Raw genomic sequence first — 72,089 nt, 5'->3', positions numbered from 1 at the left:
GCTGTGGGTGCAAGTTTTTGTTCCAACCGATCCAGCACAGTCACTTTGACCAATGAGAGTTCTGCAGAAAACAAGAAGCACCTGAGTGGAAACCACTGATTGCACTTGTAGGACACCAGATGGGTGAATAGGTGTCCACTTGATGGGTTGGAATGAAAACCCACACCCACTGTGGCCCTTTTTAGAATAGTTTGGACATCTCTGGTTTATGCAAAGGAGTTGTCATTGATCGTGTTTTGCCAGAGGAGTACTAGTTTTTACGTAGTGCGGGTGCCTAAACAGGGGATGGACCCAATCATAGGCAAACAGGGAGTCCCTGGAATGATGGCGGTAAACCTCTGATGCAAATCCTGAACCTGCAAGGTTTGAAGCAGACGTGATCCCCCTTTTTGATGCTAGAGAATTTTGCTATCACATAAAAAAGGCAAGCTCTGGCTCATTTCTTATTCAAATTTTTACTAAAACTGAATGAAATATGCTTCACCATAAATCACGTTTCCACTACATACTATTGTATTAATTGTTCTACTCTTCTCAAAGTTGGCTGGGGAAGGCTCCAGCACCCCTGTGATCCTCGTGAGGATAGGCTAAATGGAAAATGAATGAATGTTTATGTTTTTGATTGCAGAATCTAGACGGGTCTTGCATCCAATCTGTAAACTTGGTTATCGATGAGGAACCTAGAATGGAAATTACGCTGAGCCACCTTGGCGAGGTCTACATTGCCGGGCAATACCAAATCTCCTTGCCCTACTTTGATGGTAACCTATCTTTGTTTTCAACATTGTAATTTCCAACAGTTGTGGATTTTGTTTTGTACCATGTGGAAATGAACACTGATTTACTATCAAAAGTTAACAGATGTGTAGGTGTTAGCGGCTTGTATAAAAATAATAATTGACCAATGAATAATGCCGATGTTACCTTGCAGACAATTTCCACATCCAGGAACTCTCATCCATGTTCCTCCAAGTGAAAACAACGTTTGGTGTACGTCTGCAGTATAGCTGGAAAGAATTTCGTCTCTACCTGACAGCCGAGGCATTGTGGAAAGATAATACAGTGGGGCTGTGTGGAACCTTCAATGGCAACATTCAAGATGATTTCCTGTAAGTAGGCAAATGTTTCAATACTCACTTAAAAAAATTAAGAACCCCTCAGTCAAACAAGCATGCTATATTTAGCATTTTCTTTTTGCATATATAATTTCTACACCGAGAAGCACAGAGGTTTTGTGATTAGAAATGTGAAATGTATAGATAGACAATGTACAGTTCCTGTGAATATGGTGCATTTGGTCAATTATCGTAATCCTACAATGGTGTAGTTCTAAATGTGAACTTCTTTCACACACTTTCTGTAATGAACACCGCACGTCTCAGACAAGCCAGACGAGCGCCCAACAGGACACCGTCTTTCAACAAGGAATTTACTGTTAGACGTCCACTGTACCGTGTCGTGATAGGAGGCCATAAATGGCAAATGTTGTTCAACAGCTGTAAAAGGATATACATCAGAGCATGGGACTAGAGGGGGTGTATAACGCAACAGGGAAGTGGAATTTACGTGTGGTCTAAAAGTAGACACCATTAATAACTTTGGTGTACATGTTATGACATTTTATGCTTATCTTTAAATCCTTTAATCAGGTGTGGGAATATATTAATGCCTGGGTCTGTCGATGTTGTGCCCTTTGGGTAATTTTTACTTCTCAATGGTACTTAATGGCTCACACCGGGCTTAAGAAATGGCGTTGTCACCCTTTTCTTTACCTGGAAATCATGATTATATTACTTTATTTTTCAAATCTTTTTTTGAATTCTTTGGATCATGGTATTATTTTGCAACATTTTCCAGATCTTTTCTCTGACTTCACTTTGTCACACAAATACTGCAGTATTTCAGTGATTTTTTTTCCCCTAACTTGTCTACTGTAGAATAAACAGATTTGGGTATTCCTTGGATTATATTAGAAAATTGCCCACATTATTTTCCTGGTAGTGTCACATTTAATCTGATTAATGCAGCCTCAAAATACTAAACTTTTGCCGTATATCGTTTTAAGGTCAATTTTAATATAACCATACAAAATAATATGTCAATAAGCTGTGTGGGTACCATTTTGTTTGTGCACTGCCTAACTCTGTTGGCCATAGAGGTCACCAGAGCATTACAGGCTTCCTCCAGACTGTGCTACTCCATGACCACATTGCACATCTGCTGGATTTTAATGACCCTGTGTTCTCCTACCTTGAATTCGGGATTGCCCACAGATGCTCAATAGATAACATAGAGAAGTGATTGGTCAGTGATGACATTTACCTTACCTCCCAAAATGACCATGAGAGGTGTGCTGAGTTATGTCAGTTTACTGCCATTTTGTCCAATTTCTAGTGGGAGGGGATCATAATCGTTTTTAGTATGTTGTCATCCATTTTTCCCTAACTCGGTTCTCACTCCCGAGTGCAGGCAACATGCACGCAGCCTCAAAATGTGTACTACTCCTAACGACATAAGTAAACAATCAGGGAATCAGCCTGCAGCACTTGTGCTCACATATATATGGTTCCTCCAACTACAAGCATTTGCAGGACATTCGAGGAATCAGAGGGTATTGATGAAAGGAAAATTTTATGTGTAAATATCTAGAAGACCTTCTTTCTCTTGTTTGCTTCAACGTACCCGATTGGCTGGCTATCAATTCAGTATGTACCTGCAGCCCATAGTTGGCTTTGGTAGGTTCCAGCGCCCCCGCGACCCTCGTGAAGATAAGCGGTGCACAAAATGGACATTCTGTCTGGTCGTCACTCCATGTCGAACCTAAACTCATGCCCGTCTATATACTACAAACCAAAACATTTCCCCAAATAGCTGTTACGGGGGTTTGCTTCTTTCTAGAAAACATAAAATCCTCATCCTTCAAATGTCAAAAATCAACATCATCCTCCTTCAACCTACACAAAGGACTATATAAATATATCCGTTAATATGTGTTGTCCCTTATTAAATCAATCAAATTCAAACTCAAACATTTAAATGAGTGTGTGATTTCAACTTTGGACCGAAATACGCTGCATTTGGTTTGCATCTACACTTAAAGCAAATGCTCAGACCAGCTGTTTGGTAAACAGTGAGGTGCCATATTATTTATTCCATTGGCAGTTTGAACACAGCTTCTCATTTACACTGGCGAATCACATGATGGGAAAAATGAGGGACATTGAGAAGAATTAGGTACCTAATTTAAAATTGTGAGTGTTTTTATTGTATGGGGAGCACAGTGGTCAGCACATCCGTCACGGCTAATTACAGTTTAACGTGCCTTTAGGTCTCCCGCTGGTATGATAGAAAGCACCCCTCTACTGTTTGGAAACGCCTGGAGGGTCCTGTCAGCTTGTACACTCAGTGTGCTGACTCCACAACTTGACCCCTGCGACACCCACCCACAAGCTGGTCAGTTGCTTCTTTTCTTTCTCGGTTTAACTTCAACATAACCTGTTGCACCACACGTTTTGGGGATTTGTTAGGTGCACTTAAAATTCTTTATTTTTCCCCAAAATTGACACTGTGCCTTATCATCCATTTTGCCTTCTGTATGAATTCTGGTTTTGCTTAATGACCTCCAACCTTTTTTTGCTGCATTACTGTATTAAACTGTTCAAGTAAAGTGCTGAAGACATACATTCATCATACGCTCCTAAAAAAATAGGTATGATAAAGATCAAATAACAAATGTTATCTAACTTATCTATGGAAATTCATTCATTAATTGTTTAATTAAACAGTCTGCATTATTAAAGACATGTTATCTATACACATTACTATTTCTGTGTGTGTGTGTGTGTGCAGTAGTGTGTTTGTCCGTTAAAATGTAGACAACACCGTACATCCGATTTGAATGCGATTTTGAACAAAAAAAATGCAAATGTACTTTTGTGTATTTTTGAATTTGGGCCACAGTTTTTCAAAAAATGTATTTTTCTAACTGGGAGTCGCATTTTTAAGGTAAAAAAGTGCAACTTTGGGCTCATTTTTTCATGCGAAACTTTTAGACAAAAATTACTTTGTTTATTTAAAGCACTATGAAGATGCAAACATTTTAAGACTATCTTTTTCCAAGTCAATGGCTGCACGTCGCTAAGAATCGATAAAAACCCTCGATTTTGGACCCTTGAGTGCATTCCCAAAAACAACCTATAAATAAGTTTTTTGGCTTATATATAATATATACTTGTTTTAAGGCTGCATTTTACATCTAACAAGCAGAGGGGCCCGGCTTCTGTTACTTTAATGGCTGCTTCGAAAGTGGAGAGGCTTTGTCGCCGAAGCAGGTGGGACCGGCAAAGCCGGACCCCTCTGCTTGTCTTATCTATGCACGACTGTACAATTTGGTGTTTTCAAGATGGTCCAATTGTTTTTATAAATCCAATAATTATTTGCATTTGTTTATTCTTAATTGTTTTTAGTGATTGCCTCGCTGTAGTATTAGTAGTTATATTTAAGTAATAATTTAAGTTTCAGTGCACCCTACGATTTTCCCAATTTTATTCTGACAAAAACAAGGCATGCATTTTTGAAATTCAAACATTTACATAAGACAATACAAGTTGAGTCTGAGGCAGGCAGATTGTGCAGCCTGTTGGTATTTTCTCACAGTTGCAACTCCTTTCTTTGTTTTTGCTCAGTGGCCTATGCTTCCAAGATGTGTGATATACTGAACCAGGATCTGTTCTCCCCTTGCCATCAGTACCTCAGTCCAGTACCTTTCCACCAACAATGCCGTTCAGATACCTGCAAATGTGGAGTACCTTGTCTTTGCTCTGCTCTGGCCCACTATGCTCGGCACTGCCGCAGGTTCTCCATCGTTATTGACTTTCGAACGTATATAAACGACTGTGGTGAGTAATTAACACATTTTTGTTCGGTCATGCAAATCTCATCTTCAGTTTGTAGATCTTGGCATAATTTGAAGGTCCTATAAAATATAACAGCGACTGATTTTAAATTTTAAAATGATAGTAGACCATATTTTGGACACAAATCCATCCATGAAAGTGACAGAAAAGGCTGAATAATAAAATGAGATCGTAATTACTCTTCCTTAGTCCCTTTCACAAAAAAATATCTCCAAACAGAGCATGTGTTAGGTGGCATAACACTAGAAAGTTAGATTTGATCATCAATTACAATTGTGATGTCCCAACCAGAAAAAAAAATTGGGCATTCCACATGCATTGGTTTAAGTGGAATAACGATGAAATGGTGAAAAAACAACAACCAAATGTCCGTTCCAAATTAGTTTTTTCTGCATTTAGAGTTACATTAGTGAAGTCATTTTTTTTACATGGTCACCATTTTAGAGCATTGACAAAGTTGATCAATTTGAGCATTGTTACCACTGTCTTCAATGTCTTTCAAAAGATCAGCTTCATTTAGTTTGACAATATTATTATTAGATCTGGGGTGGGCAAAGCAGTCCTTGAGGTCCACTGTGGGTGCAGGTTTTTGTTCCAACCGATCCTGCACAGATACTTTGACCAATGAGATTTCTGCAGAAAACAAGAAGCACCTGACTGCACTCCACTGATTGCACTTGTAGGATACCAGATTGGTGAAAAGGTGTCCTCTTTATGGGTAGGAATGAAATCCGCACCCACTGGGGCCCTTTCTGGAATAGTTTGGCCACCCCTGGATTAGATGGTTCTCAAAACTACCTCAGAAACACTTGATGTTGGTCCTTCTCTGTCCGCAGCTGTCACCTGTCCCACCACCATGCAGTATGGTGTGTGTGTGTCATCCTGTCTACGCCGCTGCTCCACCCTCTCTTCTTCTTCTTCTTCTTCACATTGTGGAGGGGAGTGTGAAGAGGGCTGCGTCTGTCCGCTTGGATTATTCTACAACCAGCGAACACACACCTGTGTGCACAGGTGAGGATGGCTGAGGGTGATTTCCTAAGCACCATTAGATCGTAAGATACCTTGCTGTAACATAGCATAAAAATATCAGCTACAGTGGTACCTCGATATACGAGCTTAATGCGTTCCGAGACTGAGCTCGTATGTCGATTTTCTCGTAACTCAAACGAACGTTTTCCATAGAAATGAACTAAAAACAAAATAATTCATTCCAACCCTCTGAAAAAACACCCAAAACAGGATATTGGATTGGAAAAACATTTTTAAATTTAAATGAACTTGGATTACGATGCAGACACTCAAAAACAAGTTTAATCTAACCTAAGACTAAACTTAATTCTAATTATTTTGACATTTTGTTACCTTTCTTCTCCTGTGTTGGCTCTATTTGCCCCGCCTCCACACTGACTTTCAGTCAATATCGAGGGTTGTTTAAGTTTGTAAATTCCCTTCAAAATATTCCAAAAAGGATGCACACAAATGTCCTCACAATAGGATAACGCACGACCACTCACCAACGAGAAGTAGTATATACGCCATTCGCACTGACTAATGGGAAAAAAAACATGCAACGCTCCGCCCAGTGCTCGCAGAGACATTACAAAGAGGGAGTTGCGACCACAGAGACATTACACGAGATAGTTGCGGGGAGAGAGACAGTGCCCATGATGTTCTTATGAGCAGCCTCTCGCGTCCGCTGTCTGCTCGTATATCAAAATTTGTCTCGTATCTCAAGATAAATATCAGCTCAAAATTTTACTCGTATCTCCAATTACTCATATGTCGGGGCACTTGTATGTCGGGGCACTCGTATGTCAAGGTACCACTGTATTCCATAATGTCATTTATATTGGGAGAGAGAATTTTTGAGAGCTCTGTATCAACCTGAGTGATAAATTGACTACACTATATGAGGTCATTAGAAGTTTTATAGCAAAATATAAAAACTCTAATCGATACGAATTTTTCTTTTGCTGAAAAGGAAATCTGAGACGCAGTTATGCAATACATTATTCCAATTTCATTTTGTTGTTATGAATTCATATATGGAGGCTGTCAACTACAAGAGGGAGAGAGGAAAAGATTATATTTGAGAGGAAAGTTTTGTCTACCTTACTTTGTTCATCATTTAACATTTTGTAAAAAAAAAAAGAGGTCTCTTTCATTTCTTATTGTCCGTTTAAATAAGTAGGGGGGATCATCCAAAATTCTAAATCTAATTTTATTTTTAGAACATATGAACCAGCTTTAGCTCCATCACTCACTCTCAGACTGGTTTGCCATGGAAGACATACAGCTTACTCGCACTTAAATGTCCCACGATTTTTACATCCCTCTGCAGCATTTCTATGTGATAGAGTTACTTCAAGGAAGTGACCGTGAAACCCCCTTTTTTCTTTCCCACTTAGGCTTGCGACAACACAGATATCTGATAACCAGTGAGAGAACTTGTAAGACAGAGGCCAATGTGTGGACCATATGTCACCAAAGCCTTGCCGGTTACCATAGGGTAGTAGTCACTTCAACAAGCAATTTGACCATCATTCCTTTACATACATATATTCAGTATATATTCACACAAAGTAAACCATATCATAAATAGGGACTGAGTTAATTTTTTATTTTTGTCTGCACGTTTATGTTATGTTATGTTATCATATGGTCATTGAAAACACTGGTAACATATACAGTATTAAAATATGCTATATGAACAATATGTCTTTTTGCTTTGCAGCTGAAAAGTTTATTTCTGTGTGTGATGACATGTTGCATTACACTTTGAACAATGGAAAAATTGCCAACAGTACTTCTATTTTTGTATTTATTGATTTTTTTTCACAAAGAAAGCTAATAAATTGTTAAAGATGGATGTGGTTTGCCATGAGAAACAGCATTTTCCTATCCATCCAATATCCACACCAATATGGTAGTTGCAGCCTCCAGTATTTATACAACACCAATTTTACCAAAACAGTAGGGCTTGATTTGTAGTGTTCGTTAAAATATAGTGTATTATGATAAGATCATGCTGTCGACCCCGAGCCAATATAGCAAGGTTCTCTGGATATCTGGCCTGGACTCCCAGTGAGGTAGACAGGGGTGTCCTGGGTAACCCCACCCCCCAAATCACCAAAAAGGCCACCCCACAAGCCAGGTGCAGCCCACCCCTATAGCACCCCTCAAAGCCACGGGAATGCCCTGACCCTTGGGTGGAGAGGCCGTGGGGGGTGAAACAAGGAGGGTGGGCGAAAAGGATGGTGGGAACGTGTCTGTAATTGTGCATAAGGTACGTTATCATGAGTCTGGCTTTCATTTTGGGTGTAGTTTGGAGATGAATGGATCATAAAACCGTCCACATTTTCTTTAACGACGCATGCATTACATTGGTCTTTTCCTTTGGGCTAACAGCACCACTACTAAGGCCACCAGTGTCATAACATTGTGTCAGAACATTTAGAAGCCTGAGGACATCATGGGGAATGAAGAAGGAGGCACTTAAGTCAGTGAGAAACCACAGACTGTTGAGCTAACTTTTTTCCATTATACTGTATAGTCAATTTTGTAAGTTTTTCTAAGACAATCAACTGCAGCAGTAGAGCTCTTTCAAATAGACTTTGTGTGCTTTGTTTCAGATTCATGTAGTGTTCATTAATATGACACTTATCATTGCATGAGATTAAGTCATCTTCAATACAATGAAAGCAGTGTGGAAGTGAGTGGTTGGTGGTGGTTAGAAGGGTCATGGAGCAAATTGGCTACCTTGTTTCAACCCTGGCAAGCAGTTATGCAATACATTTGATAGGATATATAATAATGTAAGACTAATATCCCTAACAACATTATTCCACAATTGTTTCATTTTGCAGCTGTTGCTCCAATTGTACCGAGGCAATAATGCAATATGAAGGATTTTATGAGTATCCTGAAAAGTGTTATTGAAAATTCACTGCATTATTATTACTATTATTATTAGTGTATTATACATAGTAAATAAAGTATTATACGTACATAGTATATTTTAAGGTATACTGAAGCCTTGGGATTTAGTTCCCAGTGTAATAAAGCACGCAGGTGAATGAACATGTTCTTTGCTCCTGACTGGCGACCAGTCCAGGGTGTGTCTGTCACTTTTTGGCAGCTGGGATAGGGTTCCACTCTCTGTGACCCAGAACAGGATAAGCGTTATGGAAGATGGACGCAATAAATAAATATATTCTTTGCATGTTAATACAACCGAATGAAAAGTCAAACTCACATTTGTCTGTTTTCTGATCATTTTACAGGAGAGACTGTCCCTGCACTTTTCTTGGTGCTGATTATGAGCCAGGAGATATGATCATGACATCAGCAGGTGTTCAGTAAGATTTTCCTCTCCATCTCTGCCTGTCCTGTATATGTAACCTGCAACTACACCACACATATCACACATAGTATTGTTGATTTATTCTAACTCAATTCTAATGATTGATGGAGAAACACATTAAGAGTCAAGAAAATTGGGTCATGTCATTTTCAAGTGGGCTATGCACTGCAGAACAGATTTTCTTCAGTGAAAAATACCCAAAGTGTTTTAGTAAGGTTGCTCTTTAGGTCAGTCCAATTCCAGTGTAGCTGTTAGAAAAGTGTTATGTCAATAAGACTTGCACAGGTCTGCAATTTGATTAATATGTGCTGTATGATTTAAAACACATAAGGACATCTTAATAAATGTGTGTGTGGATGTGTATATATTATGGTTAGATTCTCTTTTCTTTTACAAAGTCTCCCAATATTATGCATTGGTTTAACATAAACAGCGCTTGTATTTTTGTCCTGTTAGGCTATGCTTGGAGGGTAAATTTGTGCCACAAACAACAGAGGATGGTAAGTAAGAATTGAACAGAAATTTTTGTCATCACACGCAGAGTGCTTCTTACGATTCTTGGAGGTTGTATATCTTGAAACTAGTTTAGGCATATTGTAATTTCAAGTATTTTGGAGTAGCTCTTTTCTTAGATCGCCTTTGTGTCACGACTGTTGAGTACCTATTGCATATGAAAGCAAAAACAATTGACTTAATTTTAGTAACCTTTTGTTTTCTTCATATCAGCCATAATATGGGTTTTTTTGCAGACACTTTATGTCCTGAAGGTCATTTATACCACAACTGCTCGGAGGGTGAGAATGACCTTCTTCCAGGAAGAGGTATGGCCTGTGAGCGCACATGCGAGTCATACCTCCTCAACCTGACCTGTTCAGCACATGAGCCGTGTATGAGTGGATGTATCTGCCCCTCTGGGTGAGTGGGTCTGTGATTGCCACTAATGTTTGGAATACAAATTCCATTATATACATGCAGTATGTAATACAGTAATCTTTGAACATTTTTCTGATTTAAAGTTGTTTGCCTTTTTTGGGTGTGGAGATAGATGTGAATACAGTGCTATTAACTATGATTGCAGTCTATTTGTTCCAGAAAAATTGTTTGAAACTAACGTTGTGATAGTCAGCCAGTGAGGGCCCTTCTATGGCCACAGTTATCTAATCCCTTTAATCCCAGCCTGGCTAAATGCCAAGAAAGAGGGTTAAGTGGTTTTCTTCTGTGAAACCAACCAAAAAGTCATCGTGATAACCATATGCACTGGTGGGGGTGTTGAAGAAATGTATCCGAGTTAATGAACCTTTTGCACAGATAACTGGGATGCTGGGCAGATATGTTTATGCTTGGACCATGAGTTCTAACATGAATCAAATGTTACTTCATGAAGAGAAATGTGGAATTGTGTTATCAACATTTCTTGTATGCTGCCGATAAGACAAAATGTCATTCATGTGAATAATAATTTAAGGTCTTTCGCATTAAGATGATCAGATTTCTCATTGACAAACGACCACCTTTTATCTCATGAGCAGGACAGTGTTGTTACTTGCGTCATCAAGCACAGAAAAGGTTAGCCAGGTGCGCAAACAGCTCCTTTTCTTTAGGACTGCATCATTTGTGTTCACCTAAGATGAGTGATTGATTAAGTCCTGGGAAGCAAAATGACATTTGCAAAGATTTGAATGACACCATTCCATGTAATTGATACACTGATCTAAAGGAAGACATTAAAACGTAATAAACTCTTCATGGTCATTAAGTACAATGGTAGCAAAACAACAATATTCTCTTACTTGATCATTAAAAAAAATGTTTTGCCATTCGTTGATGTACTGGAACCATTTAAATGCGGTAACTTCAAAACTAATCCAAGCTCATCTTCGATGTAACACATTCAACCGTTGTTGGATCCGGTAAAAAAAATCTAATGAAACCAAATACTTTTACATTTAATTTATGTAATTTAGTAATCATTTCATAACTAATCTAAGACACATTAGATTGTTGTTGTATAAGTTGGGGCTAAATGAATGCATGAATCTAATGAATCAGTTTCTTTATGTGAATAAGTTGTTAGTGTTTCATTAATTAGTTAAAATACAGCTTTCTAGACTTTTTTTAAATTACTGCAGACAGCTTTGTGTCACTGAACACATTTTCTGGCATCATTGACCTCTTTATGTTAGACTGCTTTGCTCTTCTGACTAAAAATACCTTTTGGGAATTGATCTTTCACAAAAGTTCCGCCACCCTTAGTTTCAGGTGGTAGGAGTGTTTTAAGTGATTTTTTTGCGGAACAATTCCAGTGCAACATCCTCCAGATTGAGTAAATGCAATTTTCAGTGCAGGGCTATATTGAAAACATATAAAAATATGTAGCAAGTTTGGGCAAAAGCATTAAGATCTACAGTACTTCAAGGTGTCAGTTCCCAAAATAATACAGGAAAAATGAAAATAAAATAAATTCAAGGCGCTTATCAGTCTGCTATGTTTACTTAAAAAAACTTGGCCATAATGTTTTTGCACATGACGAACGGACTGCGAACAAAGACAATAAGTTAACTAACTTTAGCTAATGAAACAGAATTAATTATAACATTAAAGACAATTTAGTGATGTTATCCTACTAAGATATAATATTTGTTAAAAATAACTACAAGGCAAGGCGGCTCACTAATCAGCCTCTGACGTCAGCTTCACCTTACCTTAAGCGATCACCTGTGTATACTTGTTTAATTTGGAGACAGGGGTGGCCATGTACGGTCCTCGAGAGCCCCTATCCAGTCTGTTTTTCATATCTCCCTCCTCTACTACACCTGAATCAATGATCAACTCATCAGCAAGCTGTCCAGAAGTTTCATACTGATCCCAATTATTTGATTCAGGTGTGTTGGTGGAGGGAGACATGGAAAACAGACTGGATAGGGGCTCTTGAGGACCGGACTTGGGCACCCGTGGCCTAAACCATTGGAAGCCAGTTGGTTTTGGGCTTTTGGATGGGAAAGAACTGCATTCATACTGATATTCTCTTGGGGTACATTGTGTCCAATTTAGATATTCCATGTATGCATGGATTTGTGGACATCTCCAGGTTGTGAATCATTTTAGTCTTCTTCTGTAAAGTTTTATGTTAGATGACTATCTCAAAACCACTGAATCAGGAAATTAGAGAGTGGAGCATCTGAGAGTTTATCGGCTCACGCTCCTTAACAATGGACTCTGGGGTATGATTGGTCGATAGCTGTTTAGGAGGCAGACTTTATTCAAAATCAATGACCATATTTTCTCGCATATACGTCGTATTTGTAACTAAAAAAATGAGGGCTGAATCAAGGTTGCAGTTTATATGTGCACAAATTAGACTTGAGATGCACAAAACTGCAAGTTGACAAAGACAAAATGCCATAACGCAGGAAAATGTGGCCGATACAGTCAGTTATTTCAAAAGAGAAAATATTAACAGATAAAACGCTAAACAAAATTTATTTTGACTTCTATAAATAAAATTAAAGAAAAAAAAAATAACCGTACATTGCATAAAACGTAAAAAAAACTCACTTACTTGTGCCTGCCATTGCTCGCTCAGGGCGCCGCCATCTTACTGTAGTTAAACGTCTTCTGACTGGCCAGACGCGAGTAGCCTTGATACATGTTATCATAGTGTTTACCATGTCAGCACATCCCAATAGTTGTTAAGGCTGATCGAAGGTCTTGCGGTCGATCATTAAAATAGCAGCCATTAAAATATCCTGTGTAATGTGTATCTCATGCTATTATTACATCCAGAGACTTGGACACACTTCCTGGTTGTAATGCTCATGTGACTTCCTTTTTGAATTCGTCCACGTGCAGGCAACACCCTTTCGGAATGTGCAATCCAGCAGACAATCCTTTCGATTCATACAGTATCTCAGAAATACCCCATGCGATGATTTTTTAAAAGATTTTCCCTTCAAAGTAACACATTTGTACTCCCTATTAAAACAATGAATATGGAGGTGAATATTGTGAATTAGGGGGCGGTCTTATACGAGAGAAATCGTAAAATTCTACGATTTTAAGGCAATTTTTTAGGGTACGGGTTATACGCGGAGGCGGTCAATATGCGAGAAAATACGGTAGGTGCACCACCCTGCAAAACTGGGTAGACTGGCATAGATAAATCAAGGGCTTCAAATTTTTGCAAAAGTCCACCAACCTTTAGAGTTAGACCACCACATGAGAAAAGGGTCAGAAAAAAGTTTCTCAGGCTATGTAGACTACAAATCATAACTGTCTTTTTGTACCAAATTCTTTTGAGATCAGGTTGCTGAAACATGGAGATGAGTGTTTTGAGCCTGATGCCTGTCCCTGTCAATGGAAAGGCAAAGAGTATTACCCTGGGGACAAAGTGTCTTCCCCCTGCTATCAATGGTATGTCTGTACAGTGTGTTTTCTGGTCTCTTCTAGAATGAAATGGAACTTTCTCTTTCTTAAAATGGTTTCCAAATTTCTCCTATTTATTTCATTGAATTGGATTGGATAACTTTTTTCATCCCGTATTTGGGAAATTTCATTGTCATTTGTCATATATCCGTATATAGTAACTATTGCGGTTGAAACAAAGAGCTTACTGCCTTGCTAAATTTTAGGTCAACTAAAATCAGTTGCTATCCGATTAAATATTGTATCAGTGCAAATGTCCATCTTTCCTTCATTCATTAATTTTCCGAACCACTTTATCCTCACTAGGGTCGTGGGGGGTGCTGGAGCCTATTCCAGCTGACTTCGGGCCAGAGGCGGGGGGACACCCTGTATCGGTGGCCAGCCGATCACAGGGCACAAGCAGACAGACAACCATTCGCACTCACCCAATACCTAGGGGAAATTTAGAGTGTGGACCGACCTGGATTCGAACCCAGGACCCCAGAGCTGTGAGGCCAACGTGCTAACCGCTCAATCCACCGGGCCACTCCAAATGTCCACCTGATATCATAATTATACTATCAGAGGTGAAAAGCTGGGAAAGAAAATGGGCCCCTTGTATGGTTCTTTGACTTTTTACTGTCCATCAGTGGCAAAAGAGAACCCTCTCTGTGATCTCACTCTCTCTGTCCATTTCTCTACCAACTCTACCCGTTTGTAATTCAGTTTGAGTATCACGATGACAGCCCAACACTGCAATGAATGGTGATTCAGCCATTTGATTATTCACTTCTTTTATTCAGCTGTGGACAACACACAAATGATGGGAACAAAATGTCTTTGCGGTGCACTGACAAGAGATTGATGCTGAAATGTTGCTCTTTTTGTAGTGTTTGTCAGCATGGGACATTCCAGTGTGTGTTTCGTCCATGTCCTTCCATGTGCACAACATACGGAGATCGTCATTACCGAACTTTTGATGGTCTGCTATTTGACTACATTGGTGGTTGTCAAGTTTATCTTATAAAGGTACTAAAGATTTTTCAGGATTGTGGTCTACTAAGCTATATGATTTCATTGACTATGCAAGTTACTGCAATTTCTCAACCGGTCAATTACGTTTAAAAAAATAACTATTACACCAAATCTTCTGGACATTGCTTTGTTCAGCAAAAGCATAAATCTTTGTCACTGGGATTATACAGAGTAGTAGATAAGCAAATGTCTACGAATGATATTTTAAAAAACATTTTGGTGAATCTGGTTACAATTTACAAAATTAAAAATGTATTGCTTTTTAATATTAGTACTTACCTGTTTTTTATATATATAATTTCAAAAGGTGTTATCTTTTTTTCCTTTACAGAGCAATGCCGATCTGATTTTCAGTGTGATTGCAAAGAACATTGACTGTTTTAACAATGGCATAATCTGTCGGAAATCGCTGATGATTAACATTGAAAAATCCTTCATTGCTTTTGATGATGACACTGGAAAGCCTGTAAGTCACCCATTTTAGTTTTGCAAATACCTTTAAAGGCAGGCAACCATAAGTACATGGACTACTTGAGCATGTTCAAAATGAACCCAGCAAACCTGGGAAAGTAAATTTTATCATAGGTAAATACAATATTATGAAGACGTTTTCCTCTTTCTATTTATTTATTCAGGATATAATATGATTCTGTCATATAAAACTGTAGTTCAATGTATAACACGATACTCTTGTATATGCATTGTAGATCCCAACAAGTGTCCTGAGCAGGAATCACAGCATGGTCATCTGGCCTGCTGGCTACTTCACTGTAATTCATTTCCCAAAGGAGGATGTCACCATTCTGTGGGACCGTAAAACCACCATCCATATCCAGGTTGGACCTCGTTGGCAAGTATGTGGAAATTCACTCAGGGTTAATCTTTCAGACGAAGTGAGGGATTATCAAGGTTTTCAAACAAAGAATGCCTCACAATTGACTTTGCTTCATATTGTATAACTATTGTGAGAAAAGCCCATTTTGAAATTTTAAGATTTTTGGGTGTAAAGTAAATATTAGGAGATAGGTTACCTTATGGGGGGCCCGGTTGCGTGAGTGGTTACCGCGTCCGCCTCACAGCTGTGGGGTCCTGGGTTCAAATCCAGGTCATGTCCATCTGTGTGGAGTTTGCATGTTCGCCTGCGTGGGTTTTCCTCCGGGTACTCCGGTTTCCTCTCACATTCCAAAAACATGCATGGTAGGCTGATTGGGCACTCTAAATTGCCCATAGGTATGGGTGAGCGCGCATGGTTGTCCATCTCCTTGTGCCCTGCGATCGGCTGGCCACCGATTCAGGGTGTCCCCTGCCTCTGGCCCGGAGACATCTGGGATAGGCTCCATCACCCCCTGTGACCCTAATGCGGATAAAGCGGTTCAGAAAATGAGATGAGACGAGATGAGATGAGGAAGTCGCCTTATGCTTTTTATACTTTATACTTTGACTTGGTCCACTTCTATTTTTCCATCTCCTGTATTTTATCCTGCTATGTTGTCATGTAATTACCGCTCGGTGCTTTTGTGATTGGGGGTGTGAATGGTTATCTGTCCATTTGTGCCCTGTGACTGACTAGCGACCAGTCAAGGTTGCAGTCCACCTTTTGCCCGAAAGTCAACTGGGATAGGCTCCAGCACCCTGTGACCCTGACCAGGATAAGCTGTGTTGAAAATAAACAAAGGTTTTCATGTCACCGTTACATAGAGAAGCCACCTGATGGTGCAGTGGCTCACTCACCTGACTTTGGTTTGGGCAGCATGGGATCAATCCCTACTTGGTGGTGGTGCGATTGTGATTGTGAATGGAAATTGTTGTCTGTTATTTTGTCTGTCCTGTGACTGTGGTGACCAATCTAGTGTGTTGTCTATCATTGACTCAAAGTCAGCTGGGATAGGTTCCAGCAGCAAGCGACCCAGATGAGGATGAATGGTGTTGAAAATAATTGAATGAATGTTGTATAACCATAAATTGAGATTGATTTAAATTAATTTTGATGGTGTCATAGCTTCTATACTAACTTTAGTGGTCTATTATTGTTGTCCAAACCTCTCGTGGGCTTGTAGTTGTCTTGCTAAGTATCTGTAAATTTACATCAACTGACTAACTTTACTCAACATGGTGAACTGGACAACAATTTGATCCAGTAGTTTAATTGTGTTTCACATATTAGTGATAAACACAGAACAAAACTAAAACAAATCCCCCAAATTAGTCATTGAACTTTTGCTTTTTTTCCCCCATGTTGTTTTACATTTTTAATTTATCAAAACTACTGGTGTTCAATGATGATGATGATTTCAAAATGTGCAGGGTAAGCTCAGTGGTCTATGTGGAAATTTTGACATGAAGACAGTAAATGAGATGCGCACGCCCGACAACATTGACACAACAACTCCGCAAGAGTTTGGAAACAGTTGGACAGTGGCTACGGTGAGTTAAGTGCATACTATTGTATTGATAATGGCATTACTTTTATTACCTTATGTGATCATTTTTGGACATGATATTTTCTCCCACCCCACATTTTGATTCTCACCTCTTGTTTACATCTAGTTTTGTTGCCATGTTGAATGTCACTGATGTTACTTCACTGATTAAATGTTGCTTTGTATTCAGTGTGTGAACGGTCCAGATATGAGACACCCATGCACTCTGAGTCCACTTAGGGAGCTGTTTGCCAAGCAGCAGTGTGCTGTCCTGCTAAGTGAGGTTTTTCAGGCCTGTCATCCTGTGGTAAGTAATAAAAATTTATTACTTATTTTATACTGAATTTAAACGCCTCAGTTCACTTAAACAAAGTCCCTTAGCACCAAGATACCACAATTTCCGTTCACTAGACAACTCAGGCGGCCCGGTGGTTTGAGTGGTTAGCACGTCAGCTTTACAGCTCTGGGGTCCTGGGTTCAAATGTTCTTCCCAGGCCTGCGTGGGTTTTCTCTGGGTACTCCGGTTTCCTCCCACGTTCCAAAGATATGCACTATATATAATTGGACACTCTAAATTGCCCCTAGGTATGAGTGTGAGAGTGAATGGTTGTCTGTCTCCTCGTGCTTTGTGATTGGCTGGCCACCGATTCAGGGTGTCCCCCGCCTCTGGCCCGAAGGCAGCTGGGATTGGCTCCAGCACGCCCCGCGACCCTAGTGAGGATAAAGCGGTTCAGAAAATGAATGAATAGACAACTCAGTTATTATATTTTTTGATTTTCTTTTTTGCATTGAGGTGGATGTTACCTGGTTCTACATGAACTGCCTGGCAGATACTTGTGGCTGCAGTCAGGGAGGAGACTGTGAATGTTTCTGCACCAGTGTGGCAGCATACGCCCAACGATGCTGTCACGATGGTATTCCGATTGATTGGCGCTCCCCATCTTTGTGCTGTAAGTTGATAAATGTATATTGTCTAGAACTAGTAATCAAATTAAAAATAAACTAAGGGTTATTGGTCAATCTTCAATACATGGAACCACATATCCTCACAAGGGAGTGCTGGGGCCTATCCCAGCTAACAGGCCGGGGACACGCTGAATCAATGGCTAGTCAATTGCATGGCAGAAAAAGGCGGAAAACCATTCACACTCACAATCATACCTAGGCGAAATTCAGAGTGTTCAAACAAGCCTAACTATCCTGCTTGTTTTTGGGATGTGGGAGTACCCAGAGAAACCCCACGCAAGTGCCTTTCATGTTGGTATTTTTCTTCCTACACTATAAACCTTTCATATATATTTAGCGGATCCAAGCTGCAAAGTGGTGTATCCAAAGTGCCAAAGTATTACTGTACTATGTTACTTGAGGGAGTAACCAGTGTGTATTTTTGTTTTGATTCATTTTAATTTCAATCATTTAGTTGTACTATTAATATTGTATTAATTTACAACATTAATATGATGTTATTTTAATTTTCATCATGATGAAAAAAATATCTAATATTTGCTGATATTTAGTTTCTTCACTTGCCCCATAAAGGGTTACAGGTGCTAAGTATGAAAAAATAAATAAATAAATAAAACAATTACAAAAAATAGTTACTTGCTCTATGAAGGGTTAAAAGTTTTAAGTTGCAATTTTTTAGTAGATTTTTACTGTAGTGATCTCCTTCCCTGAAAGAGTTAAATGTATTCATGTTCAGAGTTTTCCTTGCTCCATGTTTACCTTTATAAAATATCTATACTAAGAATACAACACTTTCGTTTTGCGAATTATAATATTTATATTAATACTGTATCTCTACTTCTTTCTGCAGCATATGATTGTGAATTCTACAACAAAGGTATAGCACTCACTGCACTTTGTTATTCCGTCTCATATGAGAGAAATTGTGAAATTCAACGATTTTAAGACATTTTTAATGGTACGGCTTATAAGCAGAGGGCCCCATATGCGAGAGAAAAATATTTATATGTATATGTATGTAAGAATTGTTAAATCCACAGTTCCATTTGTCTATGTTCCATGTAAGTCTTCACCTGATTGGTTTACGTTTGAGATAGAAAAAATAAGTTGTTAACAAAGAGAAATGCATTTCTTTTGATTAACTTACAATAACAACAACTTGATTTTTGCAGTGCTTGGGAAAGGCCCCTTTAAAATGGTCCCCTTCAGAGATCAGACGTCAGCACTTGTTGCTAACAGGTCCAGCGGATCAGTGTTTGTGAAGCGAGGGAAAACCAGTGACAACCCTGGGACCCTTTCACACTTTATGATGACACCAGGCCTGAGCAGAGCCCGACCACATGGTGGGTTTCTCTTTTAAGGTCTCCAGGGTTCAGCTTTACGGCTGCTCAATAATGTTCAGGATCAGCAGTTCATTGCAAGAACTCACTTTTGGATATTGTTTCTCAGTTTATACAAGTATATTCAAGTTTTGAATCTTGTCTTTTCATTTATTGTAGAATTAGCATACTGCTCTTATAAATGCTCTCATGTGGTTAAATGTATATTTTATATCACTAAATGCTACACAAAATGGTTATATGATGTTACAATTTGTTACTTTGGTAAAAAAGAAGATATATTGACTATATATGAATCGTCTTCTTTTATTTTTCTCACCTCAGACACATCACGAGTTTCTTTTGAGGCAGCACACCGACCAAATTACTTCTTGTATGTAAGCCCCAGTGGCCACATAACACTGAGTAAGTGGGAGGAAAGCGAGGCCTTCTGGGATCGAGCCACCTTTGTGCTCCACCGAGACACTTGGGTCTCCGGCTTTGACTCCCTGGAGTCCCAGGCAAAGCCTAGATTCTTCTTACATGCCACCCACCCTCGACTCCACCTGCTTAAGTATCGTCACACCGATAGCTTCCGCAAGGCCACCCTTTTCAGAATCTCAGGTATTACTCACTAACTTAAGTAAATAAGATCTCATATTCACACAGGTGAGGCCACTGTGCAAGAAATAATAGTGGTGACATTCAGCTATGATGGATTTGTTTGTGTTGACGTAGTAAGCGTATTAGTCAGCACATTTAGGAAATGGCAGAAATTGCGGCCAAGCTAACGTTGCAGTTGCTGTAAGACAGGTGGTGTGATCAATCATTTCTCACATTGGGGTTTTCACTTCACTCAGCTGTTCATGAGGGTTTGACACTGGGTTTAACTAGTGTCAATGGTCCTCACTGGGGTCAAAAGTCAACACTTTTGGCTTTTAATCATTGCAGGCTAAAAACAGAACAGCATTTGTCTCCTTGTTAAGGACTAACTCTTTCTTTTATGGGTCAACAGCAACAACAACATTACACGATCATAGTAGAGTGTCTTATTCAACTCTATCATACTTGTCAATTTCATAGCTGTGTCAATTTTAAAGTTTTCTCATATTTTGTTTCATTTGGATTATTTTTTGCTTATATTAGCGAGTTACATTTACTTTTCTTTCAAATTTCTAGTAAGTCCCTTTAACATCACCCTTTTCCATCCATTTTTGTATCTTCTGCACCCACCTTTCAATTACAACATCTGTTCCCTACTACATCTTTCAACCTTTGCTTAGATCTTGCTCAGGCTCACTTGCCTGGCGTGACTATCATCATTTTTCTGCCAATGAAGTCACGAGTCTCAAACAAGTCTACACTCTCTCACTCATAGTTTAAACGAAGCCAATGAGGTGTTGGGAGATAGAGTTGCTCTTCAATTGGCGATCAAGCCAATTTCAAAATAAGATACAGGAAGTTTAAGGGCAAGTTTGATTTTTTTTTCGATTTGTCGTTTGGGAACTTGAATTTCTTTTGTATCCAGTGACAAAATGTCCTCATTGAGGTGTTTTGTAACTGAATATTTTGTATGTTGAGATGTTTTATAAATAGAAGTACCACAGTATTTATTTGTGCACCTACTTAACCCCTTTGGAATTTCAAACCCTTACATTTGAAGACTTTTTGCCATGTAAGATAGGTTGTAGACTCCACATACTTTATGTCGCATGACCAATGTTTACGTTAATGTGCAGTTTGTTAGCCTCTATCATTTCTGACTGAAATGCTGCATGCTTCTCAATTGTGAAGTGCTTATCGAATTTCCCAAAGCAGAAGGGAATGTTTTTCACATCAAAATTTTGATGCTGAGTGCTGCACCAATTTTGGACCCCAGTCTTCTAAATAGCTCCCTTAAAACAAAGGGTGTCAGACTCGGGTTGGCTCGCGGGCCGCTTTAACGTCAACTTGATTTCACGTGGGCCGAACCATTTTAGATATAATATTTAGATTTTTTTTTAAATAAATGGATTAAAAGAACTGGATTAAAAACCCTGAATATTCCGCTTTTTATAGCTCTAAAACAATGTTTATTTCAGCTTTTTTAAATATATTTTTAGATTTTACAAAATGATTTTTGAACTAAAAACACAAAAAAATGAATAAAAAATTACAATTATTGATTTAAAAGGGGGAAAATCAGGAAATTTAATATACATCTATACTCTTCATTTTAATTTCATCCTAAAACAGAAAGTCGGCACTCATGATTTACTTTCCCGGGCCACACAAAATGATGTGGCGGGCTAGATTTGGCCCCCGGGCCGCCACTTTGACACGTGCTTTAAAAGGTTTTGTCTGTCATCTGTGATATGGCAGGTTCCAACTTTGTTTGTTTGTGGTATTGGGTTTGTGTCTTGTTTTACACTCACTATAACCTTTCAGTAAATGTTTTAAACTTTACATTAGGCTGGGGCCAGGATGCCCCTCCTCATCCGCAGTGCCAGTGGAGATATGACGCCTGTGTCAGACCCTGTTTCAAAACCTGCAGCGACCCATCATCAGAAGCCTGCGTGGCAATTCCACAGTGAGACTTTTTAATTTTCATTTACTCTGACAATCAGAATATTCTTGTTCCTGTAATCTAAGAAGGCAGCATTGTGGAATCGTGATCAGCAGGTCTGATGGATGGCCTTTTTACACAGCACTTGGTTTTATGGGTGTTTGACATGGAGGAACCTCAAAGCACAGCAGTGATCCGGTGCAAAATTGCCCATGTTGGGCAGCAGCCTAGTCAGAAGTAAAATGGAGTGTTTTCCTTCTAATTAATCTATTGCTGTTTGCATGCTGAAATTACTCCCCATGCCCTCTCCTATTGGATGCACCATCTGGAATTGAATATTTTTTCAGTTTGATGGTTCCTTGCGGTGACATTGTCACCACATTGCGACACGGCATTTGGCATCTGTTGATAGCTCTCTTCACATGGCTCAGTGCAGTGTGAAAGGGCCTCATCTGTTAAAAAGCATGTATTTTAGCCTCACTAAACGCTTAAACTTCTCCATAGGTTTGATAGTAAATGCTTGATTGTCTATATATGTATGTGTTATATGTAGCTGGCAGCCTAGGTTTTAGTCTGCCTTTTGCCGAGTCAATTGGCATAACATCCCGCTCAACTGTGACTCTAATCTTTGATGCAAAAGAAAAAGTGTGGCTGTTAGAATTTTTTTCAATAGAATTCATTCATTATGTAATGAGCTTTGCATACCCTCCTTATTCCTTATGGGACAGCGGAAATAGCTCACAACTCTATTAACCCATACGTAGATAATCACACCAAACAGGTTTTCAAGCCACTTTTATCGAGGTTTCTGTAAAATATTACAGTAAATGTTAAATAGACCTACCGCACCCCCTGTCACTCTTGTGAGGATAAGGGAAGATGGAATAATGAATGCTAAACAGATTATATTTAGGCAGCACAGTGAGGGACTGGATAGCACCCCCGCCTTCCAGTTCTGAGATTGAGGGTTCAATGACTGGTAGGTTCTGACCTTCCTGTGTGGAGTTATCATGTTCTCCCTATGGCTGCGTGGTTTATTTTTTATTCGGGTACTCCGTTTTCCTCCAACATCCCCAAAACATGCATGTTAGGCTGGTTGAACACTCTAAATTGTCCCTACCTATGAGTGTGAATGTGTCTTTGTCTCATTGTGCCCTGCCATTGGCTGGCCACCAATTCATGATATCTCCTGCCTACTGCTCTCAGTAGTGTGATAGGCTTCAGCACCCCTGCCACCCTTGTAAAGTTAAGAAAACCATAAAATGAATGAACAAATGAATATATTATAATTCATCTACCGAACCACTTTATCCTCTCGATGGTCCCAATTGTGCTTGAGCCTGTATATACTACTTATATGCTGTATTGCTCTGTGCAGAGTGGAGGGCTGCCTTCCTGTCTGCCCCACACACATGGTCCTGGATGAAGTAACTCGTCGTTGTGTGTACGTGGAAGACTGTGAGTAGAATCTTTAATTATTTTCTAATGATGCATGTATTGTTGTCATACACTATGTTAGGCCTGGGTGATATGACAAAAATTGTTATCATGTTAAATTTTTTTTATCAGTCTATTGATAATTGAATAGCCCGGTGACTGGGTGTTTAGCACGTCGGCCTCAATATAAATAGTGGCTTCAATACCAGGTCAGTTTGCATATTCTGCCTGCGCATGTGTGGGTTTTCTCCGGGTACTCCGATTTCCATCCCCATCCCAAAAACATTCAGAAAAGGCTGGTTGAACACTCTAAATTGCCCAGAAGTATGAATGTGAGCGTGATTGGTTGTCCGTCTCCTTGTGCTGTGCTATTGGCTGGCCACCGATTCAGGGCTTCAGCACCCACCGGGATCCTCGTGAGGGTAAGCAATTCAGTAAGTGAATGAATATCGATAATTATCACAATAACTATCACATCTTTTGTCTATTAAATTTGAAACTTCAAACATCGGTGAATATGTAAATAAATGACTCTCCTCGTAAATGCTATATCTGATAATTAATTAGCTGTTCCTCACCATCTTCTTTGTCTACTGAACGCTGGTCTGAAACTAATGTTCATGTCGAATCAGCGCCCTCATTCTATGTGCTGCAATTGCAGTTTATATTTATTCACCTTTTATCAAAATTTTGTATTATTATTATTGACAAAAATTATTTGACAATAATTATCATTAGCAGTTTATCCCCCAGGTCTACCGTATGTATTGACAATTTGATTCAAGCACTGAAATTAACATGAACTATCAGCCGTAAATCAAAATCTGTGACTACAGAATACAATCATCTGGTCTCTCTATAATATGTTTTTCATGGTTTTTAGGTATTAAAGCACCAGTTATTCTGCCCATAATTCGGCCCAGTGCATTGCCAAGCTCTGAGGCCATGTCTACCACAACAGATGCGTTCCCACTCCAGAAAACGACTGGTCCACCACCCACTTCTCAATCTACTCCTATGACCAACTTCACCACCACTGTTCGTCCCGTGAATATGTCAACATCTTTTTCCACAATACCACCTATTACTGATGCGTCAACTCAACCAACCGTGCCATCACCTACTTTACGATCTGAATATTCCACAACAGCAGTGGCTCTTTCAACATCGAGCCACACTGTAAGGCCTGATGTGGTTAAACCTCAGTCAACTCTGAAAGTGACTGAAAAGAATACAACTACTCCTCTCCACAGCCCCTTTGAATCCAGCACTTTCAGACTGAGCAGTGATCCCTTTGCAATTACTTCTCTCTTCTGGCTAAGTCCCTCCACCAGGCCTATTGAAACCCTCCAGACTCCAAAATCCACTCCCAGAACAGCAGTAACAACCAGCTCTACTGGAAGGTCAACCTCCCCCTCTCTGCGAGCCACAGAGGAAATCACTGGAGCTAGATATTCAGTAGCGATGTTTTTGCAAGGAACCACTCCTCATACGATGTCAACAGTGACACAACAGACCACTAGACCCAGATCTACTGAGACTACATACACAGTATCAAGCAGTACAAAAACTTTGACAGTCGGGAAAACTCCGTTCTACCCAATCTCACCCATATCTCCAAGTTTACCAGTTATAGCCTCTTCAACCACTTCCTTATTTTTTACTAAACCTCACATGAAGACAGGAACAACAGTCAGTTCATCCAAGACCACAGACACAGTCACTTCAATTAAACCCTCTAAAACTAGCATGACAACACACTACTTTAAACCAAAGACAATAACTCTTCCTGTTTCTGGGCTCACCACCAGAAAGGTACTTTTGACCACCTTACCTCCTCCTAAAATACCCACATCAACACCGGTTCAGGTCACTCTGACTACAACTCTCCACAGTCCTACCTCTGTTGCCCCAGACCGGCAACCAACAGCAAAGCTCGCAACCACACCCGAATATACCTTGTCCAAAAAGACTTCTAAGCCACCTTCAAAGCTTACAACCATCATTTCTGGATTTACTTCCACTAAGTCTGCAACCTTAAGATCTCCAGAGGTGGCTGTAGTCAGCACTGTGACCACCACCCCTATTTTATCAGAAAAATCAACTGTAGGATCTGTAAGCCCCAGAGAAACTGTTGTTCCCCCACAATCACCAATCTCCACCACTCAGACATCACAGCCATGGCATTACCCCCATTTCCATACCTCTTCTATCCATTTGTATATTCCCACAACAAAGACAACACCTAAGTATACCTCTCAAACTACTCCACATGTGGTCAGTTTGATTAGAACAGACTTACCTCATGTATCAAGTACAAGTCTCACATCTGCTTCAGCAGTTACCAACACAATCACACCTTCTAAGACTTCATCTCATAGGATGTCTACTACAGAAGTTCCAACCAAGACGCTAACACCAGAGCCCTCTTTTAGACCTGATGTTCCTGATACTTATCTCACAACAAGTACGACAAAACCTACCACTGGCACGATCTCACCAAAACCAGTTTCTGCACAACCAGTGACAATGACACCACATCAATTGACTAGTGTAATTGAGCTTACAGGCGTAACAACTGCGTCAATTCATTCTGTCTCTCTACCTCAAACAACTACTTCTACTTCAACACCAATAAAAGTAACTTCATCAGATAAGGTCACCACACAGCTTGTGTCAACTATAAGAGCTACAAATGATGAAACTACTACAACTGGAATCACAATGGGGACCTCGATCAGGCCAACACAGAGTATTCCAGTGACATCAAGAGTCACATCTGAAAGCAAATCAACGAAGAGGCCAGTAGGCTCTGGAGTCACTTTGGAAACAAAACCCCTGGCCGAGACCGCCCAACCAAGTCTATTAACAATTGACACACCACAACCAGACAAAACCAGTGGATTAGGAATTTCTTCTCCAAGTATATCTACATCAAATGAACCATTGATTTCAGCAAGCACACCAAAAGCTAAAACTGCACCTGCAGCCACATCCTCAGTGACCTCACCTCACGTGCCCGAGTCAACCAAACCAATCTCTCACCTGACAACCACAGAGTCAAAGGCAACACCAAAGACTTCACAATTTGTGGTGCCTTTAGAACCTGATATAGCAGTGCAGACTTCTGAATCGGGTATTCTTACTTCCGGTATAACTTCCTTCCCTGAAACCAGAAAGGTTCCAACGTTGGTGCCAGAAAGGATGAATCATACCAGTCTTGGTTTAACAAGACCTTTTGGACCAGCGGAAAAAACTACGCCTACATCGGATAGCATAACCTCAATGAATGTATCGTTCACAAGGGCATGCACGGTGGGTTAACGTGATGTTAATGATAGTCATGAATGAACATTTTAATGATTTTATAGCATTGTGTTTGATTTAATTGTCTAAAACAACAATAAGAAGTGGAGATCCCGAAATAAAACATAATATTTATACAGTTTTTGGAAAAAAACTACTCAAACTTGCAATGTTCCTCATCTTTGTTTGTGTCAAAATTAGCCTCCATATGTGGAAATTGTTGACGAGTGCAGCAAGTTCATCTGTGTCAACAATCAGCTCATCTTGTTCAATAAATCCCAAAGCTGCCCATTCTCTCAGCCGGTAAACTGTGGTTTGCTCGGCTTTGCCATATTGGTCAATGGCGACAAATGCTGCTCCCAGTGGGACTGTCCATGTAAGATAAACATCAAAATAATTGATTCATAAATAATCCAATACTAAGCAGGCATGTCCTCACTGTACTATAATAGCAAGTATATATTGTGCGCCTGTTTCGTTGTTTCTTTTCTAGGTCGCTGCTCTGTGTTTCCAGACTTGAATGTGATCACATTTGATGGAAACAGTGTTGCCATCTACAAAGCCGCCTCCTTTGTAGTGACTCAGCTAGCCAATGAGACAGTCACTGTTCGGGTTCAGGAGTGTCCTGTTGGATCACAGTCAAGGGTGAGCTCATGTGTAGTCAAAGAACATGTTCCCTATCATCAGTCACATTTTGATATATGAATGTCATTTTTAAAGCTTCCGTGGAATTTCACCAACCTATGTCTGGTCGCCCTCAACATCACTCACAATTCCAACCACATCATCATCGATAGGCTACAAAGGAGGGTAGGATTTTTTTTCTTTACTTAAATATCAGTAACTCATGTGAGGGCAGGAAGGCTCCAGCCTGAAATCAGTTATTTAACATTAGCATATGCAAACTTTTGCCCTCAGCTCTATGTAAACTCTCGGTATGCCAGGCCTCGTTTCAAAAAGTTTGGGTTTGAGATCTACGATACGGGCAACATGTATCTGATCCGAAGCCCAGCTGGTCTCAAGCTCCAGTGGTATCACAGCACTGGAATGATGGTAATCGACAGTGACAGCCCCGGCTCTGGGAAGAACCTACCCACCATTGGCCTCTGTGGTATGAACTCTCCTAAATCAGCACGCACAGTATTTCTAATTGTTTATTAATATAGAATAAGCCATCTCCATTTCACACCTAACTCAAATCTCAAAGGTAAACAAAAATAACCCCATCAAATTGTATTTCTTTTTAATTGAGGACTGTCACCCAAGTCCTAGACCAACACATGATGACCATGTAATTTCAAGTAATCTTTTCATGATATGCCTTTTTGGCGACATCTAAGCATCACAATGTATTGGGTTTATATATGAATTTTGAGAGAGAAATCTGACTAAAAAGCCCTCATCCAGCTACATTTGAATGATTGAATCATTTATAAGACCAAAATTATCTTACACTTCTCATTCCTTGGATAATAAAATAATACTAGTTGTTACTTTGATTTTTCAGTAGAACCTGAAAAAAAAACTCATCTAAAAAATACCATATACATGATCATTTAAACAGGAAAATACAGATTTCTAATTCTGTTTGAACCATACTAAATCCAACCAATTATTCAAAGACTTTCACCAGTTATTGTTTTGTCTGCCATTTATCATAGCTATTAGTCAACAAAATACCACTTAGTGTGTAGACATAGTATTCATATAAAATAAAGGTGTCTCTGCATTGGCATCGAGAACCCATTTACTCTTACCCTTTAGGTTTCTGTGATGGAGACCCAACAAATGACCTGACTTTGGCCAATGGTACCACTGTGGGAAGGAGTGAGGCGGCATTACTCTTCATCGACAGCTGGCAAGTTCCCAATACCACCAGCTATGTCAGTCACAATCGGCGGAGAGACTACAACTGCTCAACCACTGACTGCTCTAGTTGCTTGGTTATGCTACAAAAACCAGCCTTTTTTCCATGCCATGCCTTTGTAAGTTTTTAAGTCCACCAAGTCATTCCTTCTGAACTGTTGGATGTTTTACCACATTAAGAAATCACCTGAGAACCAATTGGCAAAAATGTGTAAAAGGATGCTTTTATTTTACCAAGGTCTCGCCAAGCACTTTCTGTGAGGTTTGGGTCCAAGATGTGGAGTATGTGAACAACCAGTGTGTGGCACTGGCTGCCTATGTAGCCACTTGCCATAAATTCAACATCTGCATTGAATGGAGGAGACCAAATTACTGTCGTAAGATTGACTCCCCGTGGGATGATTTATTTTTGTTACTGTCAATTTTTTGATATAATTAATTACCCATTTGCCTTTCCTTCTGCTTATAAACAAGAAGTATTTGAAAACTATAGATATAAATGTTTCTACCCTGCGTAAATTCGATTTTTGCATAAACAAAATAATTAGTACTCAGAGCTTTCATTTTTTTTTTCTAGAAGGACTTTTCAGTACATTGACCTTTGTAACAATTCTTACCTCTCATCTTGTAGCCTTCATTTGTCCTGAAACGATGCGTTACCAAGCATGTCTGCCAGCATGCACGTCTCAGTCATGTCCTAATCAGGATTTTGACTCAGACCCAGACCAGTGCTCAGGCCTAACCGAGGGTTGTGCATGCCCGGAAGGAATGCTACTTCATCGGCCATACACTTCCCTTTGCATTCCTCCCAACAAGTGTGGTAGGAGCTACTTACTATAAATTGCTCTGTATGACAGAACGTGAGCTGATTAATTGAGGTGTTTGTGTAGCCTGCACTGACAGTTTTGGAAATCCACGTGCACATGGTGAGGTATGGAAGGCTTCAAAGGACTCCTGCTGTATGTACCGTTGTGACAAGGACACAGTTATCCCTGTGGAGTACAACTGTTCCACTGCGGTGACGCCTTTGTGCCAGCGAATTGGCGAGGTGGTCGTCAGCCTTGCAGATGACAACAGCTGCTGCTCACTCAAAATATGTGGTAAATCCGGGGAGAATCTTTGGGTGTCCACCACATTATAGTGTGGAGATCATCTAGTTTCCTATGTGATCAATCATCGAGTACAGAGAGTAAAAAGATGAAATTATATAATTGTACTTTTCAGTGTGCAACCAGACTCAGTGTGACCACCTGCCTCCTGACTGTAAATATGGTGAGAAGTTGGTGTCATACTACCGAAACGACTCGTGCTGTCCAAAATATGTTTGCGGTAAGTACGCTAGGCTCCCCAGATAAAATTTATATTGAAATTAAGATCTTCTTGATTTTTATCAATTTAATATTTTTTGGAGTGGCCATCATAGCCTAAAGCACTTTCTGCTGATTTGGCACTTCTTTCCTTATTCAGAATGCTGCCATAATTGGAGTCAGTAAAAATTTGACCTATGGTCTCATGCTAGAGTTCATGTACAGTAATTCTATGCTTTAAAATTATTTTTTAAAAACACTCACAAAGCTGTTTTGAAATTGGGAGCAAATTTAAAAATAGCAGTCTATTTTTAAATTGTTGTTGCCATTTGGTCTGTATATCCTCTATCCATCCCTCCATTCTTTTCCATTTTGGGTACATCAGCTTCAGTAAGACAGATGGCGTACCACATCCAAAGAGACAGTTTTTGTTGTTGTTGTTGCTGGGAATCAAATCGCAAAGAGTGTAATGCTCTCTCTGCCCATGTCAATGTATATTTTACGCTCATAAAGTGTCATCTAAGGTGTGCAAGGTCTGGTCTCTCAGCTACGACCAATTTGCAATTTGAAACTCTGCCTGGGCATAAAGCCCCAGAGAACACTGAACGGACTGCTGAAGAAAACAGTCAGTCAGATATTCGTAAATGAAGCAAAAGTTGAATTAGCGGAACTGAATTAAACGTAACTGTTTTGCATCCAACCAGGGTAATAAATAAAGGTCTTAGGTCTTTACCGAAACTATAAATGCATTTTCCATGGATTACAGAGTGTGATCCCGCAAATTGTGAGGCAGAGATTCCCACCTGTAGAAATGACCAGTCTTTAATTTCAACTCGAATTCAAGATAGCTGCTGCCTGACTCATGTCTGCAGTAAGTTTGAAACTTTTTAAGCAAATACATTTTAGAAAAGAGTGCATCATCATGACAATTTTCTACTGTAATAATATGTGTCATACAGTGTGATTAAGTGAGTGTGTGTTTCCTGTAGTGTGTTCTTCTTGTGGGAACACACCTCCACTATGTCAGGATGGTGAGATTCTGACAGTCAACCAGAACAGCACTGACCACTGCTGCCCCTCCTACCATTGTGGTCAGTACATGCAAGCATTTATACAGATCATAGCAAAACCTTACTTTCAGCTTTTATTCCTCAGTTCACCGCCAAAAGTATTAGACATATTGAACATTCGCACAAGTATATGCTGTAAGGAAAGTTTTATTAATTTGTAGTGTTTGATATGACTATTTGTATATTTTCATGTCAAGTCAGGTGGAATTATTCATATTGCCCCTCAAACACAAATTACACAGTGTAAGTGCATCCCTTAAATCCACTGAGGTCACAGAAAAGTATTCTGTGAAACATGGGGGAAGTACAAGATATCTTGAATTTTTGCAGGTTGCAACAAACTCAATTTATCAAGTTATTCGAGACAGAAAGGTGTTCCTCAATTTTACAAAAGCTTGCTTTTAGTCGTAAGTCATTGGTCTTGAAACCGAAATTGCACTTCTCAAAACAGCCACATTTGAACAAAAGCTAAAAATTGCTCTATTCTAAATTTTACTTGTTTCAGTCCAAATCCTATTGAACATATTTAGATGGAGGTGAAACATCTTCAAGCCTTAGACAACTGCAACTCTATTCTTATGAAAAAATGTACAAAATACAACGTGGGCATTGGAGAAAGGTCTGCTTCATAAATTAATTCTATTAATTCTGTTCAACAAAATTTCAAAAGCACTGTGTGATTTTGTTTTTCCTTCCTTCATTGTCAGCCCACTTACCACAGGTAAATTAGAATTTATGTCTATTAGTCTCGGAGTTAAATTAGCTTAATTTATTATGTAGTATTTCGTTTTTTTGTATCTATTTTTTTCTTTAATTACCAGTGTGTACAAAATGAATGCGTGTGTGTGCGTGTGTGCGTGTGTGTGTGTTTTAGTATGTGATCCTTCCAGGTGTTCTCAACTACTAAGCTGTCCTTATGGGATGTCAATAGTGTCAGTGTCCAGCACAGATCATTGCTGTGCCAAGCACACATGCGGTACAACATGAAATATATATATAATATGCAATTATTAATCAGCTGTAGCGTTTTTAAAAACCTCTGGCTTAATTAATGTTTTCAGTGTGTTCCTGTGACAAGATTACACCTCCGAAATGTGAACTGGTATGTTGTAATTCTTGCATTTCTGCCTTTTTGGTTGCACTCATCTATTTTAAGAACCAGGTTACATTTATGAATTTAATCATTGCTTACGTAGTACCGTCATATACAAAACACAACACAAACATATTATGTCAGTAGTGACTGTCTCACGTTTTGGAATTGGGTAGACTGGTTTGTGCCAAAATTGGCGGACTGGTGCAGGGAGGATTTGTCTATGAAGTCATGTCTGGTGCAAGAACAGTTTTACTCCTCAAGAGGGGATCTACGTTTCAGAGCAAGGTAGACAGCTGATATTGTGCACGAGGCACAGGCAGACAGATAGGTATCTCAGACTTCTTGTTATGTGGACTTTAATGTGTTTCACTCATGAGTACATGAACTGCGTATGTCAAAATCAATTTGCCCGATTCTTTTAGTCGTCTTTGTTACATTTATAAAATCCTACCCCTGGCCATGACAAAGATGAGTTGAGAACGGAGGGTGCAAATACAACTGCACAAATAAAACAATACAACAATTACTACTACTGTAAAAAAAAAAAAAAAAAAAAAAAAAAACTCACATATATCAACACAAAAGTTGGAATTAAAAAATGATGGGACATGATGCTGTGGAACAAAACATGTTTGTCCATCACATCAAATCAAAAATCTATTTAGATTGACTATACTATGTTGTTAAGTTGGCATCCCGGTGGTGCTAGTGGTTAGCGCGTCGGCCTCCCACCTCTGGGGTCCTGGGTTCAAATCCATGTCATGTTCCTCTGTGTGGGGTTTGCATGTTCTCCCCTGGCCTGCGTGGGTTTCCTCCGGGTACTCCGGTTTCCTCCCACATTCCAAAAACATGCATAAGCTGATTGAACACTGCTAATCACACATCCGCCGGGCCGCCCTACGTTGTTAACTTATTTATGATTATTTATTATTTAACGTGCCTGTGGATGAGTGGTTAGTGTGTCGGCCTCACAGTTCGGGGGTCCAGGTTTCGATCCCACGTTGGACCTCATATGTGGAGTTTGCATGTTCTCCCTGAGCTTGTGTGGGTTTTCTCTGGGTAATCTGTTTTCTTGTTTTCCAAAATCATGCATGGTAGGATGGTTGAACACTCTAAATTGCCCCTAGGTATGAGTGCGAGCATGGATGGTTGTCTGTCTCATTGTGCCTTGCAATTGGCTGGCCTCATGCCCGAAATCAGCTGGGATAGGCTCCAGCACCCCCACGACTCTGGTGAGTCTAAGCGGTTCAGAAAATCAATGAATGTATGAATATTATTTTACGTAAATAGCTGTCTGTGGTTCTTTTAATTTCACTTTTTATATGTTTTCTGCAGGGAGAGGTTCCTCAATTGGAGGAGACCTTCCTCTCTGACCCACAAAACAAATGTGACTGCAAAAGATACAAGTGTGGTAAGTGTTACAACATCAGAATGATTCACATAGCCTAGAAATACTTCACAGTATACATCACGTTATGAAGAAAAAAGAGTGATGGACCTCTGCAACTTGACAGTTGTGTCACTGTGCTGCTGGATTAAATCTATCCGAGACCAACCAAGTGGCCATTTCACTACATCCTCACTCACAGTTAACATTAAAAAATTGAAAAGTTTCAATCTTACAATAAAATGGATTTGTGATTGACCATGACCTTATATTCCAATTTATAATGATGTGTCTTCTTTCTCTGTAAACTCTGCAAATTTCAGGTTTAATACTCCAATCTCGGTGCCCTCTAGAAATGCTTCAAATCATCCTCAATTTCAATAACATCACCTGTTTTGGTTAACTTACTCTCAGTAATTAAAATCATAAAAATATGCAATATTAGAGGTAGTGAGCAGCAGTCATTTACCAATATTCACAATTCAGTCAATAAAAAGTGCATGGATATCAACTGATCCCTGCACACATCTGTATCCCTGCATCCCCATTACATCATGCTACCATTGAGTCAGAGCTATAGGCCCCTCCCACATAGCCATTTCTACCTTCCTCCCTTCATCAGACCACTTGCTAAATAGTTGATGGCTGCACCAGATTATAGCTATGATTGTCTTATGTTGCTATTGTTTTTAGTTTTCATTTATTTATTTATGTATTGTCTGTCGTGTGAATTGTCATGTTTTATGTTACTGTGCCTCCGTCTCTGCGAATGAAGTTCCTAACACATGAATTAATTGAATTGAAAATCAGTGTAGCAAGTTAGTTAATATTTCTTTCCATGAGGGGATTTGGTATCAAACTGGGCAATAGTTTGGCCAATTCATTTTCTATCTTACACTTTAATTTCAACCCTGCATCACTGACTCCTTCTATGTGCAGTGAGAGAAGCGGTTTGCGTGTACCAGGGAGAACGACAGGGGGTGTTGCGCCCCGGTCAGACCCTGGTGGAACATCGCGAGGATGGCTTGTGCTACAGCAGACACTGCAGCAAAGTCCAGGACATGTTCAGTGGTTTTCATATACTACGGACCAGCAGCACCAACTGCTCTGCACTTTGTCAACGCGTAAAACATCTTACTCACTAATCTACTTGAACTCTTAAATCAGTCTCAAAGTTAAAAAAATTGTCACTTGAAAAATGATTAAATTAAAATGTATATCTTTCTTCATATATTACATTACTGTTTGTGACATAGAAATGTCCTTGCCATTGTCCTTCAAATTGATGCCTGTGTTTCTGTTGAAGAATCAAATCTACATTCCTGGAAAAGACCAGTCAACATGCTGTGGAGTTTGTAAGAATATATCCTGCCTTTACACTCATGAAAATGGGTCAACAATTCTTTACAAGGTTTGCATTTAGAGTCTGTACAGTCATTCAATTTATTCTTTGAAATCATAGATGATATGATTCTGCTTTCAGCCAGGGAAATCTTGGGTGTTCAATTGCCTGAAGTTTGAATGTGTAGACACTGTGTCCGGCCCGACAATGGTCTCTTATCCCTTCAGCTGTCCCCCCTTCAACGAAACGGAGTGTATGAAGGTTAGCATTATTCAATTCAAAAACAGAGTTTGCTTGTGTCCATTTTAGAATAGAATAAAAAAAAGTTGTTACCATTGTTATCGCCATTGCCATTAATATTATTATTACCTCCACCAGTCAGTATAACCTATGCAAGGAGGGGCTTATGAATTATCTTTTGTATGTCTGTGTATTTGTGTTCAAGATAACAAACGAAAATATTATACTATATTTTTATGTTTGTGATATGAAGCAGAAGGGTGGATTAAATTTTAAATTAATTTGGTTCAACAATCCAAGAGGTCAGAAAATGGTAACAATTAGCCTGTCAGACTCAAATGTGCAATGTCTGTACTATGATGAAAAGAGGAATGTTCATACATGTGGACGCCAGGTAATAGGAGGTTAAAGTGAATGACCACTCTTCCGCATATGTCTTGATTTTGGCGGAGTGCTTCTTTAGTCATTATTTGATTGGCTAACGATCGGTTTACTAAATAATGAACAGTTGGCACGTTTGACTGAGGCAAATGATCTACAGTGTATTTGTTGTGGTGATTTATTGCTTTTGGATATTTTTTGCACACAGATTGGAGGAACTATAATAAGTTACATGGACGGATGTTGCAGGACATGTGAGTATGTGATGTCAGAAGAGAACAGCAATATTAGTTAGTGTAGTGTAGTGCTCTAGGCTGCAGCTGACACTCGCCAGTCACCGAAGCATGCCCCCAAACACATTATTTTGTTGTGCAGTCTTAAAATACCTGCCTCACAATCAAAATAATTTCTTGTTCTTCCATGATGACTATGTATTAACTTTAGCTAGCTTCTTTCAGTGTACTTTTCATTTAAATGAGCACTGTGCTGTTTTTAAAGTAGCGATTACTGAACCTACAGTACCTAAAAATATTGTGAGTCACTCAGTGGTTTACGTATGTGCTGCAGTTTACCATCCTGTACAAATCCCACCAGGTACTGGATTGTCTCTCATCCCTTTCCCTGTTAGCTCCCTGACTCCCACAGTAAACACAAACTGTGAAAGAGGTATCAAAAACCATTAAGATTACCAGTGCTATTGTTGATATTCAACAATGTACACCCTACCTTCATGATGTTACTGATATAACACACTAAAAATTCAATTGCTACCCCCTGACCGTAAGCAGGACAGTCCTCTCAAATTTTACTGGTAGAAACTGCATTCTACACAATCGCAACAAAAATATTTGTGTATACACTGAACTCCAGTCCATAGCAGGGATTATTTGTTCTATACGTGATCAATAAAAATACTACAGTATTGATAGATTATTAACACTTAAAAGCACGTTTGGTGATTACCGTATTTTCTCGCATATTAGGCGCCCCGCGTATAAGCCACACCCTTAAAATTGCATTAAAAACGTTGAATTTACCATTTCTCGTGTATAGAGTGGTAATGCATCTCTAATTTTGGACTCTAGATCATGAACAATCTATATGAATAATCCCGGATTGAGCAGGGGCTTCAACAATGAACTACCACATAGGAATGGTTCATTCCACAGTATTTCTCTTGAAACTATCAAAACAAAAATAAGCAATTTCTTTAGAGGCCAAACAACAGGTTCACAATTGAGAGGACTGCAACATCTACAGCACATATGGGTGCCCTGCCTTCCTACAGAACTGTCCACAAAACTACACTCGCCCCACATTTAGCACTGTCTGGGCAGTGCATTGTTGATTGCCAACAATGTGCTGTTGGTAGAGGTCTCGTAGTTAGTCCTAGATGTCTGCATGCCTCCATAGACGATAGTGATGGTCTTTTGTAGTTGTGGGCAGTTTTTCATGTGGCTGCTGAAGGTTTGCATCCTTTTGCATGGTTTCACCACAATATATTATATGTTGGGAGATAAAAGCCGTTAAGAATTCTGATGACCAGTTCCAACATAAATCTATCAAGCGAGCTGCTTATTTGATTTGAAATATGCCAACATATAAGCAAAGAAACATCAACACTTTATAAAAAAAAATCTACCATTTAGGCTCGCAAAAATTTGACAGTTACCAAAACCATTGCAGGAAACAAGCTGATTACATTGCAAAAAGAGTTAAAAATAATAATGAAAAAATCGAACTTCAAATAATTTTGGACCTTGGTTTCCACATTTTAATTGTTCCATTTTGTGCAAGAATTTTCATTCAATGCATCCCTGATTAAATTCTTGTATGACTTGTATATAAACAGGAGGTGATAGAGTACCGTATATTTTGGACTATATGTTGATTTAGGCAAAAATGCACAATTAAAGGGGAAAAAACAACTGGATTATATGTCCCATTTTGGGGGAAATTTTATTTGATAAAATATAAAACAAATAACGGACATGTCATCTTCGTTTAATATAAGATAAGAAATATAGTATAATAAAAAAAAACGGCTCAATAAATTTGTTTACAAAAAGTTTTTAATAATTACAATTTTTGGGTAAGCCCCTCTCAGTTGTTCTTATAAATCCAGGCGATTCTACGGGTTTGCCATGACGATCCCTCATGGGATAAGCCAAAAAGTCCACCCACTACCAATGTTGAAATTATCTACACAGGCCTACAGCCCCATTAGTGTTCATGTAAAAATAATGTGAAATTATTCACTAATGTGTAATTTTTTTAACACAAGCCGCACAACTATAATAAAATATAAATACATAAAAATAACAACAAAAAACTGCGGCTTTTAGTCCAGAAAATACGGTACAAACAAAAAACAAAAAACAACCAAGCCGTCATTTAATGCTACTAAGGTATTGACATTTTACAGGAATATGTCATTGCAAAACTCCTTTCCAAGTGATGTCTGTCCCCTCGTGGGAGCCTAAATCCAACTGACTCCCACGTAACCTGAACCCTGACTGTGTCCAACTCTGAAAACAAAGGAGTTCACAGAGTTGATTCTGCCTGATGACTGCGTAGTAACAGTATATTTATAGCTGATCCTTCAAGGTTGAATTGTCAGTTGTATTTAAAAAAATAAAAAAATAAACTGTAGTTATTCTTGTGGGGTATTTTAAAATAGCATAATCATATTAGTGATCATGTACAAAAAGATCTCATCTCATTTTCTGAACCGCTTTATCCTCATTAGGGTTGCAGGGGGTGCTGGAGCCTATCCCAGCTGACTCCAGGCCAGAGGCGGGGGACACCCTGAATCATTGGCCAGCCAATTGCAGAACACCAGTAGACGGACAACCATGCACACTCACCCCCATACCTAGGGGCAATTGAGAGTGTCCAATCAGCCTACCATGCATGTTTTTTGGAATGTGAGAGGAAACCGGAGTACCCGGAGGAAACCCACACAGGCCTGGGGAGAACATGCAAACTCCACACAGGTGGACCGACTTGGATTTTAACCCAGGACATGAGAGGCCGACACACTAACCACTCGCCCCACCGGGCTGCCATATGGCCAAAAACATCTCTTGGGTTTTCATAACATCAATATTAATCCAACTTTTTAAGGGGTTGTTCAGATACGTCACAGCAAATGCTTGATTTTTTTATTCACCACTGAGCATTTGAAATTGTTCATGTTTAAGTACAGACAACACTGCAGCTTCTTAATAGATGGCCTCGTTTGACGTGTCAGTAGGTTCAAGCACATTCAGTACATTCACAACTCGGATAAATGTGGCTCTGGCATCATCACTGAAGCGCTTTTAAACACTGACAGCGGCTGCAACAAAGCATTCGGTGCTTTCTTTCATCCTTATCAAAATTTGCAAACTCAGTTAAATGAAAAAAAAAACATCTAATTTAATGCACTTGTTTTGTCTGTGTTAAGTGTCATTGTTGTTTGCGGTAAAGATTCATTTAAATGATCAGAATTGACATCCTCAAGGTTGTGAGGGTCAAACAATACCAAGGCAACTCTATCTTATTCGCTTGTAATTTTTATTTTATTTTATTTTCACATCACCAGTTTAGGCAACGCTCACTCAGTTGTTTATTTGCGTAAAAAAAGGATATCATCCCAAACCATAGTCGTTTCTTATAGAAACGTTATGACTTTAGGAAACACTAAAAGAAATTCAGAAAGCGAATGCAGATAATCAAGTTACTTTTTCAGACCAATAAGGGCACAAAAACTGTCAAATTACTTAACTCTGAGGAGGGAAAATACATCATTGAGTAAAATTGAATTCCAAAACCTAACACTTCCATCAAATTTGATCAGCTCATTCGGTTAAAAAGGAGTGATCACACTTTGGTGAGCTATTTCACCTATGAGACTGACCTGAATCAAGGCTCCAACATAAGAAATATCATTTGAAACAATGTATTCAAGAAGGTAAATATGACACTGTAAAACAAAAATGGTTGGTTGTTCACAGTGAACTGTTAATAAACCTGAACCAAGCCCAAACAACAGGTGAACTCAATGAGCAAATACAAGGACAAAATCCAAATTGACAAAAACCTTTCAGACTACAAGTTGCAACAGCCAAGTAATGTACAATTAAGAGGAAAAAAAGTACTATATACAAGTCACAATTTAGGGAGGGCAGTTTATATTTAATCAGGAACTACGAACAAACATATTTAAAGTAAATATAATTAAATTGAGAACAATCGGCTAAATAGGCATCTGCTAATGTAAAATGTACAGTTATTTTTTTGACAACTATAGCATAAAAAAGGCTTTTGGTGCTCAGAGAGGGGAAAAAAAAACACAAGTCACACTTGTGTATTAGTCGCCGGCCAAACTATAAAAGAAATTTTGACTTATAGTCCGGAAAATATGGTATATATTGGAATTCCTTAAATCCAGGATCTTGTGCATGATTCAAACTTCAGTGGTCTTCTTTCCCCTCATCTATTTTTAATTTTTTTATTATATTGATTTTTTTTTTTAATCCCACAGCCTTTTTCCTCTGAGTTTGCTCTCTCCCAGGAGAGGATTTGAGGTATAATTTCCTACCATTTGGTTTGGTTTGCCTTGCCTTTTTGTGAACAGGCAAAGAAGACGGGAAGTCGTGTCAGAAGGTGACAGTACGGATGACTATCAGGAAGAATGACTGTCGCAGTAACAGACCGGTATGTTTCAGCTGTATTCAAATAAGAAGTTTTTGAAGTCAGAATCGAACATGTAGTACATCTGTATTGTAAAATATTTATTATGAGGACATGTTTTCTGGTAAGCCGCATCATGGTGTAGGGTTCACCCATTGACTTGGATGCGGTAAGGCGCGGGCTCGATTTCCGCTGGTTGCGGTATGATTGTGAATGCGAAAGGTTGTCTATCTTTTATGTCTGATTGGTGATCAGTTTGGGATGAGCTCTGGCAACCCCTGCAACCCTTACAGGGATGTGCAGTATGAAAGATGAATCTGATCTCTCATCTCATTTTCTGAACTGCTTTATCCTCATTAGGGTCGCGGGGGGTGCTGGAGACTATTCCAGCTGACTTCAGGCCAGAGGCGGGGGACACCCTGAATTGGTGGCCAGCCAATCGCAGGGCGTAAGGAAACAAACAACCATTCACGTTCACACTCACACCTAGGGGCAATTTAGAGTGTCCGATCAGACTACCATGCATGTCTTTGGAATGTGGGGTGGACCAGAGTACCCGGGGAAAACCCACACAGGCCCGGGGAGAAGGAAGATGAATGAATTAATAAATTTCTTTTGGTCAAGTTCAACTTTTTTTTTTTCTGTGTCATCGATACCGTCGTTGGTGGTTGCTTCTGTTTTTCAGGTGAACATAGTGTCATGTGATGGGAAGTGTCCATCTGCAAGCATCTACAATTACAACATCAACACGTACGCGCGTTTCTGCAAGTGTTGTCGGGAAGTAGGACTGCAGCGGCGCTCTGTACAGCTCTACTGCAGTGGCAACTCCACGTGGGTCACCTACAGTATTCAAGAACCCACCGATTGCTCCTGCCAGTGGTCCTAGAGTGCCTATTGCAATCCAATCAAAGGTTAAGATTAAGAGGAGAGTGAAAAATGAAAGTTAGAAATTCACATGATGGCTCCAAATATACCAAAAAAATGTTGCTTCTCTGGCAGGGAAGTTATGCGTTTCGAAGCACCGGGCTGGCAGCTGTAAACACATCACGCATTGTGACCTTTGAACTTTGACCTCTCGGGGCTGGAAAGACAGATGTACTACTTTGCAGGAAAAAATCGTCACATAAAAAGAAAATCGAAAGAGTACAAATACAAAATATATATATAAATTCTGCCTCTAAAATTCAATACTCTCATATCTAAATTGTCAATCTCCATGATAGCTTTGGCACAAGTATTACTCCGTCCTTTCTGATACGAGCCACACAAGCAGAAATCGAACCCAGGCCACCACAACAGCAGATGGAAACTCTGACTACTGAGGGACCACCGGACTTGCCTCTGTAATTCAATAATTTTCAATAATCCATGTGAAAATCATATGTGAGGTGTATAGTAAAGGCATTTCTACAAACACCAGTAAAGAGAAAACGTCAAAGGAAACAATAATAAGTTTTGTTTGCAATTTGATTTGATGGAGGTTGTTAAGAGTGCTGCCCTGCTGTGTTTACAATTATTTAAAACATGTGTTTAATGTAGCTGTAGAAGTACCTGGTTTGAATTTATGCTTTCTAAAACATTTCTGAAAAATGCCTTGTCCTCCTTTTTTTTTAAATTTAACGTCTATATTTTTGTAAATAGTGTTCAATTGTTTTAGACACCAGGTTCCTTAAACTCTCTCTCACACACATACTATATATTTGTAATAAATACATCTATTTGTATTATTCTTTATACTATTATCTTCTATATTATATTCAAATAATTATTGTGAATTAACAGAATTGTCAGTGTAACGCTTTATTTATTGGGGATGGGCAAACTATAAATACTATTTTGCACCAAGATAAGCATTCGAATAAATAATTGCAAATTGGCAGGTTTCATTTACCTTTCAAAAAATCTGTTAAAGATAAAATCATACCTTAATATTTTTGCCTCTATATTCCAAATCCGTCCATCTGAACAAACCTTTTGCTGTTTACATTAATTCCAACAATATGTGTTGAAAAGCTTTGTATGGTACACCGTTTGTAATAAAGATTTTCCCTCAAAAGACGTGTTTACTTTTGTACCTTTTACACTGCATACATCAATTTTCTATCTTTGATCCCAAATGCGAGATAAGTCATCGGTCAGATTTGGAGGAAGTACAGAACTTTCAATCCCAGGTGGATTTTGACTGTCCTGTATGGGTCTTGCATAATCTCCCCTTGTTTGTGTGGGTTTTAATGTTTTTAACAGCTACTGTGCTACTACTGACTTACAGCTATGACATTTATTTTGACTGGCTATCACTAAACCTACATGCAAACATAAACCTACAATTAAATATCCAGCTCTGTTACAGAAAAAATAAAAATTTGAATTTATATAATGGGGTCAAAGGAGGGCGGCCCAAAGGAGGAGTGGTTAGCGCGTTCGGCCTCACAGTTCTGGGGTTGAAGGTTCGATCCCATGTGGATCCTCACTGTGTGGAGTTTGCATGTTCTCCTCGGTCTTGGGTGGGTTTCCCCTGGGTTATCCGGTTTTCATTCCAAAAAACATGCAGAGTAGGCTGGTTAAACACTCTAAACTGCATACTAAAAAGTATGAGTGTGAGCGTGACTGGTTCTCTGTCTACTTGTGAGATTAGCTGGCCACCAATTCAGGGTGTCCCCCGGCTGGTCCCCTAAATCAGATGGAATAGGCTCCAGCACCTCTTGTGACCCTTGTGAGGATAAGCCTAGTATTGCCTATACAGGTCTGTAGCCCATAACAAATAAACAAATAAACAAATACATACATACATATACACACACACATACACATACATACACACCCATACATTCATACATACGTAGCATTGCCTATACAGACCTGTAGCCCATAATAAATAAATAAATACATACATACACACATATGTATATACATGCATTCATAGGATATACGTACGTACATACGTACATACATACATTTATAATTCAGTCAGCAGATGTGCCACCAATGAAGAATTCAGGTATATTGCTCCTTGTATTGCTCCTTAATCACAACACAGTAATCATCATCAAAACTTTGATCTACATCGACATGGACTCTGACTCACTGGTGATATTTGGGATTTTTTACTCTCTGACACATACCTCATTTTCAAGAAAGTTGACATAAATTACAGTCTTTAGAGTACGTGAATACATGGAGAACACCAATTTCAACATGAATTGCTCATAAAATATGGCCTGATGTTCATCTGTGTAACAAAAGTAAACAATTACGGTAGTAATTTAAATAATACTGTTCGCTCTAGTACTCATGTACTGTCTTTTTTATGTTTGTATTGGACATTATATCATTTTTTATATAAATTTATATAGTTTAATTCTTATATAAAGTACATTCTTAGCATGATTGAGAGTAAAGTGACATCCCGGCAGGTGAACAAAAATACTGTAGAAGAACAGTGAAAATGGTAAAAAGAACAGTTTTTTGCAATATTCTTTTCTTTTAAAATGAATTGGTTGAGGAATAAAATGTCTGGTACTGTTGACCTTTCACAAATGTCACAACTTCCTATTTATATATAATAAAACAACATTTGAGATACAAGTAGATGATGTAAGTACATTGCAAAGTATGAGTAAAAATTATTCTGCCCTTTCCATGCAGTCCACCCGCCCCCTAAAGCTTAATGTCATCTGAGGGGTCTGCAAACCACCATTATGAATAATAAATCTTATCCAATATTATACTAACTAACATATAGTATATCTTTGGAAGGATGAAAAGAAAAAAGGCTCACAATTGTGTGTAGAAGTCACAGTACAAGTTCACATCTTTGTCCATACCAGAAAACGTCATTAACCAGTCTCATTTTCTCGTGTCAGCAGAGTCCAAGCCAGGGAGACCCAATGATCTTTGTGACTTTGCGGGCAAGTGACAGAGAGCTCGAGACATCAAAAGCAGCTGTAAAACAGAGCCACAGACATCTTTGCTGTCAGAGTACTGTAACAAAGCATAAACCAAATACAAATGTCACACGAGACACTAGATCAGGGGTGGCCAAGTCCGGTCCTCGAGAGACCCGATCCAGTCTTTTTTCCATATCTCCCTCCTCTACCACACCTGAATCAAATGATCAACTCATCAGCAAGTTGTCCAGAAGCTTCATACCAATCCTGATTATTTGATTCAGGTGTGTTGGTGGAGGGAGATATAGAAAACAGTCCGGATAGGGGCTATCGAGGACCGGAGTTGGCCACCCCTGCACTAGATAATGATATAAAAATAATATATTAGCTTGTGGAAGCCTGATAGACGAGTGATTAGTGTGTTGGCCTCACAGTTCTTAGGTCGAGGGTTCAATTCCAGGTCCGGGCCTTCCTGTGTGGAATTAGCATGTTCTGCCCGCACTTGCATGGGTTTTCTCTGGGTACTCCAATTTCTTCCCACATCCCCAAAACATGCATGTAGGTTGGTTGAACACTAAATTGCCCCTAGGTATGATTGTGAGCATGAATGGCTGTCTCTCTCCTTGTGCGCTGCAATTGGCTGGTCACTTATTCAGAGTATTACCCACCTGGTGCCTGAAGTCAGATGGATAGGCTCCAGCACCCCCACGGTCCTTGTGAGGAGAAGCGGTTCAGAAAATGAATGAATGAATGAATGAATAATGTACTTAGCCTGACAACGCACATTTAATCTTCTGTCCTTGTCTTTTGTCCCATAGAAATGTCAAAATAACTAGAATTTCCCTCATCCAATTCATGCAAAATAGTTAGCATATTCACACCCATACCTAGGGGCAATTTAGAGTGTCCAATCAGCCTACCATGCATGTTTTTGGAATGTGGGAGGAAACCAGAGTACCCAGAGGAAACCCACGCAGGCCTGGGGAGAACCTGCAAACTCCACACAGGTGGACATGACCTGGATTTGAACTCAGGACCAGAGACCTGTGGGGTTGAGGCGCTAACCACTCACCCCGCCGGGCTGCCTACTATAAGCTTGTGTCCTTGCAAAATCTGGTGATGATGCGGGACCTGAGTGTTAAAACTAACCTTTAATAGTGCACTCCTGGAATATCTATATTAAACATCGTTTCTCTATAACCCTGGCGAGCATGGTTGCATGAAGTTTAACGACATATTCCGAAAAAAATACACTGTTGAAGATTTGACTAAACTGTAGCTGAAAAATCACATCTTTGTATAAGAATAATTCAAGTGAATATTAGGAAATGTTTTGAAATATTGCAACATTACTGTGAATGGCCCTTTTATCAACGTGGCTGAAGCTGAATGCAAGAATAAATATATTACATTTTTGTTGAATTTGCTCATGTTTTAACTTAAATATTAATTTGTTTTAGATTAGTACGTGCTGTGTTTCTTTTTTTCTGACTGGAAACAATCAGTTATTATCTTATTTTAGATCCAAAGCTCAAGTTCTGTGTAGAAGTTACGTTCAATTCTCTGTATAGATAAAAAGCTAAAAAAACATCATGTTAATGTTGTCACCACATCACTCATTGATCTTTTCCACATCATGTCTCCGCAGGAGTGAGCTGCCCTCATGTACCCCAATGAGAAAAGGAAACATCCTAAAAGTAAACATCCTAATATCTGAGTCCCCTGATGAGAAGGCCAGACCACAGCCACGAGAGAGAACAGTGGACATTTGTCCCCTGATAAGGAAATAACATGATGGCGTTGTCACAACAGGAGGGGATAGAGAGAGCAGGTTGAATTGGTTTAATCCTTGACCCCTTAGAAAAGAGCATTCTGTGATCTGTTCTCAAAATCAAAGCACAGGGAAAAGCGTCAGAGTACTGATTACCAATATTAAAAACAAAACTGAAATAATTACAAGTGTTGCCGAGAATAGATGGGTGGGCCTCATGAATTGCAGATGATGTAGTTCTGTTGGCTTCATCAGGCCGTGATTTTCAACTCTCACTGGGACGATTCGCTATGTGAAGCGGTTGGGGTGAGCTTTAGCACCTCCAAATCTGAGACCCTGGTCCTCAGTTGGAAAAAGGTTTGCATGCCCTCTGTGGGTCAGGGATGAGGTCATTCCCCAGGTGAAGGAGTTTAAGTACCATTGGGTATAGTATATTGGGGTGTTATTCCTAAGTGAGGGAAGAATGGAACTTGAGATCGAAAGGCAGGATCGGGGCAGCGTCTGCAGTGATATGGACTCTGCATCGGTTCATCGTGGTTATGAATGAACTGATCTGAAAGGGGACCGTACATGCTCACACTCAAACAAAGGGGGGAATTAAGAGTGTTCAACCAGCCTACCATCCATGTTTTTAGAAAACCCACGTAAACCCGGAGAGAACATTCAATCTCCACACAGTGAGGAATGACCTGGGATCAAACCCTTGACCCCAGAACTGTGAGGCCGACGCGCTAACAACTCGTCCACCGAAATAAACAATGAAATATATATTAAATAATTAAAGCAGTAAATTTAAATAAATGTACATGCAGGATGTCAACATTTACTTCATTATGAATTAAACATTATATTATAGCTCTTGACATGCGTTGGCTAAGTCTTGTGAGTGAACTGCGAAAGATGTTGCCACCATTGAAATAGACTCATTTGATGACGAGGACAGATCCGCTGACATTATCTGCACTAAAAAGAAATATGTTAAAACAATCTGCATGTGTCTGCATCCCAGCAGTCTAATCACATTCTATTTGAGTACTTAGTGACACTTGGCCAATCACATTGTGAGTAGAGGTCAAACTCCTCACCTGCACCACAGGAAGCAATAATTCAAAGTCAAAACCGTGACATTGTTCCACCTGTTAGGAGAGGAAGTTGTACACTTGTCCAAGTAAGTATAGTCTTTGGGGGGTCATTTGGGAAAAATAGCAAAGCATTTTCAACTGTGGCAGCCTGACCAACATGATTCCTTCTTTTGATTATCCCAAGATGCAATAAAAGAGAGCGAAGGAATTGAGTTGAGTGATAAAATTATTGGAGCCCAATTGTTATAACTATGAAAAAGCAACTTGGTAAATAACACTGCTACTTTATTATTTAAGCTTTTGGCAATGATTCTTCTGCACTTAAAAAATACAAATGAACAAGAGAAATAGGAAATTCATCTCTGATCTCATCTCATTTTCTGAACCGCTTTATCCTCACTAGGTTCGCGGGGGGTACTGGAGCCTATCCCAGCTGACTTCAGGCCAGAGGCGAGGGACACCCTGAATTGGTGGCCAGCCAATTGCAGGGCACAAGAAGACAAACAACCATTCACGCTCACATTTATACATAGGGGCAATTTAGAGTGTCCAAACTACACACAGGTGGACCGACTTGGATTTGAACCCAAGTCCCCCACTGTGAGGCCAACGCACTAACCACTCATCAGCCCGGCCGCCAAGAAACAGCATATTGTATATTGTTATTATTTTGGTGAAAATGATGAAAAAAAAATGATATCCTGGGCTTTATTAAAAATAGAGGTCTATAAAAATCCAGTGTTCAATCTTGATGGTAGTCTTGCAATAATAGGAAAAAAGGGTAATCTATTAAAATCATACTGCAACTGGCTGTCCACCGATTCAAGGTGTCCCCCCCACCTGGTGCCCATAGTTACCAACCAACCCTTGTGAAGATAAGCGGTTCAGAAAATAAATGAAATGAATGAATGAATAATAGAATCATAGTTATATGAAACATAATCTGATCAAATTTTAGGTTGGCGAGGAAGCAAATGGACAGGTGTTTTATGGGGCTAGCCAAAAAATACCCACAGAGAAACAGTAAATTTAGAGAAACATTAATAATCGGTGTAGGAAAGAAGTTAATGCTGCCAGCTCGAAACCACCAAGCCTGATTTGAACTGAATATTTCCCATTTTCTCATACATCCTCGTTGTTTCGTTCATTCTTGATCTGTACCCGCTTATCCGAACAAGCTGCACAGGTGAGTATGGGCAGCAAGAAAGGTACACTCTGAACGGCTTGCCAGCTAATCAATTTATTATTTGGAATGTAGTAGAAAAATTCCCCTTTAGAAACGTCCACCAAAACCAAAGAAATCCAGACTACCATCCATCTGGATTCCACATCCATAATTGTCCATTCCCGTGCCCCTTGACAGGATATTAGAGCTAAGTGGAGTCTTTATGGTTTCCTCATTTGGACTTTGATGGTCAGGTTGCTGACATGTGAGTGAGGAAAAGATTTAATGTTTGGCTGTTTTCACATTGTCTGACAAACAAATAGTGGGATAATTTATGAAAGGGGGTGGCCCGGTGGCGCGAGTGGTTAGTGCTTCGGCCTCACAGTGGGAGACCTGGGTTCAAATCCAGGTCGGTCCACCTGTGTGGAGTTTGCATGTTCTCCCTGTGCCTGTGTGGGTTTTCTCTGGGTATTCCGGTTTCCTCCCTCATGCCAAAGACATGCATTGTTCGCTTTAAATTGCCCCTAGATATGAGCGTGAATGGTTGTCCATCTCCTTGTTCACTGCAATTGGCTGCCCATCAATCCAGGGAGTCCCCCGCCTGGTGCCCATGGTGGGCTGAAATAAGCTCCAGCACCACCACACCCTTTGGGGGAAAAAAGAATGAATTATATAGGTATATAAAATAATAATAATAATAATAATAAAAATTAACTAATCAATAAGAAAAATATATACTAATAATCTTTTATATTTAATATTACCATTTAGAAACAAGTTTTATTTAAATTACATTTCACCATGTTAAAAGTACAAAAAGTCTCTGAATACTTTTGTAAACATTGTTGTGCTATTGCTAATCAATGAGCATCAATGGGAGTATACATGCAGAGGAGTCTAATGAAAAATAAATATGATTAAAGGCGCTTGAGGTAGTTTCGTCTCCACAGTGATGACATGAAGCTCCCTTGGTGCGTTCGGGACTCAGCTCTCTCAACAGTGGTTTCCGTATTTTCCTCACAGGTTAGCGGAGACCCATATGCACCTGCCATAAGAGGCAAATATGTTTCCCTATCCAAGCTTTAAAGCAGGGGTGTCAAATCGGGTGTGAGAGTGGGTGCAGGTTTTCATTCCAACTCAACAAGAGGATACCTTTTGCAAGTGTAATCAGTTAATTAAAGTCAGGTGCTACTTATTTTAGAAGACACCTGATTGGTTAAAATGTCGGCACTGGATTGGTTGAAACCAAGACCAGGACCCACTGTGGCCCTCGGCGGAATCGGTTTAACACGTGCTTTAAAGGCTTGAAGTTTCAGAAAAAGTGTGGTGACAAAAATTAAAAATCGACTTTTGAATAGCAGTCCACTGTAGAGACTACTGTCTCTGAAAGGGTTACATGGATGCATTGTCTACTAAAAATCCTGCACAGAAATGCAGGGGAGTATTGTTCTCAAGCATCACACTCATCCATGTATGATCAGCAGTGGTGAAATTCACATTCCAAAACAAGAGACGGGAAAAAAGAGAACTAGAACCATTTGAGAAACATCAAAATAACAGTAAGGATGACATGCTGATGAGTGAATCACTCCCATAAATGAACTATTACAGTAATAGATATTGGTAAGTAAGTTTCAATATTATTACTAAACTGCAGCGTAAAGAGTTCTGCTGCTTCTCAGCTAATATCGACCAGTGTAGTAGACCAATTGTCCAGTTGTAGAACTAATTAAACGATGAATTCACTAGTGTAGTGGGTATGACAGCTACGTCTAATAGATTGCCACCTTCTCGTTATAACTCAACAATGCACAGCGTGAACGAGTCTCAGGGTAGGAGCTGAGTTATCTCATGATAATACCCGCTGAAGCTCAAAGGTCACTGGTCTTGGGTTTCATGAGCTGCTAAATTTAAAGTTCTGCCCAATAAACTGTAAAGAGATGTGCTTTTCACCATGTATCAACAAACCAAAGCTGTTAAACATCAAGCTCAAGTACACGGGACAAATTAACAAGACACTTGAGGTTGCTTAAAGAACCCAAAGAGACCATTTATTTGATTCAACATTTTGCATTGCAAAAGAAAACTGGGAAGAAAATGACAGCAGACGAGAACTTCAAACACACACTAATGCTTTAAAAACTGAGACCTGAGTCAACCCGTGAGTTTATGTCGTGTCACCTGTTTATACAAGTTGCCTTAAACTGTTGTCCAGGAATGACCCTCACTGGGGGGTGTTTGTCCCGCAGATCAAAGACCAATTTAGGACCTTGTGATCTCCTGAGCGGGAGTGAAACACTAAGACCGCATGTTTTTGTGTTACTGTCCAGGGTAAAGGTGTGTTCACGCACTACATTCAACACTTATTTCCACTATAAGTAGTAACTACATCACCTGTGGTGTTTTTGTTATTTATTTTTTTACATTTTTTTTTAACAGGCCAACTGGAAACTTTTATGAAAAAAATGCAGTTTTGGTAGATAAGAAGAATAAATGTAGTGTATGCATTTTCTGCATAGAACATGTTCAAACTAGTATAATGTTTTTTTTTGTTAAAAAATAAAAAGAACCGCAACCTTTCGAACAAAATTGTTGTCTGATGATATTTTTTTTCAAAAACTACAACTGAAAATATTTCTCAAACCAAAAATTCTACAGCACTAATTAGAATATAATGTGTGTGTTATGTTTCATGCAAAGATTGTCCTGCCGTATCATGTTTAAAATCTGATTGGTTGCAGATGAACTGTTCCTGTTTTTGTTCACCTACATCAGATTAAAAAGCAGATGAATACTAATTATTTACTAACATAGATTCTCTTGCTTTGCAGTTGTTGTTGTTATTTATTCAAAACTTTGTGAGGATAAGCGGTTCAGAAACGTATGGATTTCCGTATGTTAGCCTTCCATCATTTCTTGCATTTACCGCCACAAAGACACGCCCCTCTGCTCACTGCTCAGTTACATCAATGCCTCGCCCCTTCAGTGACTGCTACCTAATATAAACAGTCAACAGCGTTGGGAGTGAAGTGTCAAAGACTGATGCTTAGCAAGCAAAATAACTTTAAAGGGAGAGCCACATTCCTTTTTACTTTTATTTTTTCATTCACACTCCAATATTTTGGAAGTCCCTAGAGGATCTAGCGACAAATCTTACATTCCTTCAAAGAAAAATGGATCTGCATGACTTTTCTTTTCCTCTCTCATTTCCCGAAGACATTTACGAACATCTTCGCATAGACGCTGGGGACGTGAACTTTTTCGATGACCTGGTTGGCAAACCAAATTTTGTCGGTCCGCCCAAGTTGCGGGAACATCAGAATTTCCATTACCATCATCAATTCCCGGTGGGTGAAGACAAGCATGTGAGGACTCCGCGGGATCTCCACCAGGGAGGGAACTGCCTGCAGTGGGCCTGCAAAGCCTGCAAGAAGAAGACAACGTATGAAGACAGGAGGAAGGCGGCAACAATGAGAGAGCGGCGACGACTGAGCAAGGTCAATGACGCGTTTGAGACCCTGAAGCGCTGCTCGGCTTCCGACCCAAACCAGAGGCTTCCAAAAGTGGAGATCTTAAGAAACGCAATCGACTATATCGAGTCATTGCAGGCTCTGCTGAGATCAAACAAGGATGAGAGTTTCTACCCAGCGCTCGAATACTGTAGTGCAGACATGTCCAGCCCCCGGTCCAATTGCTCCGATGGCATGGTGAGTCCAACAACAGCTGAAAAGCTCATAAAATTTAAACTTGTGCTATTTGGCTTGCTTTACGTCTTCTAACTTCACAGAAATCTGCCTGACAGACTACCACTATGCTACTAGACTTGATAATATAACACAGAAGCTTCCCAAATGGACTTTAACAAAAATATTTTACAACATTTTGATTTCATTTTGAATACATTTCCCCTCAGGTCGATTTCTTCTCTCCGTGCCCAACCAAGAATGAAAACATTGATCCTTCTTACCATGACAAGACAAAACACGGTCAGTTTCCCTTTTTTTTTCATTCTATAACCCAACTTTCTTCCTCTGCTTTATCTGACTCATTCTGACTTATGTATGACCAAATTGGATCAATAATTCCTGCATGAAACTGCATCAAGCTAATATTTTAGGCTGCTGGTAGAGTCGTTTGTGTCCAGAAATGAAAACTATATTTTCTTCACTTTTGTAGATTCCAGCACAAGTACACCATCACTCCTTTCCAGTTTGGACTGTTTAACCAGCATTGTGGAACGCATCAACACAAAAGAAGTAAAGATCTCCCTGGGTGATAGTGTAGTTCCCCGAGGACTTGGATCCCCTCAGAGCAGCCCTACAGTCTGTAGAATTATTGAGGACCACACCAGCATATACGGGCCTCTCTGAAACGGGACGACCAAATAACTATTTTCCTCAAAATAAATGTATTATACCTTTATTGACCATGTGCTCCCTCAGAGAAGGACGCTCCCATTTGGATTGTTGGATTAAATTTCAGTTTGGCCCTTTTTGTGGACTTTACACAACAACCCTTTTCAGGTACGCTAGCATCCAAGTTAATTGGACGGAGGTGTGGAAAAATGAGTAAAGATCACCTCGTAGAATTTGTAAATTGGAGTTTGATAAGAAGAAATACCTCGATTTGTATTTTATATGTAATTTATGAGTGAATTCCAGTACATTTATTAAAGAATATTTATCTTCTCACATCTCCAGTCAGATGTGTAAAAATATTTAAAAAAATGTTATTATGTTCTAAGGGTTCTCTCTGGCTTTGAATGTTAATATAGAACTAATTGAGTGCGTCGTCAGACTTTTTCAGTCCTACACTGAAATAATAAGGACCATAATTCTGCTTTTAAGAATACACAGTAAATTAATGTACCAGTTCATTTCAATCTCAAATGCAACAACAATAGTTTCTAACTTGTTTTCATTCATTCATTTTCTGAACAGCTTTATCCTCACTATTCCAGCTAACTCATACCTAGGGGCAATTTAGAGTGTTCAATCAGCCTACCATGCATGTTTTTGGAATGTGGGAGGAAACCGGAGTACCCAGAGAAAACCCACACAGGCCCGGGGAGAACATGCAAACTCCACACAGGTGGACGGACCTGGATTTGAACCCAGGACCCCAGAGCTGTGAGGCTGACGTACTAATCACTCAAGTCGCCGGGCCGCCTAACTCTTTTTCAATCTATAATTAAGATAAAAATTTAGATGTAGTTTTGGAAAATCCCAGATGCCCAAACTTTATGTTGGGACAGTATATTTGCAATGTAAATGTAGAATCAAGTGACGAATTAAACTAAGGGATGTAAGAAAAGGGAAAATAAAATTTGATAAACATTAAAGTTGAAGTTATCCTTGTGACATGTAATTATTGTTAAATAGTGAGATGTACTTGATGGAGTCAAAATCCTTTATTTCCAATTAATACCTGCTGTCATAAGTTTTGAGACTTGTAACTATTCAGTTGAATACGAATGAGTCTCAAAACCTTTGACCAAAGAAGTGCCCCTGAAAGTTTCAAAAGCAAGAATAATAGTAAAAACTTCCCCCCAAAAAACATTCCAGATTGTATTATTCATAATTCAAAATGGATTAAACAGTAAACAAGCATGATTTCAGATACATTATTTATTTTCTGGACGGCCACACCATCTTTATACAAACATAATGATGAACTTTTGATGTATTGGATGAAGGCAAATCCTTCCAGAAAACAGTTTCTCTAGGCAAACATAGGCAGTAAGACATCCAGTTGTCATTACAGTACTGACGCTGCCAGTTTCTCGTGGGCGGGGTGGTCGCAGCATTGACAACGTTGTTTCCTGACTGGGACAGACCTCACTTCCTGCGGCGTGAGTGGGCTCCTTTCTTGCTACTGCAATGCGCAAACACAAAGAGAAAGAAACGTGTCAGTGTTTTTGTAATGATATCTCATTCTAGAAACATACAGTGGTACCTCGACATACGAGCACCCCGACATACAAACAATTCGAGATACGAGTAAAATTTCGAGGAAATAAATATCTCTAGATACGAGACAAATTTCGAGATACGAGAAAGCCAGGTGGCCAAGACATGAGAGGCTGTTTATGATTTTAGCGCACTGTCTTTTTTGCCGCATCTCTTTCGTGTATAACAGATATCTACGAGCACTGGGCGGAGCGTTGCATTTTTTCAGTGTTTTTTTTTCCCGTCACTCGGCGCGAATGGCGGCGCGATCGCTAATACGAGGAGTATATATTACTTCTCGTTGCCAAGTGGCCGTGCGTTATCCTATTGTGAGGACATTTGTGTGCATCATTTTCGGAATATTTTGAAGAGAATACAAAAGCAAACAGCCCATCAATAGTGAAAGACAGGGTGGAGGCGGGGCAAAGAGCCAACCCGCGAGAAGAAAGGTATCAAATTTTAATACAAAATTAGAATTAAGTTTAGTGTAAGGTTAGATTACATTTATTCCAACATTTTTTCCAATCCAATATTCTGTTTTTGGTGTTTTTTTCAGAGGGTTGGAACGAATTAATTTGTTTTTATTTCATTTCAATGGGAAACGTTCGTTCGAGTTACGAGAATATCGACATACGAGCTCAGTCCCGGAACGAATTAAGGTCGTATCTCGAGGTACCACTGTATTATGAAGTTCAAATAGATGATGTGATATTTGTCTTAATTCTTGTCTTTTTATATATTTATGTCATATTTAAAACAATATGCAATTTAATAGGAAGAAGAAAGAATGGTTTGTTAGAAAAAACAACAACATACATTTAAATTGTTTATTCAATTAGAAATACAACATATTTATATATTTCAGGAGTAAATGTTTTTGTCACGCTACTATAAAGATAGATTAATTATATTGATTGCAAAATGTTGAAATTGGTAGTGTAGAAGTTTAAAGTTAAGTCATTATTTCAAATTCCTCTCTCTGTAATTCACTTGGTTTAAAAAGCATTTCTGTAAATTATTTTATACAATTGTCACATGACAATGATGGTATTAAGATGAGGGTTGGGCTAAGACAGTAGTTTTCATGCATCACTTCAAATCATATATACTCATTTATGTACGTATACTAATGGATGTATGTACACTGTAAGGATGCACAAGTATTTATATATATTTTTAATAAGAACCCTACTGCACAGACACTTGCAGTAGTTTTGCATACTCACTGTTTTTGCAGCTCATCAATGCGATTTCTGAGAGAGATCACCTGAAAGACAGTACAATTGAATCGAACACCTTTCCCACTGCATGTTTCCCTGTGATTTCAAATTATTTTCTAAATGTGAAAGTTAAAAACGTTTTAATTTTGTCGATCGAGATACAGATTTTTCTTCAGTTCATTTGCTCACAGATCAACTAGACACTGGAATAAAAAATAGCAATTTGAACTAAATACACTGCAAAAAGTGATTTGGATTAAAAGAGGGTTCATGGTAAAATGAACTGGATATCACATGAATATCAGTCAGGATTCTTTTACAACAGAAAAAAGCGAAAGCAATATATCATTATATCAGTGGGCACCACTGTTAAACTGAACCAGAAGCATAATGTATGTATCATCATCATCATCATCATCATCATCTAAAGCACTCACCATAGTTGGTTGGTTTACATAGTTTTTAATGAAAAAGCAAGTGCATGTGAAGTACAACATAAAAAAATGAAAATCTTTACCAACCTCATATCTCTGTCTCTTGAGCTTCTCACAGTGGTCATATTTAATCTCCTCCAGGCTGTGCAACCACTCCCACATCTCCCTTGCTTTTTCCCTGATAACCATAAGCCAATAGCAATTTAATGTCAGTGCAATTTCAATGTCAGGGATATTTAGGTATCACAAAACTTCAAACATCATGTAACTTGAAGCAATGCAGTTTATGTGGTGGATATGGTAACAAAATGGTGTGAATTGTGTTATTTGAGCAGTATGATTGCAATTCCACACATTTTCTGTCAATAACAGTCACACAAAACAAATAACAGAATCATAAAGTAACACTAAAAGTGCTTCTACTTTGTATTTCTTTGTTTTTTTTTACAATTACTTCTCTGTTCAAAAAAGGGAAAATGTTATAAACCATAAAGTAAATGCTTGATCTGGGTTCCAAAGTATAATAAGAAATCCAATTGTAAATATAGCTTGAGTAGACGTGTTAACTTTTTTTTAATACAAGAAATGAAAACCTATTTGCATTGCATATTTGTGACATGCTTTTTTTCTATATGTTGGTTAGCTTGGTCAATTTGCAATGGAAACACACACAAATGCCAAAGCATTGTGACTTGTGGAGACTTATAAGTAATGATTCGAATCATACAACATTGTTCTGGTAAAGGATGGCTTCAAGGTATTACCTAAGAGTGTCGTCACTTAGGTCGTCGATGTCCAGAGGTTGGCATCTCTCTGCCAGGACCTTCTTCTTCTTCTCCCTCTCAGTCTGCTTTTTGCCTCTCTTCTGGTCCACCTGTAAAATTGCGAGGCAAATTTAGTGGATAAGTACAAATTAACCCAACATACTACGGCACCTGTGCTACGAATGCTTTTACTTATGAAATATTCAGAATAAGAAAAGCCTCAATGAGAACGCTTTTATTCCAAGATACAAAACCAATCCAAGTTACAGAAGAACCTCAAAAGAAATCAAATATCCCCCGAAAATACTTTGTAGCCCAACACTTTTTCCCCCATACATACATACACAGTGGGGCAAATAAGTATTTAGTCAACGATCAATTGTGCAAGTTATCCTACTTGAAAAGATTAGAGAGGCCTGTAATTGTCAACATCGGTAAACCTCAACCATGAGAGACAGAATATGGAGGGGGAAAAACTGAAAATCACATTGTTTGGTTTTTAAAGAATTTATTTCCAAATTAGAGTGGGAAATAAGTATTTGGTCACCTACAAACAAGCAAGATTTCTGGCTGTCAAAGAGGTCTAACGTTTTCTAACGAGGTCTAACGAGGCCAGCCAGGGCAACAAAGGAGTGGCTTCGTAAGAAGCATTTCAAGGTCCTGGTGTGGCCTAGCCAGTCTCCAGATCTTAACCCCATAGAAAATCTGTGGAGGGAGTTGAAAGCCTATGTGTTGCCTAACGACAGCCCCAAAACATCACTGCTCTAGAGGAGATCTGCATGGAGGAATGGGCCAAAATGCCAGCAACACTGTGTGAAAAGCTTGAGAAGAGTTAGAGAAAATGTTTGGCCTTCGTTATTGCCAACAAAGGGTACATAACAAAGTATTGAGATGAACTTTTGGTATTGACCAAATACTTATTTTCCACCATAATTTGCAAATGAATTCTTTAAAAATCAAACAATGTTATTTTCTTTTCTTTTTTTCTCCACATTCCGTCTGTCATGGTTGAGGTTTATCCATGTGGACAATTTTAGGCCTCTCTAATCTTTTTAAGTAGGATAACTTGCACAATTGGTAGTTGACTAAATATTTATTTGCCCCACTGTATTTTCATACTTATTTCTTGCAAAATTGGTGTCTTTTACCATTTTAAAAGGGTTTAGTGGGTAGTATAAAACAAGAGAACGAGTTATGCTAATTTAATGTAAAATATGCTTTTAATTAGGAAAAATCCAATTAATTTTGTAAGAAGAGGTATCACTGCTGGCAGGAGTATTCTGTATTAATTTCAGCTTCCTGTCTGTCTTTTTAGTAAATATACCATTATAATAGTCCAACCTACTAAAAATGAATGTATGAAAGAAACACCACTTGTCATTTTTGAAATGACATATGATGTGTCTCCCTCAACATCCCCAAATTATAGAAACACACAGGGTTATGTGCTTTAACAGGAAAAATAAATAATCCAACATACCCTCTGCAAATGGCTGCTGAAACCAGATCCCATGCTGGATAGAGCATTCTTTTTCTTGGCTTCATCTTCAGCCTTCCTGTTGAGGTCGGCCTCCTCCTTTCTTATCCGCTCTGCCTGTTTGATCACATTGATATTCACAGTCAGTCAATACAATTTTTGAAGCAAAAACAATAATCACATTCACAGCTCGTGCTCCAGAGGGTAAACCGATCCAAATTTTGTTTTTGATGCTCTCTAGCGGCATTAATTTATCTTCCTTCTACTGTATCCTCTCGTGATTAAGTTTTGTAGTGTGACATATTCAGTATTTACTGTATATGGAGTTGCTTCATAAACTGCTGCTATCTGTCTGTTTTGGTAAAAAATGTACATAATGTAGATATATGTAAGTCTATTCATCAGTATTTTTTTATATTACTGTAAGGGCATTGTATGTTGCAACCATGAGCCAGGGATTTCCCCATATCATGACAATGTTCTTTTTCAGTTATGTTCTATTCAAGAACAATGTGATTTAATGTTTCCCAGTTTCCGGAGACGTAAGGGCAAGTTAAGAGAAAGAAGCTTGGTACCTCCCGCCTGGCTTGGCGCTCCTTATCCTTATCAGATCGAATCCTTTGCTGCTCAGCTCGCTCAGCTCTACGCTTTTCCTAAAAACAAACAAACAAAAAATTAGTCACTAAGCAGATGTGATAGTGATGCTGAAGTATTTGTGTGGGATCGCACGATTCTGTCTTTGAGAGCTATTAACTCCTCTTCCTCCTTCTTCCTGCACTCAAAGTGAGCATCGATCAGCGACTGAAGCTCAACGAGGTCTTTGTTTTGACGTTTCTTCTGGATGTCCTGTATGATACAAAGCAGACGTCACCCTCACTAGAAATGAACATGTTATCTACGAGTATACTTGTTAGCTTAATATAACATCTTTTTGAGTCTTTCTGAAACTAGAACGGCACTGGAACAGGTGAGATGGGGAGAGAAGACATATATATATATATATATATATATACATATATATATATATATATATATATATATATATGTATATATATGTATATATATATATATATATATATATATATATATATATATATATATATATATATATATATATATATATATATACATATGTACGTCTATATAGTGGTGGCCCCGGTGGCGCGGACGGTTAGCGCGTCGGCATCACAGCTCTGAGGTCCTGGGTTCAAGTCCAGGTCAGTCCACCTGTGTGGAGTGTGCATGTTCTTCCCAGGTCTGCGTGGGTTTCCTCCGGGTACTCCGGATTCCTCCCATATTACAAAGACATGCATGGTAGGCTGATTGGACACTCTAAATTCCCCCTAGGCATGGGTGTGAGTGTGCATGGTTGTCCGTCTCCTCGTGCCCTGCGATCGGCTGGCCACCGATTCAGGGTGTCCCCCGCCTTAGGCCTGGAGACAGCTGGGATTGGCTCAAGCACCCCCCATGACCTTAATGAGGATAATATGGTTCAGAAAATGAGATGAGTAACTATTGATTTATTCACGGGGGATGCTAGAGCATATCCCAGCCAACCACGACAACAGGCAGGTGGCAGCCAATCACCCGAGACAATGAAACAAACAACCACTCATGCACAGAATCACACCGCCACTGTGTGGGAATCGAAGCAAGACCGACTGAATCAAAGTCAGGCGGCAGAACCACTTCACCAAGTTATTAAAGTTTTGTCACTCCTTGTCTCTGCCCATTTCCCTGCTTTTGGGTCTCACCACGGTACCATATATATATATATATATATATATATATATATATATATATATATATATATATATATATATATATATATATATATTTCAGCAACACGCTTATTTATTAACTTTTTTAAACCTATTTATTTATGTCTAAAATGTCTTTTCCTGTGTCTCTATTCTCACCCTCTTGCTACTGTGACAGTGAAATGAATAAATGAATGAATAAAGTTATTGAATCTAATCTAATCTTATCTAATCTAATCTAATCTATTCAGAGGTTTATACTTACATCAAAGTCAACCTTCTCACCATCAGGTATTTTGGGAGCAGTTGGTCTGTTAAATGAAAAAGCACCATGAGTATATGTATGGCATCAAAAGGTGTTTAATCCATTAAGTAAAAGTCACTCACTTGAATTTTGGCCTCTCTTCTGAATGTTCAGTACATGGCAAAAACAAGAGAGAAAGGGGGGGGGGGGGGGGTGGAAGAAAAGCAAAGGTTAGAACATTGGAAGCTAAAATGTGGGGAAATTTGGTTAATTAGGGGCAGGATTCCACGTGGACAAGTTGGGTTACATCACAGGGATACAAATGTTTCCACACCTCCAGTAGACAGTTACATCACAGGGCTACAAATGGTTCCACATCTCCAGTAGACAGTATACTGATGTGAGTTTTAATTTTAGAAAAACTTTCCACAACACAGGTGCCAAATTCCTGTTAAGTACCCTAAGTTCATACCATGGCATAACCTGATTTATTGAGTTAATTTGGTAAATTAGTACGTAACGGAAACAGTTACCTCAACAGTTTGACACTCGTTTTATGCTTAAGAGTCGAATCACGGTTAATAGATGTGCATGGTAGAAACACAACTGGATTCCCACAAGGACACAGTCTATGTACAGTGGTTTGAGATGATCTTAGAGGTTTCTTATAGGGAGCCCCATTCCAACACGGGAAGAAATCAAAACAAGCAAAAGCAACAGCGACTCAGCAGGAAATACAAAGTACCATCTTGATCTCCCTCCTCCACTGGTGGAACGCAATCATGCGAAGAAAAGAAGAGGCAGAGATGAGATGTTTAAGCATGGCTCAGCGTGTTTGGTTCATCACATTGCTTTAGCGCAGGGGTGTCCAAACCCTTTTGAGCTGACTTGAAATCCTCCCAGTTTCAATTGTATAATGGAGGATAAGAATTTAGTAGAAATGGTCTTTGAAAGGTTTTATAAAGTTCTTTTTTTTTAAATTAAGTCACTGGCGGCCATTTCTGGTGATAGACGTCAAATCTATTTTGGCTGGGAGGGAAACAATCGTTCAATCGTTGCCAGTCCCCACAGTCAAGTTGGATTGGTCGTTTATCATTTTCACTGGTGGTGAATAATTTATGCGCTAAAAGCAACAAAATAATTCGGAGGTACAAGGATATTGAAATAGAAAATATTTAGATTTACACAACTGAAAGAAACTTTGCTGAACAGATAACATTTTTAGTGACAGCAACCTAAAAATGTAAAGAAAATCACAACCAAAAGGACTGAAGTTATTACATGGTACTATATTAGATATAAGTTTATTTTATACAAAAACATTATGAAACTCTACACATTTGTCTATACTGATTTCAATATTCTTCAGGTTCTAATCACTAAGCAAATAGAGGCACTGTATAAATCCGATATCCATGCAATGTTAAAACTGAGAAGGAAAGCAGAATGTAGGCTGAATCTTAGTTTCTTTGGCGGCCACATTCAATCATATTTTCATAATTTGGTGCTGTCCAATAAAACAAAAAAAGGGGTAGCAGACTTCATTTTGACAGCAAGCCGTGGCTTGGACACCCTTGTTCGGACGACACATAAGTTGGCTAGCGCAGAGATTATGTTGCCTCCACCTTTCCTAAAAAATAAAATTGCTCAAACAAAAACAAGGGAATAAATTCAAATAATCTAGACCAACATACCTTCCTCTTCATAGGCGTCTGCATGCAGCAAGCGTCCAAAGCAGGAGCAGAACAGAAATCATTAGTGATCATACTTGCTTGCTGCCGCTTTACAATGCATGGCTAATGAGGCCCATTTACAAAACTGGGGTGTTGCATAGGCAGCGTGAACCACTGCATAGTTCTGCAGATAACGTTGCAAATCAATAAGGATTCAAAAGCAGATGCCTTGTTGGATTGAGAAACTTGAGAAGTCATTTTTTGTTTTGCTTAATAGTTATTCCCTAGCTGATTACTCTTGTAATTTCATGAGATCGCAGATATTGATTTATGTCCAATTTACTAAATATTAATAGTTAATAATTATAGTAATAATACAAAATAATCGACAATGAGCAGCCAAACATTTTTTTTAGATTTACTTGAAACACATTAGCATATCTTTAAGCAAGTTGTCAACAAAGAGCCTCAAAATTGGTTTAAAAAAAGATTTTAAAAAAATGTGAAAAATCAATCAAGAATGGAAAGAGTTTTCATTGTCACGTTGAAATTTATGCCATTTATGGCCCGCGCATAACCACCTGAATTTGTATTGTGTAAAACGACCCCTACATTATTGACATGATGCCCAGTAAGTACACGTTAAGCTCAGAACTACTGCAGTGACTTCACGCTATGTGCGACACATGTATAGACAGGATGATTTGAAAAACAATTGAAATCCACCAATATGAAACCATTGCATGCAAACACCCCAGTGTAAATATCATGTTGCAGTTTGCCACGCTCACTTCTCATCTAATCGCAAAAAGAACGATTCTAACAATGGAAGGATGGAGTTGAACAAGTAGCTTTTACATGATAGCAGAAAATATGACACGTCATCCAAGGTGAGGGCCTTTAACAATAGTTCTGTTCAGGTTCACGTAATGTCGTCTGAGTCTATTTCAATATAACATGATAGAATTTTAGCTTAGACCTCGGATGAGATGGGTCAGTTCGATCATGTAAAAGCCGTTGAATTTACTATTTGCACTCTAAACATTGTATGCACATTTCATAACACACTAATGCAGCAAAAACGGTGGAATGCTTTGGTTTGATTATGTAACAGCTAACGATGATGGTGATGTGAACATTGTGTTTTTTATAATTCATTCCCAAAACATGAGGTTCATGAAGGTTTAATATGAGTACTTTTGGGTTCCTTATTAAAATCAGACTAAAGTGCAAGGTGCAATAGAGGCCTGTTCGCCAGAGTCTACCTACAATGAGGAGCTTCTGAGTTTTATCAGTCTTTAGGAAAAGTTGATAGCATAGTGGTAGGAATTGTACCTGAGTTTAAAAAAATAATTCTAATTAATCATATAATCTGGGTATTTCATGTATCAAGATGATACGCGGCTTCATGCGCATTTCATCAGAAAATTTGCCATTTTCGAACAACTACATGATCAATCATAATCAGTCTTTCGTACAGGGACACGGGCTCTGGTGACCAGGTCATTCTAAAAAAAAAAACATTTTTTTTATGATGCTACAATCAGCTAAAATGACCAAATTTCTAAAATTTCTAGCATGCATGTTTGTGATTTAACAAAGCACAACAATGCTGCCTCCATGCGTCTAAAATGAAAAGGACATGGTTCATGTAGAATGATATCATTTTAGTATGTCTGGTCTTTTTCAAAAGCTGAATGAAAAAATATTTTTATGAAATTATTTTTTTATTTTAGGACAACATATAACCTCTTATATGACACAGGATTGAAGGAATCACTACGCTTTAATTATAGTACGGTAGTATACAACACTTTTTAACAGTAGTTGCATTTTCAAAAAAATGCACTGTTTCTAAATAAATTTAAAAATAATTTTACACAAATATAATTTTTGCTTGCTTATATTTTTACTTCCGACTGCCAATAAACAAATATTGCCTTTGAGCGAGTCGATCTTAACACACGTTTGTGTTACCAACTGTCATATATGGCTCTATTATATTGTTGAAATTTTTCAGAAAATCCCAGTCCATATTCTTTATGTCAAAAATCAAATTTGGGAACATGATATATTTATCTCGCAGCACACTTAGTTGGCTTGTACTACGTTTCGTACTGTCCTAGAGAGCAGGGAGGGTAGCGGGAGAAGGGTGAAGAGTCTGCCCAAGGCACGTACCTTCCTCCTCACGAACCGGCTCTGGTTCAGGCTCTACCTCAGGTTCAGGCTCAAACTCTGGCTCTGCTTCTAACTGGGCCTCCGCCTCAGGGGCTACTTCTACTTCTACTAGCTCCTCCTGGGCTACGACCACGCAGCATGCACCAAACCGCCAAGGAGAGGTTGTCGGAGGAGGCCAATAATGAAGACCACAGACATGACAGAGCCATTAAAACAAAAAAAAACAAAAGTGAAAGATTGCTTTAGTTACACAGAAGATGGATGGATGAGCGAGGGGCGACACTGCTGGAAAACAAAGATAGAAACATGATGATGATGACAATGGTGATGATTGGAGTCATATGACCTTATTCTACACAGAAGCCATGGGGGGCTCATAATGGGTCTTAACTTAACTTGAATTAGTTTATTTGCAGCATTATGTTGCAGCAACATTGCTCTTCTTAAAATAAAGAGTAGAGTTGAGGGTAGTATATTAGTATTTTTCATGTAGGCCTACATAACATTTTTAATTAATGTTAATGGCATGGGACCTAATTTGAATTCATTTAATTGTTGGGCATAAAATCAAGTGATTAATTCAAAACTATATTGGGTCACAGGTTTCTTTTTAATGTATTGCCGTATGAATTATAATACCATAGCATTCAAACATTCACTATTTTAAACACTATATTCGATGTGATAACAGTTGATAATGAAAACAGTTTCAGTGTAAATCTCAATTTAATTGAAATTATGCAATCAAAGTTGATTGCTGCTAACGTCATCGTTATTCTGTTTGCTCTTGGAAAAAATGCCGATAAAATTACAACAATTAAAATTAATGCAAGACTACGAACATATGTTTTACTCCTCAAAGGCAGTTGCTCATAAAGTCAAAGTTGGATAAAGGCCCTACATTTTCCTAGGCAGCTCGAGTTACTTTGCGATCGAAATAATTAACGGGAACCAAAAATTGAGTTAACTTGAAGTTAATGTGATAACTTAGCTAAGCATATAATGTATAACATTGAATCATGTGCCCTAAAAGCCGAAACATAATTAAGATAGGTTACCATGGCAATTGTGTGAACAATGTCAATGACAGTTACACTAATCACATGGCAAGAAAATAAATGTAGTGAGCCTGAAAGCGCAATCCCATTTTTTGCTTAACCATGTGATTCAAAACATCACTCTGAAGTCAGCAATACACCCTTAACTTGAACTGTTTGACTGACCGCTGTGTGTTAGTAAAATTTAAACCAAACCATAAAATCTTACATTAGTATAGTCATTGTTGTCAATTACCGAGGTATACCTATAATTGTCACTCAGGAAATAACATTCCTGTGTGTCGTTTGTGACGTAAATAAATAGTAATGTAGCAGGTAGGCATATTTAATAAACACTAAATAATGGCCAAATTTGTTCACTTAATCTCCGCTTCGGAAAATAGATCAATGCAATGGATTCATTTGATAAGTAATAATATATATTGCATACTAAACACCAGATGTCTGTGTCAAACACTTCAACTTAAGCATGGAACCCAAATACTAAAAAATTAGTGAAGACAGATCTTCGGACCCCCAAACTGGTTCAGTCATCTTTACCTTCCTCGTCTTCAGATTTGCAAAGATACCATGGAATGGGGAAAAAAAGAAAAAATTTAGGAGGTTAACATCATCTCACTTGGTTGTCATGTGCTGTGAACCATACGACATTATTATTTAGAAAAAGCGTTAACATTTCGGGCCCTATTTTGGTAAGCTACTCAAATCATGACCCATTTTTGTAATTGTGTGGACAGTGGCAAGGATATGCTTTGGAAAGGGGGCAGGCTATGCTACTTAGAGATGTGAACATCACCGCTACTTTCACACCAAATACCATTCTCTTTTAAAATTCTACATACCGTATTTTCACGACTATAAGGCGCACATAAAAGCCTTAAATTTTCTCCAAAATAGACAGGGAGCCTTATAATCCAGTGCGCTTTATATATGGACCAATACTAAAATTGTTATCACGATAAAATAAAATAAATCAGTCGATAGGGTACACCATTCTCTACAGCTCTCAGAACTACGGCAAGCAGCTCCCGACTCTACTATTTTCCCCGTAGAAAAAGTACTGCGCAGTGACTGCTGGGATATGTAGTTCTTTTGTCAATACACCCAATGGATTGTGGCCTGTATACATCGACATCAACACAGCTTGACGAAGCATGGAAAGCAGCGTTGGAATAGTTACGCTAGCTACTAGCTAGCTACTATTTGCAAATGGATTCTGGCCACCTGGACGAACGTATAAAACTCAGCGTTTTCGATGACTCAATTGGACAATTGTTCAATTCAGACACAGAAAATGAGGACTTTGATGGATTTGTGGGTGATGATGACGTGAGTACAAATGGCTAAATAAAGTACAACCGAACTCAGTTTTGCTTCCGTTGCCTTTTTAAAAACGTGTTTTTAGCGTGTGGTGGTAGCGTGTATGTTTAAGCTGGTGTATGTTTTGCCATGCCTGGCTGCGTCTATAAAATCGGTGCGTCCTTTGTGTGTGTAAAATACAGAAATAGCACTCGTTATTGACACTGCGGCTAAAAATACGATGCACCGTATAGTCGTGAAAATATGGTATTTCCTGCGCTGCTCGTCTCCTAGTCGACAGAAATAGGAACTAGTTTTGCCCAATGGAAGATGAGTCAGGATTGGTTTGAGGAAGTTTAGGAAGACAAAACTGACATATTACATGAATTTAGGCAAAGAGACCTGCTTATTTTAGAAACCTAATAAAAATACCTGTAACAACGTGTTAGATAAATATATTTATAGAATAATTTAGTGGTTTTGAGCTACGTATACTGTTCACAAATTTATGAATGAGCAGCATATCTATCTGCTTGCACCTTGTCTATCTTACATCAAAACTACTAGTCGAAGTAGAAATTGTCAAATTCAAATTGGCGTTACATGGTCTGCATTGGCATAGAAATACACTTTAGGGCGCGTTTTACAAATGGATGTTTTGACAAAAATAGGGCTCTTGGACTTAATAAGGCTACACCTAAGTACAGTTTATTTGTATAAACTTTAAAGTATCAAAATACTAAAATATTTTAGCAGTGCATTCAAATCATGAACATTATCATCACCACCGTCTTTGAGAACAGTTGTTGACATGAGAGCATTTAGGAATAAAATGTTAAAATAACAAAAGTTATCAAAATCCAAGGACACTTTTGCGCCTTTTCAGGATCTGGCCAATTTATGACAGCTGCAATTCTTGTAGATGGTAGAAAACTCATTCAAACATTCCTGAATGGTTACTTACCCTCATACTGATCCCTAAAATACAAAAACAAAACAAAAATCAACCAAACATGAAAATATACATGTCTTCAACATGTTTTCCAGGAAGTTAAACAGCATCAGTCAATGTGTAATGCGTGATTCACTTACACTTCCTCAGTATCAGACATGGTGACAGCAGACCTTGCAACTGAGGGCAAAAATAGACAGCCTTTGAGACCACTGTGTTGAAATGCGTCTGCATCACTTTCCTATTAATTTCTCTATTTAGTCTTTAACTTTGTTTTGATGGAAAAAAGTAAAAATAACATCAGAACAAACCCCATGAAGCCCTGACAGGTGGGATCATCTGCGTGTGTTTTCCCTGTCCAATATATAACCTGATTACTATTTGTTCCCCGAAGCCAGTAAAAAGGGCCAATTAACCCTTTGTAGAGCATTCATTTAACTTGGATACGTTGGACTGGGAAAGGTTGCTAGCAAATGATCACTGTCAACACTCTGTCAAAATGGATTGATGAGTATTCATAGCAAGTCTTCCCAATGTATCACACTAATTCATATTCATACACTAATTCTAACTTTTTTTTTTAAATACCCTGACAGTGCACTCGTTTAACGCATTGCCTGGCTTTGATGGTGCTAGGTGTCCAATCTAATTAGAATGAAGGATTGTTCATTTATCCCTCCCAGTCAAAATAGATTGGGCCATCACTGGCATTGAAGGATAAAATTTATTTGAATTGGATATCTATTGCCGTTAACAGCATGCAATGATTTAAATACTACAGTGAGTTTTTTAAATTCATTTTAGTTGATCAATCCATCTATTACTAATAATAAAAAGGCGGATTGGCAGCCGAGTGGTTAGCTCGCTGTCCGCACAGTTTTGGGCGCGGGAGTTCGATCCGAGGTTGGTCCTCATTATGTGGAGCTTGCATGTTCTCTCTGGGGTTACGTGGGTTTTCTATGGGTACTCCGGTTTCCTCCCAGATCCCAAAGACATGCAGCATAGGGTGGTTGAACACTATAAATGGCCCCTAGGTATGAGCGTGAGCATGAATGGCTGTCCGTCTCCATGTGCCCTGCCATTGGCTAGCCACCGATTCAGGGTGCCACCACCTTCTTTCCCGTAGTTAGCTGGGATATGCTACAGCACCCCCGTAACCCTAATGAGGATTAAGTGGTTCAGAAAATTAGAGAGATAGAATTTGACAGTACAATCATCATTAACATACCTGGACATTGTTATTTTATTCAATTTAAACATTACTAGTATTAGTAGTAGTATTTTTCAAAATACGTACAGAAAATTTGACCTTCAAAAGGCCAGGGGATCGGAATTGGGTGAGAAAGATTGTGGTTTTAGTGTCATCTCATCTCATTTTCTAAACCGCTTTATCCTCATTAGGGTCGCGGGAGGTGCTGGAGCATATCCCAGCTGACTCCAGGCGAGCGGTGGCCAGCCAATCACAGGGCACGAGGAGACAGACAACCAGTCACGCTCACCCTCATACCTAAGGGCAATTTAGAGTGTCAAATCAGCCTAGTATGCATGTTTTTTGGAATGTGGGAGGAAACCCACGCATGCCCGGGGAGAACATGCAAACTACACACAGGTGGACCAACTTGGATTTGAACCCAGGATCCCAGAGCTGTGAGGCCAACGCGCTAATGCGCTAACCACTCGCCCCACCGGGCCGCTTACATATTACATTTTTGTTGTTTTTGCTTAAAGGCAACAAAGCAACAAAACAATCTGGAGGTAAAATGATAGAGGTGCAAAAAATGGTATATGCCTTTAATGGTACGTATATTTTTACTTAAGTCTTTAAAGCAGAATATGTATTTATTTATTTATTTTGCTTCACACTCAATGTGCGGAGAAAACGTAAGACATTTGTTTTTTTCTCATCTGATCTCATTTTCTGAACTGCTTAATCCTCATTAGGGTCGCGGGGGATGCTAGAGCCTATCCCAGCTGACTTCAGGCCAGAGGCGGGGGACATCAAAAATCGGTGGCCAGCCAATCGCAGGGCACGAGGAGACAAACAACCATTCACGCTCACACTCATACCTAGGGGCAATTTAGAGTGTCCAATCAGCCTACCATGCATGTCTTTGGAATGTGGGAGGAAACCGGAATACCCGGAGAAAACCCACGCAGGCCCGGGGAGAACATGCAAAATCCACACAGGTGGACCGACCATGATTTGAACCCAGGTCCCCCACTGTGAGGCCGACGCGCTAACCACTCAGCTGCCAGGCCGCCCCCTATTTTTTTAAATCTTTATTTAAATCACTGCTGCAGCTTTCATATGGCTATTTGACCATCATGGTGGGATTGTTATATTGAAATTGAAAAGGAAAAAGTGATGTTTTTTTACCTTCTTTATACATTGGTAAGGTATTAAATTCTTATAAAGGTGGAAGTGCGGAATTTTCTGCCATAAGAGCAAGACTTCAATAAAGTTTGAAAATGTTCAATTCAAGTATAGCTGAGTCCAGGGAGGAAGAGCTCAATTGAATTGGATTTATTCATCCCGTATTCGGGAAATTTCATTGTGACAGTAGCAAGAAGCAAAGCGTGAAGATGCAGTGGACACTGCACATTACTGTATCATATTTGATATACTATTTGAAGTCTTATTGGATGACTCCTTCACACTTAGCCATGGGCACAGGTGCAGAGGACTTAAAGGATTAGTTCAGGATCAAATTTCTACCCATCAGCTGAGGAACACAGTCCAAATAGTTGCTTTAATCCTCCGGCTTGGACCAAAGGGAAGATTCTCTACACCCCAGCAGCCAATCAGCCTTACCTTCCAACAAACGACTACTTAATGCTGACAGTTATGTCTCTTTTGTGTCGGTCATTCTATCAGCACATACCTACACATCAGCGAACTGTATATTTAGTGGACGGTCACTTCGAGTATCTAGTAAAAAAGCACTGAGCGCCGAGGAGTATTTCTGAGTCTTTCTGAAATTAGAACGGCACTGGAACAGGTGAGACGGGGTAGAGAAGCATCCTCGGGCCAAAATGATTGCAGATATGGGATTTATATATAGAGCCACACATCACTTCGACAAGGCAAGGAGAGAGAAGCCCCTAATGGCCAACGTGATTTAGTGTATTATTACTGTATCTAAAGATGTCTCACATATCACCAACGTGACAGCCGGCTTCTCAGACCAAGCATTCATATCAAATTAAAGGTTGTTACCCTGACATGCAAGAGGATCATCCTTTGATTTGGGATAAATATCTCAACGTTTTTTTTAATTTAAATGTAATATAAATCCCTATTCGGTCTGATCGTGTAGAATCTGACATCTGTTGTTGAATATGTAAACATTTTTGTTGATGTTCAGGTACAAGTGCCAACATGGCTACGATACAAAAATATATATATATATATATATTTTTGCATATATATGCACAAATATATATAAGTAAATGTAAACTAAATGTAAATGATAACTATTGATAATATTAATTTGTAGATATTTAAGATACAAAAAAACAAACATTTCAGCCCTTTATAGAAAGTTAAGAAATATGTAATAACATGAATGTGATCAAAGAAATGGCGCAAACAGTTATGAGTTAAAAAAATAAACCCTCTAAAATGTATTTTATGCATGAACATTTTACTGAAATTCTGGAGAGCATACTTTTATTAAATTAATATTGAGAGACAATATATTCTTGGGTCATGCTTTTATTACATCTGCTTGTGTTGCCGTGACCTGATCAAGGCCAAACTTACAATCACTTTTACTCTGTATTCACCATCATTCAATCCTATAATTAATACTCTATAAAAATAAAACGATAACTAAAATAAATGTTTCCCAAAATATTCAGCATTACAATTTTGAACCTGCCAAATTCTTAATTATATCCCATTGTACAATCTATCCCTACTGTGCTCAGTCACAGAGTTCAGATTGTCCTAATAATATGCAGTAAATTTTGAATTCAAATGGAGGTACATTTAAGAAAATTTGCCCCATGCTTACCTCAGGGAGGAAGAGAAGCTCCTGTGACGACGAAGATGTAGTGCACAATCTGGAGTCACTGCTCAGAGAATATGTCCTTGTGTTACAGTGATACTTGAGCTCATCTGGCCCTTATTGGCTGTGGGATGACAGTGACTGGTGTGGGTGTAGTATATAAATTTGTGAGTGGGAAATGCAAGGAGGGGGCCAACCATGACCCCAGAGAAGGAGATGGATGAAATACTGTGGATGGGAGACGAGGGCTCGGGTTTTGGAAAGGAGCAGCTGAGAAGCTTCTGTTGCTAAATTTACAGTGATGGAAGGCTAAGAGGAGGAGGGTTACACATCAGCTTGGCATCCAAACAATGGAGGGAGTTTGTGTCTGAGTGTGTCTATCTGTCTGCCTGAATGTGTGTTTGTCAATTTGTGTTTTTTTGCCACTTCCCTAATCAGTCCGTCTATCGGTTTGTCATCCCAGTCAGGGACTAAGCAACAGTTAAAAGTCAGGAAGACAACTACAGACGCTCTCCTACTTACGAACGCAATTGGTTCCGAGCGATTGTTCATAAGTTGAATTTGTTTGTAAGTTGATTCAGTGCTATATTTTGTATTATAATTTATGTTTAAGGCCGATATAAGTATATTGAAGGTTTATACAAGTGCATTTGTATGTTTAAGGCTTGTATAAGTAACACGCATTGGTTTGTACTGAAAAAAAAACATTTAATAAAATGGAGAGAATATGTACAGTACTGTAGAGAGAGAGAGAGATTTATGTATTAGAAACTTGCCTAAAGAAGCGACCTAATGACGATTGCACAGTTTTCTTCTTTTTTTCATCATAAATGATGCGCTAGCACTGTATGGCATCATTCAATTGATTTGCAAACTTTGTGCAACGTTCAATATTTGGGTCCTGCTGCTCGATCTTTCTGTTTATAAATGGTACTGACGGTCGAACGATTCAATGCCCGTGAAACGCTTACCACTTTCTGACGCGCATCAAGCTTCGTTATTATTGCCACTCGTTTCAAATGAAATGGCTTGCCTCTTCCTTGCAACTCCCTCAATAGAAGCCTTTAGCTTTTTACCAACCATATTCAATATT

At 38.9% G+C, this 72,089-nt stretch overlaps 3 protein-coding genes across 4 annotated transcripts in view; 2 read left to right on the top strand and 1 right to left on the bottom strand.

The window, feature by feature from the left end:
• The window catches only part of otog (otogelin), a 54,136-nt gene extending 12,903 nt beyond the window's left edge, over nt 1–41,233 (top strand). Inside the window, exons 15-56 of the mRNA XM_077586476.1 lie at nt 629–761; nt 932–1,109; nt 3,329–3,453; nt 4,686–4,898; nt 5,753–5,927; nt 9,200–9,274; nt 9,736–9,779; nt 10,029–10,194; nt 13,582–13,689; nt 14,571–14,709; nt 15,047–15,181; nt 15,423–15,569; nt 17,020–17,139; nt 17,326–17,442; nt 17,929–18,085; nt 18,952–18,978; nt 19,274–19,444; nt 19,766–20,044; nt 21,872–21,989; nt 23,344–23,423; nt 26,359–26,717; nt 26,910–27,084; nt 27,202–27,353; nt 27,429–27,518; nt 27,627–27,819; nt 28,473–28,693; nt 28,813–28,951; nt 29,206–29,394; nt 29,465–29,674; nt 29,799–29,903; nt 30,648–30,752; nt 30,871–30,972; nt 31,826–31,927; nt 32,013–32,053; nt 33,383–33,458; nt 34,374–34,558; nt 34,741–34,845; nt 34,918–35,037; nt 35,606–35,651; nt 35,992–36,063; nt 40,019–40,098; nt 40,760–41,233. Of these exons, the coding sequence (XP_077442602.1) occupies nt 629–761; nt 932–1,109; nt 3,329–3,453; nt 4,686–4,898; nt 5,753–5,927; nt 9,200–9,274; nt 9,736–9,779; nt 10,029–10,194; nt 13,582–13,689; nt 14,571–14,709; nt 15,047–15,181; nt 15,423–15,569; nt 17,020–17,139; nt 17,326–17,442; nt 17,929–18,085; nt 18,952–18,978; nt 19,274–19,444; nt 19,766–20,044; nt 21,872–21,989; nt 23,344–23,423; nt 26,359–26,717; nt 26,910–27,084; nt 27,202–27,353; nt 27,429–27,518; nt 27,627–27,819; nt 28,473–28,693; nt 28,813–28,951; nt 29,206–29,394; nt 29,465–29,674; nt 29,799–29,903; nt 30,648–30,752; nt 30,871–30,972; nt 31,826–31,927; nt 32,013–32,053; nt 33,383–33,458; nt 34,374–34,558; nt 34,741–34,845; nt 34,918–35,037; nt 35,606–35,651; nt 35,992–36,063; nt 40,019–40,098; nt 40,760–40,960 (5,775 nt within the window). The 3' untranslated portion in view covers nt 40,961–41,233. The remainder of the gene's footprint in view (nt 1–628; nt 762–931; nt 1,110–3,328; nt 3,454–4,685; nt 4,899–5,752; nt 5,928–9,199; nt 9,275–9,735; nt 9,780–10,028; nt 10,195–13,581; nt 13,690–14,570; nt 14,710–15,046; nt 15,182–15,422; nt 15,570–17,019; nt 17,140–17,325; nt 17,443–17,928; nt 18,086–18,951; nt 18,979–19,273; nt 19,445–19,765; nt 20,045–21,871; nt 21,990–23,343; nt 23,424–26,358; nt 26,718–26,909; nt 27,085–27,201; nt 27,354–27,428; nt 27,519–27,626; nt 27,820–28,472; nt 28,694–28,812; nt 28,952–29,205; nt 29,395–29,464; nt 29,675–29,798; nt 29,904–30,647; nt 30,753–30,870; nt 30,973–31,825; nt 31,928–32,012; nt 32,054–33,382; nt 33,459–34,373; nt 34,559–34,740; nt 34,846–34,917; nt 35,038–35,605; nt 35,652–35,991; nt 36,064–40,018; nt 40,099–40,759) is intronic.
• A 9,919-nt stretch (nt 41,234–51,152) lies between these two features.
• LOC144065819 (myoblast determination protein 1 homolog) lies at nt 51,153–52,349 on the top strand. The gene is made up of 3 exons (XM_077588955.1): nt 51,153–51,686; nt 51,893–51,965; nt 52,156–52,349. The coding sequence occupies exons 1-3, from the start codon at nt 51,153–51,155 to the stop codon at nt 52,347–52,349; spliced, it is 801 nt and encodes a 266-aa protein (XP_077445081.1).
• A 1,239-nt stretch (nt 52,350–53,588) lies between these two features.
• tnnt3b (troponin T type 3b (skeletal, fast)) lies at nt 53,589–71,121 on the bottom strand. 2 transcript variants are annotated; one of them, XM_077594134.1, is made up of 15 exons: nt 71,003–71,121; nt 67,127–67,166; nt 66,999–67,012; nt 63,678–63,800; nt 61,521–61,538; nt 60,572–60,592; nt 59,970–59,988; nt 59,848–59,893; nt 58,552–58,668; nt 58,398–58,475; nt 57,826–57,939; nt 56,346–56,455; nt 55,669–55,759; nt 55,154–55,194; nt 53,589–53,853 (listed from the first exon to the last, which is right to left on the bottom strand). In XM_077594134.1, exons 2-15 carry the CDS (start codon nt 67,144–67,146, stop codon nt 53,817–53,819), a joined length of 849 nt encoding a protein of 282 aa, XP_077450260.1. In that variant the 5' UTR covers nt 67,147–67,166; nt 71,003–71,121; the 3' UTR covers nt 53,589–53,816. The 2 variants fall into 2 exon arrangements, with proteins under 2 accessions (XP_077450260.1, XP_077450269.1); XM_077594143.1 differs by lacking the exon at nt 60,572–60,592.
• Nucleotides 71,122–72,089: the final 968 nt, after the last annotated feature.

The sequence above is a fragment of the Stigmatopora argus genome, chromosome 2 (genome assembly GCF_051989625.1).
Source record: "Stigmatopora argus isolate UIUO_Sarg chromosome 2, RoL_Sarg_1.0, whole genome shotgun sequence".
Taxonomy (NCBI): Eukaryota; Metazoa; Chordata; class Actinopteri; order Syngnathiformes; family Syngnathidae; genus Stigmatopora; species Stigmatopora argus.
The sequence above is the reverse complement of the archived record's forward strand: the minus strand, read 5'-3'. Positions and strand labels throughout refer to the sequence as shown.

What these genes read in the sequence shown, in the direction of transcription:
- LOC144065819 (XM_077588955.1), top strand. Translation starts at nt 51,153, where the DNA reads ATGGATCTGCATGACTTTTCTTTTCCTCTCTCATTTCCCGAAGACATT. An exon ending in CCAATTGCTCCGATGGCATG is followed by an intron (nt 51,687 to 51,892) that starts GTGAGTCCAACA and finishes ATTTCCCCTCAG; the next exon opens with GTCGATTTCTTCTCTCCGTG. An exon ending in CCATGACAAGACAAAACACG is followed by an intron (nt 51,966 to 52,155) that starts GTCAGTTTCCCT and finishes TCACTTTTGTAG; the next exon opens with ATTCCAGCACAAGTACACCA.
- tnnt3b (XM_077594134.1), bottom strand. Translation starts at nt 67,146, where the DNA reads ATGTCTGATACTGAGGAAGT. An exon ending in GTGAGAAGGTTGACTTTGAT is followed by an intron (nt 58,669 to 59,847) that starts GTAAGTATAAAC and finishes TGTATCATACAG; the next exon opens with GACATCCAGAAGAAACGTCA. An exon ending in CTAAGTGACGACACTCTTAG is followed by an intron (nt 55,760 to 56,345) that starts GTAATACCTTGA and finishes TATGGTTATCAG; the next exon opens with GGAAAAAGCAAGGGAGATGT.